The sequence below is a fragment of the Ranitomeya imitator genome, chromosome 4 (assembly GCF_032444005.1).
Source record: "Ranitomeya imitator isolate aRanImi1 chromosome 4, aRanImi1.pri, whole genome shotgun sequence".
Taxonomy (NCBI): domain Eukaryota; kingdom Metazoa; phylum Chordata; class Amphibia; order Anura; family Dendrobatidae; genus Ranitomeya; species Ranitomeya imitator.
Window position 1 is genome coordinate 8,562,815 of NC_091285.1, and position 60,948 is coordinate 8,623,762.

General features: G+C 48.1%; 3 protein-coding genes across 14 annotated transcripts in view; 1 reads left to right on the forward strand and 2 right to left on the reverse strand.

Annotated features, from left to right (window-relative positions):
* ATP6V1E1 (ATPase H+ transporting V1 subunit E1) overlaps positions 1-5,329 on the forward strand; it is a 6,739-nt gene extending 1,410 nt beyond the window's left edge. The window contains exons 2-9 of the mRNA XM_069762911.1: positions 2,059-2,124; positions 2,499-2,608; positions 2,711-2,777; positions 2,859-2,948; positions 3,025-3,093; positions 4,584-4,678; positions 4,747-4,834; positions 4,924-5,329. Coding sequence (XP_069619012.1) covers positions 2,059-2,124; positions 2,499-2,608; positions 2,711-2,777; positions 2,859-2,948; positions 3,025-3,093; positions 4,584-4,678; positions 4,747-4,834; positions 4,924-4,986 — 648 coding nt within the window. The 3' untranslated portion in view covers positions 4,987-5,329. The remainder of the gene's footprint in view (positions 1-2,058; positions 2,125-2,498; positions 2,609-2,710; positions 2,778-2,858; positions 2,949-3,024; positions 3,094-4,583; positions 4,679-4,746; positions 4,835-4,923) is intronic.
* A 1,262-nt stretch (positions 5,330-6,591) lies between these two features.
* Positions 6,592-20,997, reverse strand: SLC25A18 (solute carrier family 25 member 18). 12 transcript variants are annotated; one of them, XR_011320633.1, is made up of 13 exons: positions 20,828-20,997; positions 20,619-20,681; positions 15,711-15,777; positions 15,499-15,621; positions 14,613-14,668; positions 12,184-12,274; positions 11,721-11,839; positions 11,252-11,396; positions 10,986-11,140; positions 10,741-10,816; positions 7,535-10,656; positions 7,429-7,479; positions 6,592-7,318 (listed from the first exon to the last, which is right to left on the reverse strand). XR_011320633.1 is itself a non-coding variant. In XM_069762909.1 (11 exons), the coding sequence occupies exons 3-11, from the start codon at positions 15,725-15,727 to the stop codon at positions 10,515-10,517; spliced, it is 924 nt and encodes a 307-aa protein (XP_069619010.1). In that variant the 5' UTR covers positions 15,728-15,777; positions 20,619-20,681; positions 20,828-20,997; the 3' UTR covers positions 6,592-10,514. The 12 variants fall into 12 exon arrangements, 1 of the variants encoding a protein (XP_069619010.1); XR_011320624.1 differs by having other exon boundaries at positions 6,592-9,631; positions 9,848-10,656; XR_011320627.1 differs by having other exon boundaries at positions 6,592-9,313; positions 9,420-10,656.
* A 5,017-nt stretch (positions 20,998-26,014) lies between these two features.
* On the reverse strand, positions 26,015-60,281 carry CECR2 (CECR2 histone acetyl-lysine reader). The gene is made up of 19 exons (XM_069762912.1): positions 60,116-60,281; positions 46,831-46,925; positions 46,554-46,737; positions 46,336-46,469; positions 45,026-45,109; positions 44,880-44,932; positions 44,428-44,594; positions 44,165-44,248; positions 39,536-39,656; positions 39,311-39,440; positions 39,191-39,234; positions 38,886-38,977; positions 38,103-38,229; positions 37,658-38,019; positions 34,704-34,829; positions 34,025-34,622; positions 29,303-30,329; positions 28,933-29,029; positions 26,015-27,683 (listed from the first exon to the last, which is right to left on the reverse strand). Exons 1-19 carry the CDS (start codon positions 60,227-60,229, stop codon positions 27,678-27,680), a joined length of 3,645 nt encoding a protein of 1,214 aa, XP_069619013.1. The 5' UTR covers positions 60,230-60,281; the 3' UTR covers positions 26,015-27,677.
* Between the last annotated feature and the right edge of the window lie 667 nt (positions 60,282-60,948).

Below are 60,948 nucleotides of genomic sequence, written 5' to 3' on the forward strand. Positions count from 1 at the left end.
CATGATGATCGGCTGCAGATTCAGGAACTACAACCCCCATCACCCTGAGTCGCCGCTGTGTGGAAATCCTGAGTGTAGATCACATTGGGGACCCCCCTCCCATGTGATGCACCCGTCCGGGGGTCAATGATCTCATTATTGGGGAGCAGAGTGGCCCCTGATATTACACCACACACACACTGTGTAAGTCGCTGCTCCGGACCCTGGAAGGGGCCGAGGTCTGATCAGGACGAGTCAAGGACGGCGGCGGCTGTTTACTGTAAGCGGCGGCTCCCAGCGGTGGTCGGGGACGGTTCCTGCAGGATCTGACCGACCGTCTGTTTACATGAAAACGTGTTGTGTGCAGATCACCCACCTCCCCCTACCCCCCCCCCCCCTCCCCAGGACACGGCCATGCACCAGGCAGCGCTGGATGAGCAGACTGAGACTGATGGGGGGGGGGGGGGGGATGTGACATTTATAAGACATCTGTGATTGTCTGGTGTAGCATTACACTGGGGGGTCAGATAAGATTGGGGGGGGGAGATGAGATACAGGGGGGTGATACATTCCTCAGCTCGGTGGGGGGGGTCAGATGAGATACAGGGGGGTGATACATTCCTCAGCTCGGTGGGGGGGGTCAGATGAGATACAGGGGGGTGATACATTCCTCAGCTCGGTGGGGGGGGTCAGATGAGATACAGGGGGGTGATACATTCCTCAGCTCGGTGGGGGGGGGGATGAGATACAGGGGGGTGATACATTCCTCAGCTCGGTGGGGGGGAGGGATGAGATACAGGGGGGTGATACATTCCTCAGCTCGGTGGGGGGGGGGATGAGATACAGGGGGGTGATACATTCCTCAGCTCGGTGGGGGGGGTCAGAGGAGATACAGGGGGGGATACATTCCTCAGCTCGATGGGGGGGGGTCAGATGAGATACAGGGGGTGGGATACATTCCTCAGCTCGGTGGGGGGGGGGGGTCAGATGAGATACAGGGGGGGTCAGATGAGATACAGGGGGGGATACATTCCTCAGCTCGGGGGGGGTCAGATGAGATACAGGGGGGGGATACATTTCTCAGCTCGGTGGGGGGGGTCAGATGAGATACAGGGGGTGATGCATGCCTCAGCTCGGTGGTGGGGGGGTCAGATGAGATACAGGGGGGGTGATACATTCCTCAGCTCGGTGGGGGGGGGTCAGATGAGATACAGGGGGATACATTCCTCAGCTCGGTGGGGGGGGGTCAGATGAGATACAGGGGGGGATACATTCCTCGGCTCGGTGGGTTGTGGGGGGTCAGATGAGATACGGGGGGGTGATGCATTCCTCAGCTCGGTGGGGGGGGGTCAGATGAGATACAGGGGGATACATTCCTCAGCTCGGTGGGGGGGGGTCAGATGAGATACAGGGGGGGATACATTCCTCGGCTCGGTGGGTTGTGGGGGGTCAGATGAGATACGGGGGGGTGATGCATTCCTCAGCTCGGTGGGGGGGTCAGATGAGATACAGGGGGGGATACATTCCTCAGCTCGGTGGTGGGGGGGTCAGATGAGATACAGGGGGGGATACATTCCTCGGCTCGGTGTCACACCTCCATCAGCCTCTGGGAAACAGAAAACGGCTAACGAGACAATTCCCAGAGAAGCTGAAATGTTGCAGTTCTAGAGCACCGGCCCTTTAATAGAGTGATCTTTCTGGGGGATGGTCATAGGGATGGGGGAGCATTTTGGGCCAGAGACTCCCCCCCCCCCCCCCCCCCCCCCCTTCCCCCTTCCCCCTGGTGCCGGAGGAGACCCCACATTCTTCCTGATATCACGATCTTTCACAGCTGGGGGGTCGTTACAGATGTGAAGCTGAAGAAAATGTCGGCATTCTACCTGAATAGTTTTCACAGGATCAGTGCGTAGCCCCTGCAGGAAGACCCCCAGAAACTGCACAGGCCAGATGTTCTTGGAACAGTCAGACCCCACCAATCACATAGATGGGGGGGAGGACGGAAATGTTTTTTTTTGCTGCCGTCACATGGAGGACGAGTGTCGGCGCCGTCTGTTCTCACTGCCGTCTTCTGTCCTGTAGATCAAACACATGATGGCGTTCATCGAGCAAGAAGCCAACGAGAAAGCCGAGGAGATCGACGCCAAGGTAAAGGGAGCGAGAATGTGTAGGGTCGTGAGCCCACCCGCGTGACGGCTGCCGGGCCGCGCGTTCTCCCCCTGTTGACGGCTGCCGGGCCGCGCGTTCTCCCCCTGTTGACGGCTGCCGGGCCGCGCGTTCTCCCCCTGTTGACGGCTGCCGGGCCGCGCGTTCTCCCCCTGTTGACGGCTGCCGGGCTGCGCGTTCTCCCCCTGTTGACGGCTGCCGGATGCACTTAAAGGGGAACTCCACTCCATAGTCTAAAAACCGCACTCGTTATCTGATGAGTGTCGGCCTCACAAATGCATAAATTTGGAGCTCCCCTTCAAGAAAATCAGAAGGGGGGGGCTTTAAGACCCTCATATTTTCTGTTCTCCCGACAGGCGGAGGAGGAGTTTAACATTGAGAAGGGTCGTCTGGTGCAGACACAGAGGCTGAAGATCATGGAGTACTACGAGAAGAAGGAGAAGCAGATCGAGCAGCAGAAGAAGATGTAAGGGGCGGGGTGGGGGGCTTCACCGTGTGTTTGGGTGGGGGGGGTCTTCCCTGTGTGCCGCTGGGGCCATTGATCTCAACCTATTGTCGCCCCCTACAGTCAGATGTCCAACCTGATGAACCAGGCCCGACTAAAGGTCCTGAAGGCTCGGGACGACCTCATCTCTGTGAGTATCTGGCCGGGCGATGGGGACATAGGGGTCGCTCCGCAGGTTTGGGGGTCTCCGCTGATTTATTCTCTCATCTAGGATTTACTGAACGAGGCGAAGCAGAGGTTGGCGCGTGTGGTGAAGGACTCGGCGCGGTACCAGGCGCTGCTGGACGGACTCATCCTGCAGGTGAGGATTGTAGTCAGGATTCGCGGTAACTCCTCTGCCTGCCGCCTTCTGATCGCCATGTTCCCTCCACATCCAGGGCTTCTACCAACTGCTGGAAGCAAAAGTGCTGATCCGATGTCGTAAGCAAGATCTGCCCTTCATCAAGGTGAGAGCCACATCCTAAAGACCCCTCATCTGTGCTGCCTACCCCATAATATGTCTGTGGAAACGTACTGATCCAAAGCCTCTGTCTAGTCCTCAAGATAACAACATAACTACCGCAACATGCCACCAGGAGGTGCTCACTGCACAGATGTACTGATGTCAATGTGCACTCCCCCTAGTGGTGGCTGCAGACAGGATCTTATCATGTATCTCTGTATACAGGGAGCTCCCCCTAGTGGTGGCTGCAGACAGGATCTTATCATGTATCTCTGTATACAGGGAGCTCCCCCTAGTGGTGGCTGCAGACAGGATCTTATCATGTATCTCTGTATACAGGGAGCTCCCCCTAGTGGTGGCTGCAAAGGGGATCTTATCATGTATCTCTGTATACAGGGAGCTCCCCCTAGTGGTGGCTGCAGACGGGATCTTATCATGTATCTCTGTATACAGGGAGCTCCCCCTAGTGGTGACTGCAGACAGGATCTTATCATGTATCTCTGTATACAGGGAGCTCCCTCTAGTGGTGGCTGCAGACGGGATCGTATCATGTATCTCTGTATACAGGGAGCTTCCCCTAGTGGTGGCTGCAGACGGGATCTTATCATGTATCTCTGTATACAGGGAGCTCCCCCTAGTGGTGGCTGCAGACAGGATCTTATCATGTATCTCTGTATACAGGGAGCTCCCCCTAGTGGTGGCTGCAGACAGGATCTTATCATGTATCTCTGTATACAGGGAGCTCCCCCTAGTGGTGGCTGCAGACAGGATCTTCTCATGTATCTCTGTTTACAGGGAGCTTCCCCTAGTGGTGGCTGCAGACAGGATCTTCTCATGTATCTCTGTATACAGGGAGCTTCCCCCTAGTGGTGACTGCAGACAGGATCTTCTCATGTATCTCTGTATACAGGGAGCTTCCCCCTAGTGGTGACTGCAGACAGGATCTTATCATGTATCTCTGTATACAGGGAGCTCCCCCTAGTGGTGACTGCAGACAGGATCTTATCATGTATCTCTGTATACAGGGAGCTCCCCCTAGTGGTGGCTGCAGACAGGATCTTATCATGTATCTCTGTATACAGGGAGCTCCCCCTAGTGGTGACTGCAGACAGGATCTTATCATGTATCTCTGTATACAGGGAGCTCCCCCTAGTGGTGACTGCAGACAGGATCTTATCATGTATCTCTGTATACAGGGAGCTCCCCCTAGTGGTGGCTGCAGACAGGATCTTATCATGTATCTCTATATACAGGGAGCTCCCCCTAGTGGTGGCTGCAGACAGGATCTTATCATGTATCTCTATATACAGGGAGCTCCCTCTAGTGGTGGCTGCAGACAGGATCTCCCCTGCGCTGTAACACGACTCTTGCTCCTTTGATCGCTGTCCCGTGACGTTCTGGTGGACGCCCACTGGCGCGGAGTATAATGGCCGCCATTGTTATTACCGTACAGACCCATGATTATTTGTTAATTTCCGCTTGCCTTTTTTCCAGGCCGCTGTACAGAAGAGCATCCCCATCTACAAGGCTTCCACAAAGCGAGAGATCGAGGTGATCATTGACCAGGACACCCACCTCGCCCCGGAGATGTAAGTGAGCGCTTCTTCTGCCCGCTCCTTGCTGAATCCACAGAAATGACTGTTTCCTCCTCTCTCAGCTCCGGAGGCGTCGAGCTTTATAACGGGGATGGAAAGATCAAAGTGGCGAATACTCTGGAGAGCAGACTGGACCTGATCGCTCAGCAGGTGAGGACGGGGATAGCGGCCATTAGTCTCTGCTGCCCCCGGTGGTCGGTTCTGGGCCAGCACTCTATGATCGATCTTCTCTCCTACAGATGATGCCGGAGATTCGAGTCGCTTTATTTGGGGCCAATACAAACCGCAAGTTCCTGGACTGAGCTGCGCGCGGCGTCCGCTGTACAGAGAACATGTGCTGAGCATTTTCCGTTGTCGTTTTCCCATGTGTCGCCTTCTTTACGTGCTAGATGTGAGGCTGCTGGAGTCCGGGGTCGTGATGAGGACGGAGGAGCCGCCGCGGGGGGCCGTCGTCTTCAGCTTAGTGTTTGGGGTCTGGTTCGCTGTCGTGGAGGAATCAGGCGCCGCTGGGGGAGACCAATGTGTGGCTGGAAGTAGATATTCTGCCAGTATCAGTCCCACCACTACTGCCCCCATCATCCTGTATGCCGGCAGCCATTGTGATGACGTCTTATTTTATTTATTACAATTAAACCTGTGACTCTCGCCTCCGTTTCTTGATTATGAAGTGGGATCAGCGTAAGAATCTGTGGGGAAGGGAGCGGCGCTGGCACCATGGCCTGTGAGGAGGAGGAGAAGGGTCACAAGTAACGGGAAGAGTTGTAAGAAGTGATTTATTAACATTTAGGAGATTTACATTATTAGTGTACAGGGTTACGGCTTCACTCCAGGCTTCTATATCAACCGGGGGAGAACTACAAGTCCCAGCAGTCCCTACTGTGTGCAGATCGGATATCTCAGTCTGACCGACATTATGGCCCCATTTATCAGGGCCGTTCCTATAATATCCTGCAGTGAAATTTGCCTTTTGTTTTTGTAACTTTTATAAGTTGTGGTTTTTAAAATCTTTATTAACTTCTCTGAAGGTTTTAGGAAGATGACGGAAATGTAACTTTTACCAAATATTCAATATTTTTTTTCTGTGGAATAGCTCTTCTGCCTCCAGTAAGGAGTTGGGAGATTATAATCTTTTTAGCAACAATTGAAAATATTTTTTCCTTCTATTAAAAAGATTCAGCAGCGAAGACAAAGAAAGTGACTTCCGCTAAATGGCAACTGATGAATCAGATCCCATCAATCAAACGTGAACCTGAAGAGGTCAGTGCTGGCGGGCCGTGGTTAACCCCTTACTGACATTGGGGGTAATAGTGCGCCAACGCCAGACTCCTTACCGGATTACGGGTCACCAATGGGTTGGCATGACAACTAGGGGTCTTCAGGAGACCACTGTGGTTGTCATTGCCGCCCGGTGGTCACCACTCATAACTAGTGATCATTTCTGCTACACACAGGGGGGATCTGATCATTGCCTGGATGTAGCAGCGGCGAGCGAAGTTCCGCAGCTTCTGGGCTCTCGTGGAGACTATTGAAGCAAGTGAAAAGTAAAAAAAAAAAACGCTTTGAAAATATAAAAGTTCTAATCACCCCTGTTTTACCGCATTCCAAATCAAACCTACACGTACTTGGTATCACCGGATTCAGAATCGCCCGATCTATCAATATAAAAAAGGATTAACCTGATCGCTAATCGGTGTAGAGAGAAAATAAATAAAAAATGGCAGCATTATGTTTTTTTTGGTCACTGCTACATTTCAATAACAAGCAATCAAAAGATCGTATCTGCACCAAAATGGTATCAATAAAAACGTCAGCTCGGCGTGCAAAAAATAAGCCCTCACCCGACCCCAGATCACGAAAAATGGAGACGCTACAGGTCTCGGGAAAATGGAGCCTTTTTTATATATATATATATATATATATATTTTTACCAAGTTTTGGATTTTTCTTTCACCACTTAAATGAAAAAAACAACCTGGACATGTTTGATGTCTATGAACTCGAAATGACCTGCAGAATCATAATGGCAGCTCAGTTTTAGCATTTAGTGAACATGGTAAAAAAAAAAAAACGACTGTGGAAGTGCACTTTTCTTGCAATTTCACCGCACATGGAATTTGTTTTTCCAGAACACGATATGTTAAAACCAAAGGTGACGTTCAAAAGTACAACTTGTCCCGCATAAATCAAGCCCTCACATGGCCATATTGACCGAAAAATTTAAAAAACAGTTATGGACCTGGGAAGAAGGGGAGCAAAAAACAAAAATGCAGAATCTGAAAATACCTCTGGTCCTTAAGGGGTTAACCCTGTGATTAAAGATAATGTGACAACCCCCGCCATGTACTGCCGCTGGAAAGTGTATGAAGATGAAACATTAATTTGCCACCATACTCTCAATCTACCACTACATGGACAGGTCAGAAGCTGCAGTAACTTATCAGCCACCAGATGGTGCTACTGTGGTTTCTATTATACACCTGCAGTAACTTCTCTCTGCCACCAGATGGTGCTGCTGTAACCTTATACATCTGCAGTAACTTCTCTCTGCCACCAGATGGTGCTGCTGTAACCTTATACATCTGCAGTAACTTCTCTCTGCCACCAGATGGTGCTGCTGTAATGTCAATTATACACCTGCAGTAACTTCTCTCTGCCACCAGATGGTGCTGCTGTAATGTCAATTATACACCTGCAGTAACGTCTCTCTGCCACCAGATGGTGCTGCTGTAAAGTCAATTATACACCTGCAGTAATTTCTCTCTGCCACCAGATGGTGCTGCCGTAACCTCATACATCTGCAGTAACTTCTCTCTGCCACCAGATGGTGCTGCTGTAAAGTCAATTATACACCTGCAGTAATTTCTCTCTGCCACCAGATGGTGCTGCTGTAAAGTCAATTATACACCTGCAGTAACTTCTCTCTGCCACCAGATGGTGCTGCTGTAAAGTCAATTATACACCTGCAGTAATTTCTCTCTGCCACCAGATGGTGCTGCTGTAATGTCAATTATACACCTGCAGTAACTTCTCTCTGCCACCAGATGGTGCTGCTGTAATGTCAATTATACACCTGCAGTAACTTCTCTCTGCCACCAGATGGTGCTGCCGTAACCTCATACATCTGCAGTAACTTCTCTCTGCCACCAGATGGTGCTGCTGTAAAGTCAATTATACACCTCCAGTAACTTCTCTCTGCCACCAGATGGTGCTGCCGTAACCTCATACATCTGCAGTAACTTCTCTCTGCCACCAGATGGTGCTGCTGTAATGTCAATTATACACCTGCAGTAACTTCTCTCTGCCACCAGATGGTGCTGCCGTAACCTCATATATCTGCAGTAACTTCTCTCTGCCACCAGATGGTGCTGCTGTAAAGTCAATTATACACCTCCAGTAACTTCTCTCTGCCACCAGATGGTGCTGCTGTAAAGTCAATTATACACCTCCAGTAACTTCTCTCTGCCACCAGATGGTGCTGCCGTAACCTCATACATCTGCAGTAACTTCTCTCTGCCACCAGATGGTGCTGCTGTAATGTCAATTATACACCTGCAGTAACTTCTCTCTGCCACCAGATGGTGCTGCTGTAAAGTCAATTATACACCTCCAGTAACTTCTCTCTGCCACCAGATGGTGCTGCCGTAACCTCATACATCTGCAGTAACTTCTCTCTGCCACCAGATGGTGCTGCTGTAATGTCAATTATACACCTGCAGTAACTTCTCTCTGCCACCAGATGGTGCTGCCGTAACCTCATACATCTGCAGTAACTTCTTTCTGCCACCAGATGGTGCTGCTGTAATGTCAATTATACACCTGCAGTAACTTCTCTCTGGCACCAGATGGTGCTGCTGTAATGTCAATTATACACCTGCAGTAACTTCTCTCTGCCACCAGATGGTGCTGCTGTAATGTCAATTATACACCTGCAGTAACGTCTCTCTGCCACCAGATGGTGCTGCTGTAAAGTCAATTATACACCTGCAGTAATTTCTCTCTGCCACCAGATGGTGCTGCCGTAACCTCATACATCTGCAGTAACTTCTCTCTGCCACCAGATGGTGCTGCTGTAAAGTCAATTATACACCTGCAGTAATTTCTCTCTGCCACCAGATGGTGCTGCTGTAAAGTCAATTATACACCTGCAGTAACTTCTCTCTGCCACCAGATGGTGCTGCTGTAAAGTCAATTATACACCTGCAGTAATTTCTCTCTGCCACCAGATGGTGCTGCTGTAATGTCAATTATACACCTGCAGTAACTTCTCTCTGCCACCAGATGGTGCTGCTGTAATGTCAATTATACACCTGCAGTAACTTCTCTCTGCCACCAGATGGTGCTGCCGTAACCTCATACATCTGCAGTAACTTCTCTCTGCCACCAGATGGTGCTGCTGTAAAGTCAATTATACACCTCCAGTAACTTCTCTCTGCCACCAGATGGTGCTGCTGTAATGTCAATTATACACCTGCAGTAACTTCTCTCTGCCACCAGATGGTGCTGCCGTAACCTCATATATCTGCAGTAACTTCTCTCTGCCACCAGATGGTGCTGCTGTAAAGTCAATTATACACCTCCAGTAACTTCTCTCTGCCACCAGATGGTGCTGCTGTAAAGTCAATTATACACCTCCAGTAACTTCTCTCTGCCACCAGATGGTGCTGCCGTAACCTCATACATCTGCAGTAACTTCTCTCTGCCACCAGATGGTGCTGCTGTAATGTCAATTATACACCTGCAGTAACTTCTCTCTGCCACCAGATGGTGCTGCTGTAAAGTCAATTATACACCTCCAGTAACTTCTCTCTGCCACCAGATGGTGCTGCCGTAACCTCATACATCTGCAGTAACTTCTCTCTGCCACCAGATGGTGCTGCTGTAATGTCAATTATACACCTGCAGTAACTTCTCTCTGCCACCAGATGGTGCTGCCGTAACCTCATACATCTGCAGTAACTTCTTTCTGCCACCAGATGGTGCTGCTGTAATGTCAATTATACACCTGCAGTAACTTCTCTCTGGCACCAGATGGTGCTGCTGTAATGTCAATTATACACCTGCATTAACTTCTCTCTGCCACCAGATGGTGCTGCTGTAACCTCATACACCTGCAGTAACGTCTCTCTGCCACCAGATGGTGCTGCTGCAATGTCAATTACACACCTGCAGTAACTTCTCTCTGCCACCAGATGGTGCTGCCGTAATGTCAATTATACACCTGCAGTAACTTCTTTCTGCCACCAGATGGTGCTGCTGTAATGTCAATTATACACCTGCAGTAAGTTCTCTCTGCCACCAGATGGTGCCCGTGTCCTTCCCTTCGTCCATTGTACAGCCCAGGAAGGGGCAATTCTGCGCTGATTAGTATTAATTCCAATAATCTCCACATCGCGGAGGCAGAAAACTCTGGATGATGAGAATCTCATATTAATAATTAGTAATAATAATAATATTACAAGTGTCCGGTCACAGTCATTCCTCCAGTCTCTTTTCTCATTAAACAGAAGCTAAAAAACTAGAACTTTTTCCATTAGACTCCCCCACCACCGATATTGTATAAAAACACGATGGGAAATCAGTTTTTGTAAAAATATATAAAACCCCTTCTGTATTGGCTGACTCAGACTCTGTGCCCCATGAAGAGCGGCGCCCCCAGTATGGCCGCACGATCACTGGTCATCACTCATCTTCCCCATGTTATATCACTTCCATACCGATGACTTCACTTCCACAATTGTCCGTTTTGGGGGTTTCCGATTCCTCTGTGTTGGTCGGTTCCCGCGTCATCAGGTGTCGGGGGTCTTCGGACTATTTATCACGGCCCCCCCAATTACTGGAGATACCCGAGGACGTATTCTCCGATGCCGATGAAATACACAACTTGGGCAATTCCAAAGAGAGGAGCGATGACCAGCGCCCGGCACCAGGCCCCCTTCATGAACGCCGCCGGACCCTCATTCCGCCATATCTTCCTGTGTGAAGAAGGAAAAAGAAAAGCGAGCCGTCAGTGCAGGGTCCGGTCTCCGGTATTGGGGTCTCCGGTCAGGGCGGCTCACCTGGCGCAATCCACGATCCCGCTGTACGTGTCCTCCCCGTGCCCCTTCTTCAGGGTCTGGATCCGCGTCTTCAGCACTAAATGAGACGCAGGGTTAAGGGGGCGGTCCAGGACTGAGATACCGACAGGACAGCTCACCAGTCCGTCCTGGACAATCCCTTTAAGTATCTTTTACTAAAAGAATACCAGAACTGGGCCCTTTAAGACGAGGAATCCTCTTTACACCCCCCGTTAGAAAAGACTCACCGTCCAGAGGTGTCACCGCGACGGCCGCCACCGAGCCGGCGACACATCCGGCAATGAACGAATGGTAAAATGGCGCCTTCTCCCGCGGAGACTTCTGTCCGAGTTTGTTAATGTTGGCGAAGAGGGGAAAGTAGATGACGGAGAAAGGAACGTCCCTGAGGAGGAGAGAAAATCCCGCTGATAGAACGGCCCCTGCCGGATTACTGGACAACCCCCTCACTACATTCGGATTAGCTTCACCAATAATGGACGCTTTACCTTCTTACCTCAACAGCGTGGCCCCCAGACCCTTATAGACCCCCGATATTCCCTGGGTCCGGAGCAGATCTCTCGCTATCAGCAGGGCGGAGGGTCTCTGAGGAGCAGCGGTGGCAGCGGATGCTCCGACTCCGGCTGCGACCTTCTGTTTCGCTTAAAAGACGAAAAACCGAAATCATTTCATTATCCAAGTCATGTAAGCAGGTGCATAGTTCTGCAAGGGAGCTGTGTACACAAAACGGTTCAGGAGCAAGGCTAATTAATGTGTAACAAACGTCGCTGCATTTCTATAGTGTAGAAAAGATGGGCAAGAAGTAATGCTGGGGAAGGATTCTTTACAGTATGAGGAGTAAAGGTAAAAATCCATACAAAGAGAATATCACAACTGACCACCAGGGGGCGAGAGATAATAACCAGTGCTGCCACCTAGTGGGCCTGTGTGCAGGTGCAGTCGAAGGTGCTATAATTGCGGAGTACCCAGGCGTCCGGCATCCTGCAGCTGGATTTTCAGCATCTCCATGGGTGACGTGACCACCACCTGGCAGGTCCCTGCACCGCAGCCGGCCAACATCTCCCGCACCAACGTCAGCTCCTTCCTGCAACCAAAGCAGGAAATGTCACCGAGCGACCAGAGCCGTCTGCTCCACATCAAACTGTGAGACCCTTCGCTCCTCTCTTCCTGCCATTATCCATTTCCACAGACGAGATGTGAAGATAAACCAAACAGGTCGCCCACTCACCCGATTGTCGTCCCATTGATCGAAAAGCTCAGATACTACAGTAAACCCCCCTTCAAATCATCTGCTAATCCGAAAGGTTCACATACTTTTACCATTTACAGAGGTGAAATATTGGATCACTTTACTCTGATAACAAAATGCCACAGTCTACAGAGACGTCCACAATAATAATGGATGATTGTTCATAAAGAAAGACGCACCCCTCCTGGGACAGAACACTCCGGAAAAAGTCATTTGCTGCTAGTTTTATAGCCTTTTCTGGAGTCACCAAGGTGAGATTCACAGCAGCCCCTATACAGGAAGAGAAATAGACATGATTATACTGCCCCCATGTACAAGAATATAACTACTATAATACTGCCCCTATATACAAGAATATAACTACTATAATACTGCCCCTATGTACAAGAATATAACTACTATAATACTGCCCCTATGTACAAGAATATAACTACTATAATACTGCCCCTATATACACGAATATAACTACTATAATACTGCCCCTATATACAAGAATATAACTACTATAATACTGCCCCCATGTACAAGAATATAACTACTATAATACTGCCCCTATATACAAGAATATAACTACTATAATACTGCCCCTATATACAAGAATATAACTACTATAATACTGCCCCTATATACAAGAATATAACTACTATAATACTGCCCCTATGTACAAGAATATAACTACTATAATACTGCCCCCTACGTACAAGAATATAACTACTATAATACTGCCCCCTATGTACAAGACTCTACTATAATACTGCCCCCTATGTACAAGACTCTACTATAATACTGCCCCCTATGTACAAGACTATAACTACTATAATACTGCCCCTACGTACAAGAATATAACTACTATAATACTGCCCCCTACGTACAAGAATATAACTACTATAATACTGCCCCTATGTACAAGAATATAACTACTATAATACTGCTCCTATATACAAGAATATAACTACTATAATACTGCCCCTATATACAAGAATATAACTACTATAATACTGCCCCCTATATACAAGAATATAACTACTATAATATTGCTCCTATGTACAAGAATATAACTACTATAATACTGCTCCTATGTACAAGAATATAACTACTATAATACTGCCCCTATGTACAAGAATATAACTACTATAATACTGCTCCTATGTACAAGAATATAACTACTATAATACTGCCCCTATGTACAAGAATATAACTACTATAATACTGCCCCCTATATACAAGAATATAACTACTATAATATTGCTCCTATGTACAAGAATATAACTACTATAATACTGCTCCTATATACAAGAATATAACTACTATAATACTGCTCCTATGTACAAGAATATAACTACTATAATACTGCCCCTATGTACAAGAATATAACTACTATAATACTGCCCCCTATATACAAGAATATAACTACTATAATACTGCCCCTATGTGCAAGAATATAACTACTATAATACTGCTCATATGTACAAGAATATAACGACTATAATACTGCTCCTATGTACATTAATATAACTACTATAATACTGCCCCCTATATACAAGAATATAACTACTATAATACTGCTCCTATGTACAAGAATATAACTACTATAATACTGCTCCTATGTACAAGAATATAACTACTATAATACTGCCCCTATGTACAAGAATATAACTACTATAATACTGCCCCCTATATACAAGAATATAACTACTATAATACTGCCCCTATGTGCAAGAATATAACTACTATAATACTGCTCATATGTACAAGAATATAACGACTATAATACTGCTCCTATGTACATTAATATAACTACTATAATACTGCCCCCTATATACAAGAATATAACTACTATAATACTGCTCCTATGTACAAGAATATAACTACTATAATACTGCTCCTATGTACAAGATAACTACTATAATACTGCTCCTATGTACAAGAATATAACTACTATAATACTGCTCCTATGTACAAGAATATAACTACTATAATACTGCTCCTGTGTACAAGATTATAACTACTATAATACTGCTCCTATGTACAAGAATATAACTACTATAATACTGCTCCTATGTACAAGAATATAACTACTATAATACTGCCCCTATGTACAAGAATATAACTACTATAATACTGCTCATATGTACAAGAATATAACTACTATAATACTGCCCCTATGTACAAGAATATAACTACTATAATACTGCTCCTATGTACAAGAATATAACTACTATAATACTGCCCCCTATATACAAGAATATAACTACTATAATACTGCCCCTATGTGCAAGAATATAACTACTATAATACTGCTCATATGTACAAGAATATAACGACTATAATACTGCTCCTATGTACAAGAATATAACTACTATAATACTGCCCCCTATGTACAAGAATATAACTACTATAATACTGCCCCTATGTACAAGAATATAACTACTATAATACTGCCCCTATGTACAAGAATATAACTACTATAATACTGCCCCTATATACAAGAATATAACTACTATAATACTGCCCCTATATACAAGAATATAACTACTATAATACTGCCCCTATATACAAGAATATAACTACTATAATACGGCCCCTGGGGATGTTCATTAGTTCTCACCTCTGTACATTCCAAAAAATCCTTCTGATCGCACCGTCTTTATCAGGCAGTCAAACCTGCGGGCGAGTATATAGCGGTGTGAGATTAGTGCACAATCCTGCGTGTTGCTTGAGGCGCTAAGTATTGAGGTCACATTTCACCTACTGGATCGGTTCATCCTGATCTTGCAGGTTCACCTAGAGCGACCTGTGCACAGTCTGGCGGAATATAATAATGCAGGGTGATGGTGGTCGCGGACACTGTAATGGCGGTATTTATAATGACGGCTCCCGTGATAGCTCATTCTTCTCATTCTTCTCATATCTCACACTTTGCCTCGTGGACATGGATTAACCCTGCGATGTTACCTCTTCTAGCATCGTGGCTGTAGGTGACAGGCGCACTGTATATACCCTTACAGGGGACGTCTCGGAATCTGGCGTCTGCCCCTCCGGTTATCCCGGCTGCAGCCCTATCATTACTCATGTAAACCTCCATTGCTGCGCTGACTTCTCCTGCGCTGCACCTTTCCTCTGGATTGCTCTTCCCCTGGATTTCAGGGATATGATGCATCAGCAGGGACACTGAGCGCCTGTTCGCGGAGCGCGCTCCCGGGGTGCGGTTAATAATAACAGATTTTATAATATTTTGGATGTGGCAGAGCGTGAGTCATCTTCGGGGAGGACTGGCAGACACCATTAAAGGAAATGTTGTTTGTGTGCCAGGCTGAAGCCAACGCCGACAATGTGAAGATCAACTTTTACGGCACAAGGTTTTTGATCCCAGGACCACGCGGTCAGATCCTGCCGCTTAAAGGGGCAGTTATAAAACCTGGAGATTTAGGGCTCACTTAAAGGGAATGTATTGTCACCATGCGTGCGGCCGTCCCCAGGGTGGCGTCACTTACATGCCCCTGTAGATGCCCTGGCCCTGCTGGTTCTGTAGTCGTGTCTTGGCGAGGTCGATGGGAAAGACACAGGTGACGCCCACCAGTCCGGCGATTCCGCCATTGATCAGTTTTGCGGGTAAGCTGTAATATAGAGGTTCCGATGTCACCAGATAGAAGACCACCCTCCCCCGTAGAGGGCTCAGTATCCGACATGTCGCCTGCACCCTCACCTGATCTTCTCAGCCATATTAACCTTCTGTGGTTGTCACGTTGTCAGCAGCAGTCCCAGTCCTTGGCCTGTAGGGGGAGACAGTGAGCTCGGGTGCAGTACTCCACCACTGCTGCAGGTGGCGATATTTACAATGGGTTATTACAACACTGACACCTCCTGGTACTTCAGGGTATTACACCATCTAGCTGTTGTGTAACTACAATTCCCAGCATGTGACAACTGGAACTTTCCCAATGTTTACCCCGGCGTCCCCACATGTGACCTCCGCACACAGCGCTGTGCACACACTGCGGCCCCTTCATTCCTGCACACGGGGCGGCAACGACAGAGGGGCGGCGGCAGCGGCGTACCTGCCAAATATCCGCTGCCCCCACAGGTGCCTCTGACCATGTACATGACAGGTCAGGTGACCACCCTACATGTGAAGGTGCATCTACACACAGTGTATCACACAGCGGAGGATTGGATACACAGCTCAGCAGTCAGAATCACACAGGAGAGGATTAGATACACGGCTCAGCAGTCAGTATCACACTGGAGAGGATTAGATACACGGCTCAGCAGACAGTATCACACAAAAGAGGATTAGATACACGGCTCAGCAGTCAGTATCACACAGGAGAGGATTAGATACACAGCTCAGCAGACAGTATCACACAGGATAGTATTAGATACACGGCTCAGCAGTCAGAATCACACAGGAGAGGATTAGATACACGGCTCAGCAGTCAGTATCACACAGGACAGGATTAGATACACGGCTCAGCAGTCAGAATCACACAGGAGAGGATTAGATACACAGCTCAGCAGTCAGTATCACACAGGACAGGATTAGATACACGGCTCAGCAGTCAGAATCACACAGGAGAGGATTAGATACACAGCTCAGCAGACAGTATCACACAGGAGAGGATTAGATACACGGCTCAGCAGTCAGAATCACACAGGAGAGGATTAGATACACGGCTCAGCAGACAGTATCACACAGGAGAGGATTAGATACACGGCTCAGCAGTCAATATCACACAGGATAGGATTAGATACACGGCTCGGCAGACAGTATCACACAGGAGAGGATTAGATACACGGCTCAGCAGTCAGTATCACACAGGAGAGGATTAGATACACGGCTCAGCAGTCAGTATCACACAGGAGAGGATTAGATACACGGCTCAGCAGACAGTATCACACAGGATAGGATTAGATACACGGCTCAGCAGTCAGTATCACACAGGATAGGATTAGATACACGGCTCAGCAGTCAGTATCACACAGGAGAGGATTAGATACACGGCTCAGCAGACAGTATCACACAGGAGAGAATTAGATACACGGCTCAGCAGTCAGTATCACACAGGAGAGGATTAGATACACGGCTCAGCAGTCAGTATCACACAGGATAGGATTAGATACACGGCACAGCAGTCAGTATCACACAGGAGAGGATTAGATACACGGCTCAGCAGTCAGTATCACACAGGATAGGATTAGATACACGGCTCAGCAGTCAGTATCACACAGGAGAGGATTAGATACACGGCTCAGCAGTCAGTATCACACAGGAGGGGATTAGATACACGGCTCAGCAGTCAGTATCACACAGGAGGGGATTAGATACACGGCTCAGAAGATGGTATCACACGTGAGAGGATTAGATACACGGCTCAGCAGTCAGTATCACACAGGATAGGATTAGATACACGGCTCAGCAGTCAGTATCACACAGGAGGGGATTAGATACACGGCTCAGCAGTCAGTATCACACAGGAGAGGATTAGATACACGGCTCAGCAGTCAGTATCACACAGGAGAGGATTAGATACACTGCTCAGCAGACAGTATCACACAGGAGAGGATTAGATACACGGCTCAGCAGTCAGTATCACACAGGAGAGGATTAGATACACGGTTCAGCAGTCAGTATCACACAGGAGAGGATTAGATACACGGCTCAGCAGACAGTATCACACAGGATAGGATTAGATACACGGCTCAGCAGTCAGTATCACACAGGAGAGGATTAGATACACGGTTCAGCAGTCAGTATCACACAGGATAGGATTAGATACACGGCTCAGCAGACAGTATCACACAGGATAGGATTAGATACACGGTTCAGCAGTCAGTATCACACAGGATAGGATTAGATACACGGCTCAGCAGACAGTATCACACAGGATAGGATTAGATACACGGCTCAGCAGTCAGTATCACACAGGAGAGGATTAGATACACGGTTCAGCAGACAGTATCACACAGGATAGGATTAGATACACGGTTCAGCAGACAGTATCACACAGGATAGGATTAGATACACGGTTCAGCAGTCAGTATCACACAGGATAGGATTAGATACACGGCTCAGCAGACAGTATCACACAGGATGGGATTAGATACACGGCTCACCAGTCAGTATCACACAGGAGGGGATTAGATACACGGCTCAGCAGACAGTATCACACAGGATAGGATTAGATACACGGCTCAGCAGACAGTATCACACAGGATAGGATTAGATACACGGCTCAGCAGACAGTATCACACAGGAGAGGATTAGATACACGGCTCAGCAGACAGTATCACACAGGAGAGGATTAGATACACGGCTCAGCAGACAGTATCACACAGGATAGGATTAGATACACGGCTCAACAGTCAGCATCACACAGGAGAGGATTAGATTCACGGCTCGGCAGACAGTATCACACAGGAGAGGATTAGATACACGGCTCAGCAGTCAGTATCACACAGGAGAGGATTAGATACACGGCTCAGCAGTCAGTATCACACAGGAGAGGATTAGATACACGGCTCAGCAGTCAGTATCACACAGGAGAGGATTAGATACACGGCTCAGCAGTCAGTATCACACAGGATAGGGTTAGATACACGGCTCAGCAGTCAGTATCACACAGGAGAGGATTAGATACACGGCTCAGCAGACAGTATCACACAGGAGAGGATTAGATACACGGCTCAGCAGTCAGTATCACACAGGAGAGGATTAGATACACGGCTCAGCAGACAGTATCACACAGGAGAGGATTAGATACACGGCTCAGCAGAGAGTATCACACAGGAGAGGATTAGATGCACGGCTCAGCAGTCAGTATCACACAGGATAGGATTAGATACACGGCTCAGCAGACAGTATCACACAGGGGAGGATTAGATACACGGCTCAGCAGACAGTATCACACAGGAGAGGATTAGATACACGGCTCAGCAGACAGTATCACACAGGGGAGGATTAGATACACGGCTCAGCAGTCAGTATCACACAGGAGAGGATTAGATACACGGCTCAGCAGTCAGTATCACACAGGGGAGGATTAGATACACGGCTTAGCAGTCAGTATCATACAGGAGAGGATTAGATACACAGCTCAGCAGACAGTATCACACGGGGAGGATTAGATACACGGCTCAGCAGACAGTATCACACAGGAGAGGATTAGATACACGGCTTAGTAGACAGTATCACACAGGATAGGATTAGATACACGGCTCAGCAGACAGTATCACACAGGGGAGGATTAGATACACGGCTCAGCAGATGATATAACAGATTCTAGGTGGAAGAAGAAAAAAAGAAAGAAAAAAAAAAGGAGAAATAAAGTTTATTAGAGACTCCTAGAACTTTCCCTTCTATAATTTATCTTTGTGCCGCGGTTCCTACATGAAGGGGTTAATCTGCCGTGCCCCCCACTACTGCAGCCCCCATTAGATGCCCCCCGATGCTGAACAATTCCCGCTACCATGGTGACCTTTGATGCGCTGCCCATCGCCATGGAGACAATTTGGCGACAGCGTGAAGCTAAATCTAGGCCAGGCCTGAGGCCTTTGTGACTAATGAGTCAATAGCAGCTGAGATGTGCAAAGCTTAACCCCTTCATGTCCACGTGACAGACCTCCAGTAGGTGACAGCCCCCCCCCCCCGGGCAGATGATGGCGGTGATCTGCTGGTCGTCGCCTCATTGCTCAATGTCGTGGTTCAGGTCATTGTCGTCTCCGCTGGCAACGATCCCCTCATATTAATGATTACACGGCTGCTTCTTCCTGACCGAGACCACGAGTGAGCGCCACGTAATTCTGCTATAATACGTCCACCTGGACAGTGAGGGCCAGCGGCACCGCTATATTGCGAGTTGTTGTGTCAGTAGTGGAGAAATGGTGCAGGCCCAAAGCCAGAGGCTGCACTACTGAGACCGATGGCTCGCTCCGCCCTTGTCTGTCATGGCCCCAGTTGGCGCCCACCTCAGCGCTGACCTCGATTATTGATGCAGAAGCCGATTCGATCTAGGTCTCGTCTCAGTAGTGCAGCCTCAGGGTTAGGCCCGGCCGACATCACTGTACCCTAAAGAAGGAAATTTGGAGATTCTTCATTGTGGCCGACCATTACGGGTCCTTTTCAGTATTGGCCTCATCATATGGGTCTTCTGGGCCCCTCCAAGGTACCAGGGTCCAGGGGCAACTCCTGCGCCCACTATAGAGAAGCCCATCTGGAAACGTTATCTGAGAGGTGGGCGAACAGAACGGCCGTGTTCCCCCCAGTCCATCCCATGACGGGCTCCATTCCATCGTGGAGGTCCACATGGCGCAGTGCGAAGACCAGGTACCCCCCCTACCCGCCAAAGATCACAGACCCCAAAATGTTAGAGATCAGGAGCCATTTTTTAGCTCTCTGTTTAAGGGTGCCCCCCCCCTCCCTAAAAAAAAGAGCAAAACGGAGCTGACAATCGACTGCACAGCGGTGAACATCGTCCGTCCCTGCGTCAAGATTCATCATAATTGAAAACAAATGTCAAAGGAAAATTCCAAAAATTCCACACAAAAAAAAAAGCAACCGATCGTCTCCGCCAGATGCGGAGTTGGGGACGTTTTTACAAAGTTCTGCCTTTCTTACCCTCGTCAGTGTCGCGGTGGTCTCCACGCATCAACGACGAAACCACGGCTTCCTCAATATTTTCTAAAAAAAAAAAAAAAAAAGGAAAAAAAAAGTTACAAAGGAAATGAAAACTTTGTGTAGGGGAAGAACGCCCGGCGAGTGTGCTGCTGCCTGGGGGTGGTAGGAGATGTAGCAGAGCTGGATGCAGAGAGTATCAGGACACTCACCAGGTACTACACCTCACACCGCTCACCCCGCTATCTGCTCCTCTGCTGGGACTCCGAGTGCAAGATCCAGGGCTTGGTCTCTGGGAGGGACAGGAAGAACAAGAGGAGGAGAGAGAGCAACCAGGGCTCCAAAGTGCAAGTCAGAACTTACAAGCCAGCAATGGGAGAACGTCCCAAATACTACACAGAACAGTCAAATAACACCGAATACACAGAGCAAAGGCAGGTCCAGAGGAAATACTGCAGCAAAGAAGACAAGCAGTCCATATAGTAATCGAACCGGGCCCAAAGAGACAGTGCAAGGGTGTAAAACATAATACTGCCCCCTATGTACAAGAATATAACTACTATAATACTGCTCCTATGTACAGAATATAACTACTATAATACTGCCTCTAGGTACAAGAATATAACTACTATAATACTGCTCCTATGTGCAAGAATATAACTACTATAATACTGCCCCTATGTACAAGAATATAACTACTATAATACTGCTCCCTATGTACAAGAATATAACTACTATAATACTGCCTCTAGGTACAAGAATATAACTACTATAATACTGCTCCTATGTACAAGAATATAACTACCATAACACTGCTCCTATGTACAAGAATATAACTACTATAATACTGCCTCTAGGTACAAGAATATAACTACTATAATACTGCTCCTATATACAAGAATATAACTACTATAATACTGAGCCCATGTACAAGAATATAACTACTATAATACTGCCCTTATGTACAAGAATATAACTACTATAACACTGCTCCTATGTAGAATAAAACTACTATAATACTGCCCCTATGTACAAGAATATAACTACTATAATACTGCTCCTATATACAAGAATATAACTACTATAATACTGCTCCTATGTACAAGAATATAACTACTATAATATTGCTCCCTATGTACAAGAATATAACTACTATAATACTGCTCCTATGTACAAGAATATAACTACTATAATACTGCTCCTATGTACAGGAATATAACTACTATAATACTGCCTCTAGGTACAAGAATATAACTACTATAATACTTCTCCTATATACAAGAATATAACTACTATAATACTGCTCCTATGTACAAGAATATAACTACTATAATACTGCCCCCTATGTACAAGAATATAACTACTATAATACTGCCTCTAGGTACAAGAATATAACTACTATAACACTGCTCCTATGTACAAGAATATAACTACTATAATACTGCCTCTAGGTACAAGAATATAACTACTATAATACGGCTCCTATATACAAGAATATAACTACTATAATACTGCTCCTATGTACAAGAATATAACTACTATAATACTGCTCCTGTGTACAAGAATATAACTACTATAATACTGCTCATGTGTACAAGAATATAACTACTATAATACTGCCCCTATGTACAAGAATATAACTACTATAATACTGCTCCTATATACAAGAATATAACTACTATAATACTGCTCCTATGTACAAGAATATAACTACTATAATATTGCTCCCTATGTACAAGAATATAACTACTATAATACTGCTCCTATGTACAAGAATATAACTACTATAATACTGCTCCTATGTACAGGAATATAACTACTATAATACTGCCCCTATGTACAAGAATATAACTACTATAACACTGCTCCTATGTAGAATAAAACTACTATAACACTGCTCCTATGTACAAGAATATAACTACTATAATACTGCCCCTATATACAAGAATATAACTATAATACTGCTCCTATATACAAGAATATAACTACTATAATACTGCTCCTATGTACAAGAATATAACTACTATAATACTGCTCCTATATACAAGAATATAACTACTATAATACTGCTCCTATGTACAAGAATATAACTACTATAATACTGCTCCTATGTACAAGAATATAACTACTATAATACTGCCCCTATGTATAGGAATATAACTACTATACTACTGCTCCTATGTACAAGAATATAACTACTATAATACTGCTCCTGTGTACAAGAATATAACTACTATAATACTGCCCCTATGTATAGGAATATAACTACTATACTACTGCTCCTATGTACAAGAATATAATTACTATAATACTGCTCCTATGTACAAGAATATAACTACTATAATACTGCTCCTATGTACAAGAATATAACTACTATAATACTGCTCCTGTGTACAAGAATATAACTACTATAATACTGCTCCTGTGTACAAGAATATAACTACTATAATACTGCTCCTGTGTACAAGAATATAACTACTATAATACTGCTCCTGTGTACAAGAATATAACTACTATAATACTGCCCCTGTGTACAAGAATATAACTACTATAATACTGCCCCTGTGTACAAGAATATATCTAGTATAATACTGCTCCTATGTACAAGAGTATAACTACTATAATGCTGCTCCCAATGTACAAGAATATAACTACTATAATACTGCTCCTATGTACAAGAATATAACTATTATAATACTGCCTTCTCTAAGATCAGGATCCTTACCACCTGCAAAAAAACAAGCTTATGTCTCCCTTAGCAACATGGTACAAGGGGTTAATATTTCCAGATGAGTTGCACTCCATGTAATTGAGCAGCCGCCAAGCATAAGGTAAACATCACTGAGCGTCTGGGGAGGCGTTACTTATTTCCAAAATGACGGTATATGAGGTGGGGGGCGTCATCACATCCACATCAGAAACCTCACACTCCAGTAATATAATTCTCAGAGTTCCATGTATAAGGGGCAAGAAATGAAATTGAATATGTGCATTAAATAAAGTATGTGAACCCCAAGTATTCTTTACACTCCATAAACCCCTGAAAAGGTACATACAGCAATGGCCGAAAGTTTTGGCACCATTGAAATTGTTCCAGAAAATGAAGTATTTCTCCCAGAAAATTATTGCAATTACATGTTTTGTTATACACGTGTTTACTTCCTGTGTGTGTATTGGAAAAACACACAAAAAAAACCCAGAAAAAAAGTAAAATTGGGTGCAATTTCAAAGAAAACTCCAAAAATGAAGCAGACAAAATTGTAGGTAAACAACTTTGTTTCCAGCATGTGATGCCCGCTCACACTCACCTGTGGCAAGTAACAGGTGGGGACAATATGAAAATCACATCTGACACCAGATAAAAAGGGGAGAAGTTAACTCGATCTTTGCATTGTGTGTCTGTGTGTGCCACACTAAGCATGGAGAACAGAGAGAGGAGAAGAGAACTGTCTGAGGACTTGAGAACCAAAAATTGTGTAACATTATAATCAGTCTCAAGGTAACAAGTCCATCTCCTGATATCCTGATGTTCCTTTGTCCACGGGGTGTAACATAATCCAGAAGTTTACAACCACTGGCACTGCAGCTAATCCCCCTGGACGCGGACGGCAAAGAATAATTGATGAAAGGTTGTAACGCAGGATAGTCCAGATGTTGGATAATCAGCCCCAATCAAGGTCCAAAGAAATTCCATCTGTAATACAGGCTCAGAGTACATCAGTGTCACGGCGAACCATGCGTCCACATGTAAATGAAATTAAACGCTATGGCAGGAGACCCCAGAGGACCCCACTGCTGACACAGGGACATAAAAAAGGCTGCAGTTTGCCAAAATGTACGGAGTAATCCAAAATCTTTCTGGGAAAGCGTCTTGTGGACAGATGAGACCAAGTTAGAGCTTTTTAGCAAAGCACATCATTCTACTGTTTTAATGAAAATGGAAGGCCTACAAAGAAAATAACACAATACCTACAGTCAGATATGGTGGAGGATCACAGATGTTTTAGGGATGTTTTGCTGCATCTGGCACTCGGTGCTTTGACTGTGTGTAAGACATCGTGAAATCTGAAGATTACCAAAGTATTTTGGGCGGAAACGTAGTGCCCAGTGTCAGAAAGCTACGTCATGGGTCTCCAACAGCAGGACAATGACCCCAAACATACGAGGGGCGTTCATTAAAGAGTTCCCATGATCCTCTTCCTGTGGACTGAGAGAAACGAACCTGGGCTCAGTAATTAGTCCTTCTCTATATAGGTGGCACCTAGGGACACACACTTCTCCCATCTCTTTAATGAACTGTAAGCACCTCGCTTGTAGAATTCGACAGGTTACTCCAAAAGCCGTGTTGGGACTTCAGAAGTCAGATCATCTGGAAAATGCTTTCCCTTCAAAAATAACTTAAATGTAGGAAAGAGGTGGACGTCCGATGTTGCGAGGTTGGGTGAATGAGGGGGATGCGGTAGAATTTCACAGGCACAGGAGCAAACTGCCCTTTGGGCAACATGTGAGTTGTGAACTGGTGCATTGTCTTGCAGAAGGCGGACACCTTTGGTGAGTGTGTCGCGTCTCTTGGCTTTGATGGCCTCCCGCAATGTCCATAGCTGTGAAGCATAGTATGCCCCAGCGATGATGGTGCCCTTTACTAGGATATCCATCAATAAGCCTCCGTGCTGGTCCCAACATACTGTGTGCATGGCCTTGCCTGCCGAGGGTTGGGCAAGTACCTTCTTTGGAGGCCACGGTGAGGCATGATGGCTTCCATTGCATCTACTGGACTTTAGTCTCAGGATCAGTGATGGACCCGGCCTTCATCCTGTGTGATCCATCTGTTGTCTCCTCCTGGTCTCCTTGGCACATCGCCAATAGACCCCGAGAGCGTTAGACTCGTTCCTGCTTCTGGAAAGGTGTGATCAGCCGGGGAACCAGCGAGTGCAGACCTTACACATGCGAAGATGGTCTTGGATGATTTTTTTTTCCACGGACCCCACACTAATCTGGACATTTTGGGCGAATGGTTACGTGGTAATTTTCCAAAATGGCGACCTCCACTTGCTGAATGGTGCGTTCATCAGTAGCCGTTTTGTGTGAAATTTTGCCCAATTTGCTTTTTTTTTTTTGTTTGTTTGTTTTGTTCCAATAAACACAAAGGAAATAAACATCATGTTTAACGAAACGCGGGGAATGTAATGTTCTGGGACAATATCAGGGTGCCGACACTTTTGGCCGTGGCTGTATAACGTCGGTTTTAGCATTGTGTTCCCCATGATAATCAGTGGCGACTTTGCGCCGTTCCTCCATTATTCTTCCCGGACACGACCCAGTGAGTGAATGCGGCGGCCATTGTGGGGACGGCCGTCACTGACCGGACGGGTAAAGAAGAGACCAGAGCAGAGACTGAAGCCACCTAACGTGTTTATTCTAATACCGGGCTTGTACAGTGCAGCGGCGCGGACCCCCGAACTCCGGCACTCGTCCTTCCCTTTTCATAGAATAAAATAATAAAACAAAAAAAACACATGTTAAACCAGGACCGCTGGACTCGACCGATGCGACTTCTCCCGCTCGGGGCGGCCGATGAGGTAATTGGAGGTTGTGTGAAACAAAGCACCAAAAAAATTCATACAAATATATACAGACAATAAAATAGTACAAAAAATAAATACAATTCACATTCTGTGGGAGAATACTGGTAGACAAGGGGGCGGGGCAAAAAAAACAAACAACTGCAGCGGGCTGCCATGATGGTCCGAAACGCGTGAAGGTCGAGAACGCAAGGCAAATACGTTTAGTGACAGCACGGCCATAGCAGGGACCTGCGGGGGAGAAGCACGTGGGCAACAGCAACGCTGCTGGGCTACAACCTGCGGCCCCCCGGCTGGTAAGAGACTACAACACCCAGCATGCTAGGAGTTATGTAACAGCTGAGACAAGAGCATGCTGGGACATGTAGCTTTGGAAACACCTGAAATAGCAGGTCATGCTGGTACTTGTAGTTTTGCAACTGCTAATGAAAAACTACAACTCCCAGCAAGGCCTGACACCACAGCTACTGCAAGACTACAAGTACCAGCATGCCCGATACGTCAAGTGTTGTAAATCCTACAATCTTACAGCACGCTCCGGCCTCAGCTGTTGCAAAACTGCAACTCCCAGCATGCCCTGACGGTACAGCTGAAGCCTGAGTATGCTGGAAGATGTAGGTTTCATAATACTTGAAAAATCAGGACATGCTGGTACTTGTAATTTTGCAATAGCCAACGCAAGACTACAATTACCAGCATGTCCTTATCGTACAGCTTATCCAAAACTACAACTCCCAGCATGCCCTGACGGTACAGCTGAAGTCACAGCAGGCTGGAAAACTTAAGGTTTGCAACACTTGAACTATCAGGGCATGCTGGTACTTGTAGTCTTGCATTAGCTGTATCATCGGGGCATTCTAGGAGATGTAGTTTTGCAGAAGCCAGGAATCAAGAGGTAAATATAATTGATCTGCACGATTTTAGGAAAAAGGTTTTTTTTTTGCTAAATTTGCAACAAAGGATAATTTAAAGGGACGGTGAGTCCGTGGAGTCGGGACTGTGCCACTCCCAGAGCATTTACTCCAGTTCATGTATAAATCCATCAATCTGTGGAAGGGCTCCGCCTGGTGGACAGCAGCAGCTACTGCAGAGATCGTGTCCCTTTTACCAGACACGTTCGTGTTGCACACAACTTCCAGAGATAACGCACTGTGCTCCCCTCGCTTTCTACGATGCGTTTCACTGTTCATTGTTTTCGTCTGCCGTCAGCCCCCCCGATGTGACACTCAAAAAAAATAAAAAGTTCAGTCCCCAGAAATAAAGTATTGAAGGCAGCAATGGGTGGAGTGTAAACAGGGCGCCGGGCAGCGAGTACGGGGATTCCTGAGAACGTCGAGTCCATGAACCTCGCCAGGAGGGGACACCGTCTAATCAGACCAGTCTCTGCTGGACACTCGGCATAGGGGGGCCCGGAGAGGAGCCCCCAGAAGGCACGGATCACGGTGCGGAGATGGAGGAGTCGTCCTGAACGTCACCGGTGTTATGTCTGTGGGAAGAAAGAAGGAGATTAGACATGGAGGAGACAAAGCTTCAGCTTTAACCCCTTTCCGACATCTGGCGTAATAGTTTGCTGATGTCGGACTCCCTCCGTTTGACATGGGCCTCTAACAGCCGCGGGTGGAATGGCAATCCACCCGCGGCCGTTAACCTGCTAAATGCCGCTGTCAATCTCTTGACAGCGGCATTTAACTCGCGCAAGAGCGCCGGAAACCCACCCATCAGTGATTGTCACGTGATCGCGAGTCACTGATGGGTTGGCATGACAACCAGAGGTCTCCAGCAGACCTCTATGGTTGTCATACCCGCATTCCTACGAGCGCCCACCCAGTGGTCAGCGCTCACAGCAAGTGAGCATTTCTGCTACATACAGGCGATCTGATCATCACCTGTATGTAGCAGAGCCGACTGGACAAGTGCAGCTTCTAGTCTCCCATGGAGACTATTGAAACATGCAAAAAGAAAAAATGTTGTTCAAGATATATATTATAAAAAAAAAAAAAAAAAAAAAACTCGAAAAAGTTAAAACCCCCATTAAAAAAAAAAAAAAAAAAAACACAAAACAAAACATACACATATTTGGTATTGCCGCATTCAGAAACGCCCGATCAATATGAAAAGAAAAAAAAAAGAAAAAATTCACCTGATCGCTTTAGCATAAAAAAAAAAAAAAAAAAAAAAAAAAACACACAAAAAAACTGTGGAATTGCACTTTTTTTTTTTTTTTTGCAGTTTCACCACACTTGGAATTTTTTTCCCACTTTCCAGTAAACCATTTAATAAACCCAATTGTGTCACGCAAAAGTACAACTCGTCCCACAAAAAACAAGCCCTCACACGGCCATATTGACGGGAAAATAAAAAAATAAAAAGTGATGCCTCTGGGAAAAGGGGGAGCGAAAAACTAAAACGGAAAATGGCCCGGGGGGTTAATTGTGTATTTTTCCAGTTTTATCCCTGGGGGGGTCTTGGATCTGCGATCGTCTATATCACGCAAATTATCATGAATTTACAGACCCCCAATATAACCTGGACATGGGGCGTCACGATATTACCAATATGGCAGTGATCTGAAGCCAGGACGCAGACGAAAAGTAAAGCCCCCGATCGTCACAGCCCCCGCACTCCCGTCACGTTGACAAGACAGGGGTGGTCTCGCCTCAGTTGGAGGGTGACGAAAAAAAAACATTCGATGTGGTGGTCAATAAGGGGTTAAACAACAATGGGCCCTGACTTACCTGATCCAGCGGTAACATGGGGGGTCTCTCCATCATCTCCCCCTGCAGTGGACCTCTGCCTTTGGGAAGAGATGGCAGCTGCATTTGTGGGGGAAACCTAAAATGTGGAAAATAAAAATAAAAAAGGGAATCAGCAAAAAAGGAAGGTGACCAAGGGGGTCTCAAAGAAATATGTGGCTAGGACCCCCGACTGATCACCAGAAAACACCCGCAGAAGTCTGAATGGAGCAGCGACACCCCCAGAATAAAGGATTGGGGTCCCTGCTCCAGCGATCAGTGGGCGTCCAAGCGATTTTGACTGGGAGAGCTGCCATCTAGTGGTGCCTCCTGGTAATTGCATCATGAAGTCTAGCGACGGCCCTGAACGCACCTTTGTGGCCGGTACAGGTCAGTAAACGGCTGCTCCATCAGGGCAGCATGGAAGTGCCCCCTACTGTCCATAGAGGGGTAACCGGAGCTCATCTGGGGGTGTCCGTTGGTCTGTCCAGGCACAGGGTGGTGTTGCGGGTACCCTCGGGGTTGGTACTGCTGATGGGCAGGGTAGTGTGACTGAGGCATCATATGGGATGGGGGTCGGTAGTTGGGACTGGCCCAGCCAGGTGCCCGGCCATAGCCGTAGGTGCCGCTCTGCCTCTTGTGACTGTCCAGATCCAGGAACTGTTTGGGGCTCTCCGGGCGGCCGGAGGGGTCGCCGTCCTTCTCGGTTTTCTCCTCCGGGCCCTCCGTGCTGTCGCCTGGCACGGCTCGGGGCTGCCCCTCCAGCAGAGGGGACATGAGGAGGCGCCGCAGCTCCTCCATGTTTTGTGCACTCCTGTCAGGTCGGATGAAGCCCCCTGAGTGCTGGGGGGTCAGTGGTCCATTGTGCTGCCAGCGCTGGTACTCCTCAGGGTAAAAGGGAGGCCGCTGGTAAGGCTGGAATAGAGGCTGTGCGTGTGGGGGCCGCTGATAAGAGAAGACCTCACCCTGAGGATGGTACCGGGGGAACGGGCCAACATGAGGCAGTTGGGACATGCTTCCCAATGGTTGGAGGGGCTGAGGTGGTCCCGGGGGCTGACACGTGACGGCGCGGATGCCAGGAGCTGGAATCAAGGGGGTAAAGTCATGTCTTTGTTCTCGTCCTGTCACATCTACAGGGGACAGCGGGCGACGAACGTCCTGCTGAATTACGGCAGCAGGTTCTGACGGCTCAGAGACCCCAAGGGCTGCGTCCAACCCATTCTGAGGGCTCACAAGAGACCCCGAGGCCTGAAGAGTCTCATCATCCGGGACATTGCTGGGAACCAGATTCCTCCGACCGTCCGAGCTCAGCACAGCAGGAGGAGCGGAAATAGGGTCTGTGATGGAGGGCAAGTCATGAGGAGGGGGAAGCAGCGATGGCGCCAGAGGGGCCGAAACTCCTAAAATAACAAAATATCACAAGAATAAGACAAGAAGAAAACCCGATATAATCTGCATTACATATCGTGTGTACATACATTACTGATCCCGAGTTACATCCTGTATTATACCCCAGAGCTGCACTCACTATTCTGCTGGTGCAGTCACTGTGTACATACATTACTGATCCCGAGTTACAACCTGTATTATACTCCAGAGCTGCACTCACTATTCTGCTGGTGCAATCACTGTGTACATACATTACATTACTGATCCTGAGTTACATCCTGTATTATACTCCAGAGCTGCACTCACTATTCTGCTGGTGCAGTCACTGTGTACATACATTACATTACTGATCCCGAGTTACATCCTGTATTATACTCCAGAGCTGCACTCACTATTCTGCTGGTGCAGTCACTGTGTACATACATTACATTACTGATCCTGAGTTACATCCTGTATTATACTCCAGAGCTGCACTCACTGTTCTGCTGGTGCAGTCACTGTGTACATACATTACATTACTGATCCTGAGTTACATCCTGTATTATACTCCAGAGCTGCACTCACTATTCTGCTGGTGCAGTCACTGTGCACATACATTACATTACTGATCCTGAGTTACCTCCTGTATTATACCCCAGAGCTGCACTCACTATTCTGCTGGTGCAGTCACTGTGTACATACATTACTGATCCCGAGTTACATCCTGTATTATACTCCAGAGCTGCACTCACTATTCTGCTGGTGCAGTCACTGTGTACATACATTACATTACTGATCCCGAGTTACATCCTGTATTATACCCCAGAGCTGCACTCACTATTCTGCTGGTGCAGTCACTATGTACATACATTACTGATCCCGAGTTACATCCTGTATTATACTCCAGAGCTGCACTCACTATTCTGCTGGTGCAGTCACTGTGTACATACATACATTACTGATCCCGAGTTACATCCTGTATTATACCCCAGAGCTGCACTCACTATTCTGCTGGTGCAGTCACTGTGTACATACATTACATTACTGATCCTGAGTTAAATCCTGTACTATATCCCAGAGCTGCACTCACTATTCTGCTGGTGCAGTCACTGTGTACATACATTACTGATCCTGAGTTACATCCTGTACTATATCCCAGAGCTGCACTCACTATTCTGCTGATGCAGTCACTGTGTACATACATTACATTACTGATCCTGAGTTACATCCTGTATTATACCCCAGAGCTGCACTCACTATTCTGCTGGTGCAGTCACTGTGTACATACATTACATTACTGATCCTGAGTTACATCCTGTATTATACCCCAGAGCTGCACTCACTATTCTGCTGGTGCAGTCACTGTGTACATACATTACATTACTGATCCTGAGATACATCCTGTATTATATCCCAGAGCTGCACTCACTATTCTGCTGGTGCAGTCACTGTGTACATACATTACATTACTGATCCTGAGTTACATCCTGTATTATACTCCAGAGCTGCACTCACTATTCTGCAGGTGCAGTCACTGTATACATAAATTATATTACTGATCCTGAGTTACATCCTGTATTATACTCCAGAGCTGCACTCACTATTCTGCTGGTGCAGTCACTGTGTACATACATTACATTACTGATCCTGAGTTACATCCTCTATTATACCCCAGAGCTGCACTCACTATTCTGCTGGTGCAGTCACTGTGTACATACATTACATTACTGATCCTGAGTTACATCCTGTATTATACCCCAGAGCTGCACTCACTATTCTGCTGGTGCAGTCACTGTGACCATACATTACCGATCCTGAGTTACATCCTGTATTATACTCCAGAGCTGCACTCACTATTCTGCTGGTGCAGTCACTGTGTACATACATTACATTACTGATCCCGAGTAACATCCTGTATTATACTCCAGAGCTGCACTCACTATTCTGCTAGTGCAGTCACTGTGTACATACATTACTGATCCTGAGTTACATCCTGTATTATACTCCAGAGCTGCACTCACTATTCTGCTAGTGCAGTCACTGTGTACATACATTACATTACTAATCCGGAGTTACATCATGTATTATACTCCAGAGCTGCACTCACTATTCTGCTGGTGCAGTCACTGTGTACATACATACATTACTGATCCTGAGTTACATCCTGTATTATACCCCAGAGCTGCACTCACTATTCTGCTGGTGCAGTCACTGTGTACATACATTACTGATCCTGAGTTACATCCTGTATTATACTCCAGAGCTGCACTCACTATTCTGCTAGTGCAGTCACTGTGTACATACATTACATTACTAATCCGGAGTTACATCATGTATTATACTCCAGAGCTGCACTCACTATTCTGCTGGTGCAGTCACTGTGTACATACATACATTACTGATCCTGAGTTACATCCTGTATTATACCCCAGAGCTGCACTCACTATTCTGCTGGTGCAGTCACTGTGTACATACATTACTGATCCTGAGTTACATCCTGTATTATACTCCAGAGCTGCACTCACTATTCTGCTGGTGCAGTCACTGTGTACATACATTACTGATCCTGAGTTACATCCTGTATTATACTCCAGAGCTGCACTCACTATTCTGCTGGTGCAGTCACTGTGTACATACATTACTGATCCTGAGTTACATCCTGTATTATACTCCAGAGCTGCACTCACTATTCTGCTGGTGCAGTCACTGTGTACACACATTACATTACTGATCCTGAGTTACATCCTGTATTATACCCCAGAGCTGCACTCACTATTCTGCTGGTGCAGTCACTGTGTACATACATTACTGATCCTGAGTTACATCCTGTATTATACTCCAGAGCTGCACTCACTATTCTGCTGGTGCAGTCACTGTGTACATACATACATTACTGATCCTGAGTTACATCATGTATTATACTCCAGAGCTGCACTCACTATTCTGCTGGTGCAGTCACTGTGTACATACATTACTGATCCTGAGTTACATCCTGTATTATACTCCAGAGCTGCACTCACTATTCTGCTGGTGCAGTCACTGTATACACACATTACATTACTTATCCTGAGTTACATCCTGTATTATACCCCAGAGCTGCACTCACTATTCTGCTGGTGCAGTCACTGTGTACATACATTACTGATCCTGAGTTACATCCTGTATTATACTCCAGAGCTGCACTCACTATTCTGCTGGTGCAGTCACTGTGTACATACATTACTGATCCTGAGTTACATCCTGTATTATACTCCAGAGCTGCACTCATTATTCTGCTGGTGCAGTCACTGTGTACATACATTACTGATCCTGAGTTACATCCTGTATTATACTCCAGAGCTGCACTCACTATTCTGCTGGTGCAGTCACTGTGTACACACATTACATTACTGATCCTGAGTTACATCCTGTATTATACTCCAGAGCTGCACTCACTATTCTGCTGGTGCAGTCACTGTGTACATACATTACATTACTGATCCTGAGTTACATCCTGTATTATACCCCAGAGCTGCACTCACTATTCTGCTGGTGCAGTCACTGTGTACATACATTACTGATCCTGAGTTACATCCTGTATTATACCCCAGAGCTGCACTCACTATTCTGCTGGTGCAGTCACTGTGTACATACATTACATTACTGATCCTGAGTTACATCCTGTATTATACTCCAGAGCTGCGCTCACTATTCTGCTGGTGCAGTCAAAGTGTACATACATTATTACCTTTTACGTCAGTGGCTCCGTCTGTTGGTCGGTCGGGGGTGGGTGAAGGGTCTGACCCATCGTTCCCAGTGTGGACTGGAGTGGGTGATGGCCGACATTGGTCAGGGGTGAAGGACGCCTGGGATGGGTAAGAGGTGGTCGGTGGGGGCGGCTGAGATGTGTAGGGGGTTGAGGACGCCAGAGTTGCGGAGCGCTCGGTTGCTGCACGGACAAAGGACGTCAATCTCTGCATCGCGATCATCTCAGGACTGTCCATCATGGGATTTCCAGAAGAACCAAACGCATGTCTGACCCCGGGGATGGGTCCTGTAAATGGAGGGTCTAATGGATGGGGGTGGGGTGGAGGGTCTGCTCTCGGACCTGGGTTCTGGGAGTCATTTCCATTCCACATGGCTGGCTGAAGTCTATATCTGTAGGTGGGATTAGTGGCACTAGAGGGGGGCGCCTTTCCATCAGGTGCAGGGAGTCTCGCTGGTGCTATAAACCCAGCAGGACACTTAGGTTGTGGATGTCGGCCCCATTCTTGGACAGATGTCCTCCCAGGACCAGATCCCTCGGACGTTCGTGGAGCTCGGAAATCCAGACATGTATCATCAGCCTGCAAGAAAGACACGGGGGGTTACATGGTGAACACGGGACAACGTGGGGTATAACATCCAAAGTACACAACACCACACACCTGAGTGCCGAAACTCTGACCACCATGAATGGGATCACCGGGGAGCGGCTCTGGAAATCTCAGGGGCCCAAAGCCAAGACTGGTGTCCGAACCCTGAAGAGGCGCGACCATCAACGGTGCGGCCGGCTGAAGAAAGGGAAAACAAGCAAAATAGACAGTACATAGGGGGCAGCATTATTATTATTTATTATTATAGCACCATTTATTCCATGGCGCGTTACATGTGAGGAGGGGGTATACATAATAATAACAGGTACAATAATCTTGAACAATATAGGTCACGACTGGTACAGGAGGAGAGAGGACCCTGCCCGCGAAGGCTCACAATCTACAAGGGATGGGTGAGGATACAGGAGGAGAGAGGACCCTGCCCGCGAAGGCTCACAATCTACAAGGGATGGGTGAGGATACAGTAGGTGAGGGTAGAGCTGGTCATGCAGCGGTTTGGTCGGTCGGTGGTTACTGCAGGTTGTAGGCTTGTCGGAAGAGGTGGGTCTTCAGGTTCTTTTTGAAGGTTTCGATGGTAGGCGAGAGTCTGATATGTGGGGGTAGAGAGTTCCAGAGTAGGGGGGATGCGCGAGAGAAATCTTGTATACGATTGTGGGTAGAGGAGATAAGAGGGGAGTAGAGTAGGAGATCTTGTGAGGATCGGAGGTTGCGTGCAGGTAAGTACCGGGAGACGAGGTCACAGATGTATGGAGGAGACAGGTTGTGGATGGCTTTGTACGCCATGGTTAGGGTTTTGTACTGGAGTCTCTGGGTAATGGGGAGCCAGTGAAGGGATTGACAGAGGGGAGAGGCCGGGGAATAGCGGGGGGGACAGGTGGATTAGTCAGGCAGCAGAGTTTAGAATAGATTGGAGGGGTGCGAGAGTGTTAGCGGGGAGGCCACAGAGCAGGAGGTTGCAGTAGTCAAGGCGAGAGATGATGAGGGCATGGACTAGGGTTTTTGCAGATTCTTGGTTTTGGCATGTACGGATCCTTGAAATATTTTTGAGTTGAAGTCGGCAGGAAGTGGAAAGGGCTTGGATATGTGGTTTGAAGGAGATATCAGTGTCAAGGATTACCCCGAGGCAGCGAGCTTGTGGGACTGGGAGAGTGGGCAGCCGTTTACTGTAATGGATAGGTTCATTGGGGAGGTCACGTGAGATGGGGGAAAGATGATGAATTCTGTTTTGTCCATGTTAAGTTTCAGAAATCTAGCGGAGAAGAAGGATGAAATAGTGGACAGACATTGAGGGATTCTGGTTAGTAGGGAGGTGATATCTGGTACATAGATCTGTGTGTCGTCAGCATAGAGATGATACTGAAAGCCGTGAGATTCTATGAGCTGTCCCAGGACAAAGGTGTAAATGGAGAAGAGCAGGGGTCCTAGGACTGAACCCTGAGGGACTCCGACAGATAGGGGGCGAGGTGAGGAGGTGATGTGTGAGTGGGAGACACTGAATGTCCGGTCTTTTAGGTCCAGGAGGAGGAGGACAGAGTAGTGTCGCTTGCTCTTGCCCGTTAATAGGTCATTGGTGACCTTAGTTAGGGCAGTTTCAGTGGAGTGATGGGGTCAGAAGTCTGATTGTAAGCGGTCGAAGACGGAGGAGGAAGATAGATAGGAGGACAGTTCAAGATGGACGTGTTGTTCCAGTAGTTTTGAGGCAAAGGGGAGAAGTGATATAGGGCGATAGCTAGATACAGAGGATTTTGTTTAACTCTGAAAATGTGTTTCGGCCACACACCCCCACATCCACTCACAGCTGAGTCCTCTTAGTAGCAGATATATGCAGACCCAGGAGTCTGATCCATGTATCTATCAAATTCCATCTTTCAAATTACAGATTTCTAATTACACTACTTTGAATTAGACTGAATTCTAGAATGCATTTGGCCACTCATCATTCCTACAGTTTTATCATCATCATCGACACCATCTGTACCATCTAATCAAGCTGTTTTCCTCTTCCCACATGTATGCACTGAATGTTTTAGTATTAAGTATTATAGTAGTTATATTCTTGTACATAGGGGCAGTATTATAGTAGTTATATTCTTGTACATAGGGGCAGTATTATAGTAGTTATATTCTTGTACATAGGAGCAGTATTATAGTAGTTATATTCTTGTACATAGGAGCAGTATTATAGTAGTTATATTCTTGTACATAGGGGCAGTATCATAGTAGTTATATTCTTGTACATAGGAGCAGTATCATAGTAGTTATATTCTTGTACATAGGAGCAGTATTATAGTAGTTATATTCTTGTACATAGGAGCAGTATTATAGTAGTTATATTCTTGTACATAGGAGCAGTATTATAGTAGTTATATTCTTGTACATAGGAGCAGTATTATAGTAGTTATATTCTTGTACATAGGGGCAGTATTATAGTAGTTATATTCTTGTACATAGGAGCAGTATTATAGTAGTTATATTCTTGTACATAGGAGCAGTATTATAGTAGTTATATTCTTGTACATACGAGCAGTATTATAGTAGTTATAGTCTTGTACATAGGGGGCAGTATCATAGTAGTTATATTCTTGTACATAGGAGCAGTATTATAGTAGTTATATTCTTGTACATAGGAGCAGTATCATAGTAGTTATATTCTTGTACATAGGAGCAGTATTATAGTAGTTATATTCTTGTACATAGGGGCAGTATTATAGTAGTTATATTCTGTACATAGGGGCAGTATTATAGTAGTTATATTCTTGTACATAGGGGCAGTATTATAGTAGTTATATTCTTGTACATAGGAGCAGTATTATAGTAGTTATATTCTTGTACATAGGGGCAGTATTAGGCTGGGTTCCCATTGCGTTATGGGACCGCGTTAAACGGACAGCGTTGCACGGCGAAATTAACGCTGTGCAATGCGGCTATTAACGCGCCCATTCACGCTAATGGGAACGCGCTACACTACACGCGCCGGAGATTCCTGTGGACAGCTTATTATTTACCATGTCCCTGGGGTGGAAGGAGCTCCTGTTTGTGCCTCCACACTGCAGGGGGTGCTGGTACGCTGGTCCTTTGGGAGTTCTGCTCACCGCCGGCTGCAGTCGCTCGTCTCCATCTTCGCTGGGAGATGACTGGTGGATCATGCTGCTCTCTGAACTCTGCCGCTTTCTGCCCCCTTCCTCTTTACTCTTCCTCCATCCTCCAGCCCTGGAGCGTCTCCCTTGGCTCCGCCTCTTCGAGGGTTTCTCCTTTTCGTCATAGCGGATCCAGGTGTCTCCATCAGACTCTGCATCATCATCCGGGAGGTGCTTGAGCAAAGCCTTCTTGAAGCAGCGCTCCAGACTGTCGGCCATCTCTGTGTATTCTGTAAGGAGCCGGGTCGGTGATGATAATGAGGAGACGTCAGTGATAATAGTACAATAATATAATGCTGCCAGGTGAACTCACCGCTATCAGGTCCATTGTACTTGGCACAGTTTTTAAAAATGGTTCTCACGTCCTTGACAAACTGATCCTTAGTAAGGTAATACCCGGAGCCGAGCCGCTGCTCCACCTTGGAGATGTCCATAGGGCACTGAGGAGTAAAGCAGCGATCATTTGCTTTATATGAGGCGAGGGAAGGCAAGGAGCCGCCGGAGGCGAGGGAAGGCAAGGAGCCGCCTGAGGCGAGGGAAGGCAAGGAGCCGCCTGAGGCGAGGGAAGGCAAGGAGCCGCCTGAGGCGAGGGAAGGCAAGGAGCCGCCTGAGGCGAGGGAAGGCAAGGAGCCGCCTGAGGCGAGGGAAGGCAAGGAGCCGCCTGAGGCGAGGGAAGGCAAGGAGCCGCCTGAGGCGAGGGAAGGCAAGGAGCCGCCTGAGGCGAGGGAAGGCAAGGAGCCGCCTGAGGCGAGGGAAGGCAAGGAGCCGCCTGAGGCGAGGGAAGGCAAGGAACCGCCTGAGGCGAGGGAAGGCAAGGAACCGCCTGAGGCGAGGGAAGGCAAGGAGCCGCCGGAGGCGAGGGAAGGCAAGGAGCCACCGGAGGCGAGGGAAGGTAAGGAGCCGCCGGAGGCGAGGGAAGGCAATGAGCCGCCTGAGGCGAGGGAAGGCAAGGAGCCGCCAGAGGCGAGGGAAGGCAAAGAGCCGCCAGAGGCGAGGGAAGGCAAGGAGCCGCCGGAGGCGAGGGAAGGCAAGGAGCCGCCGGAGGCGAGAACGGTCGCTCGTCTCCCAGGAGAACATAAGAGGATCGGTGACCTACCGTGATGATATCGTAATAACTGGGGGCGTAAGACTCATCTACCGGCTCCAGAAATGGCCACGAGTCCTTGTGAGCCTTCACCGCATCGAGAACTGGAAGAGAAGTTACAGAAATTACATGTGCCCCAATGTCGGCCCTGAACGGTGACGAGAACCACTGTTAAAAGGGAAAATCCGATTATTAATGGGATATCACAAGCCTTTAAGGCAAATCCATAGGAGCCAAGACTAAGGAGGTGGCCACTTGTCCACCGCAGGCTCCATCCACTTCCACGGGAGTCTCAGAGATCGTTGGGACACACTCACCTTTATACATGGCCGTGTACTGATCGTCCAGGTCAATCCCCAGCCTGTAAGATAAAAGTCACGTTACGAGCGTGCCGTATACTGCTATATACCATACACCCTGCATGCAGGAACACTCACAGATCCGACACTCGGTAGTCGCCCTGGATGGGAGAGGTGGGTTCTAGGTGGCATAATTCCGGGGGTAACTGTTTGCCCTGTGACAGCAGCCAGGAGCGCTCCTCCCTCAGCTTCCTCCTCCGAGCCCGATCTGTCATTGATGGAGCACAGGGGACGTGACATGAAGAATGTCGGGCGTATCGCACCGTGACGCCGACTGCACAATCCTGCCGATCTCTACGTTACCTTCCACTGATCGGACTTTCTCGGCCATCACTCGCTTCCTCTCCTCCTTCTGCAGGAGCTCATGTTCCTTCCTCTGCATCATCAGCAGTAGCTGCCGCTCCTCCTCTTCAGCTCCGGGGTCCTGCAGAACACAGGGTCGGCATATCAACCATGCCGATACTTAAAGGGGGTGTCTAATGGAGTGACGGCACCGGAGTGCGATACCAGCAGGTACGTGCAGACAACACACTTTAGAAGTTGGTGTCCCCATTAATAGACTGGATAAAGTCACTGCTAATTTGCCATGTAATGTAGTTTTCTACATCTACCAGCAGAGGGCGCCCGAAAACCATCAAAAACTGAATCCGTTACCTCCAAGAACAAAGAAGGAGGCGATAACACGGGAGGTGAGAGTCTGGAGAGACGGGAACGTTACACTGAGAGATGCAAGTTAGCATGGTTTTTTTATTTTTTTACACAACATATACAGTACAGACCAAAAGTTTGGACACACCTTCTCATTTAAAGATTTTTCTGTATTTTCACGACTATGAAAATTGTAAATTCACACTGAAGGCATCAAAACTATGAATTAACACATGTGGAATTATATACTTAAAATATGTCTTATATTCTAGGTTCTTTAAAGTAGCCACAAGGGCTGAGCGAAACGGATCGGACAAATTTAAAAAGCGACAACTTTCGGCAAAGTCGGGTTTCGTGATCCTAGTGTGGGATGGCGATCTGCGCGCCAAAGTCGTGTTTCGTATGACGCTTTCAGCGCCATTTCTCAGCCAATGAAGGAGTAAGCAGAGTGTGGGCAGCGTGATGACATAGGTCCTGGTCCCCACCATCTTAGAGAAGGGCATGGCAGTGATTGGCTTGCTTTCTGCGGCGTCACAGGGGCTATAAAGGGACGTGCACGCTGACCGCCATCTTACTGCTGCTGATCTGAACATAGGGAGAGGTTGCTGCCGCTTCATCAGAAGAAGGGATATAGTTAGGGAGGGAAGATTAACCCCGAAACTGCTTGTGCTGTAGCGATATCCACTGTCCAACACCACCTTTTCTTTGCAGGGACAGTGGAGTTTATATTTTTCTTCCTCAGCTCTGTAGCTTATTAGGCTGCCCTAGAGGCTCCCTGATAGCTGCATTGCTGTTTGTACGCCGCTGCGCAAACCAACTGCTTTTTTAAAAGCACAAATCCTGTTGCTCCTTTTTGCACAGTTCTCTTTCTTTGTCCACACTTTTGTGTGCAGCAGTCCTTTTTATTGCTGCCACACTTGTTCTGAGATCATTGTAGGGAGATTGAAATTGTACTACAGTCCTTGTATTTTTCCATATATCTTCCAGCCACTTAAATTGCTTTGTTATATACACAGGGCCTGAGTTTTGGTTCAGTCTCCCCAAAAAAAGAAGGGAGATTTAAATTCTCCACAAGTTTATATACACCTTCTACCTTGTTTTACAGTACCATATAACGGTTGTTATTTTGGTTAGATTTTTCCAAAAATGAGATAGTCTGGCAGAAGAGGCCGTGGGCGGTGATTGCCAGCTGGTACTGATGGTGGTCGTGGTGGTGCATCTGGTGGTCGTGGGAAAAGCACAATAGCACCTAAGGCTGGAGGTGTAGAGCCGGCGTCATCGTCTGGCTACACAAGGCCTCGAAGGCTCCCTTATCTGGGAGTAGGAAAACAGCTTTTAAAGCCGGATCATCTAACCTTCATTAAAATGAACCAATCATGGATTTCAAATTATTTTGCCCCACCTTCCCCTGCTGACACGTAGCTTGCCTGAAAAATGTCTTGCTTTTGGCCTCCTCTTACTGACTGCTCCGATTCCTCCATTTGCAGCTGCTGAATGTCCACCATAGGCCATTTTTATACCTCCGTAAATGGGCCAACTCCCCCCACAGGGCCGTGGTCACCACCTGGCGCCAGCACCCGTGCGAGTGCCGTTTGCCTGGACAGGAGGGTGGGCCCACTCTTGGGTGACGGCGCTGGCACAGGGTCCCTCATAGTACAATGAAGTGTCTCTGTTGGTGGTGGTGCACAACCAATGTCAGACACACCGTCATAATATGAGGGGCCCTGTGCCAGTACCGCCACCCACGAGAGAGAGTGCCCCCCACCCCCCAGCTCAAACTGTGCTCCACCACTTGCAAAACTTACCTCTCCCTGACTTTTGACAAAGTCGGGTTTCGCGAAACCCGACTCGATCCGAAAAAAGTAAAAGTCGCTCAACTCTAGTAGCCACCTTTTGCTTTGATGACTGCTTTGCACACACTTGGCATTCTCTTGATGAGCTTCAAGAGGTAGTCACCGGGAATGGTTTTCACTTCACAGGTGTGCCCTGTCAGGTTTAATAAGTGGGATTTCTTGCCTTATAAATGGGGTTGGGACCATCAGTTGTGTTGAGCAGAAGTCTGGTGGATACACAGCTGATAGTCCTACTGAATAGACTGTTAGAATTTGTATTATGGCAAGAAAAAAGCAGCTAAGAGAAACGAGTGGCCATCATTACTTTAAGAAATAAAGGTCAGTCAGTCCGAAATATTGGGAAAACTTTGAAAGTGTCCCCAAGTGCAGTTGCAAAAACCATTAAGCGCTACAAAGAAACTGGCTCATATGAGGACCGCCCCAGGAAAGGAAGACCAAGAGTCACCTCTGCTTCTGAGGATAAGTTTATCCGAGTCACCAGCCTCAGAAATCGCAGGTTAACAGCAGCTCAGATTAGAGACCTGGTCAATGCCACACAGAGTTCTAGCAGCAGACACATCTCTACAACAACTGTTAAGAGGAGACTTTGTGCAGCAGGCCTTCATGGTAAAATAGCTGCTAGGAAACCACTGCTAAGGACGGGCAACAAGCAGAAGAGACTTGTTTGGGCTAAAGAACACAAGGAATGGACATTAGACCAGTGGAAATCTGTGCTTTGGTCTGATGAGTCCAAATTTGATATCTTTGGTTCCAACCACCGTGTCTTTGTGCGACGCAGAAAAGGTGAACGGATGGACTCTACATGCCTGGTTCCCACCGTGAAGCATGGAGGAGGAGGTGTGATGGTGTGGGGGGGGGGGCAGGGGGCTTTGCTGGTGACACTATTGGGGTTTATTCAAAATTGAAGGTATACTGAACCAGCATGGCTACCACAGCATCTTGCAGCGGCATGCTATTCCATCCGGTTTACGTTTAGTTGGACCATCATTTATTTTTCAACAGGACAATGACCCCAAACACCTCCAGGCTGTGTAAGGGCTATTTGACCAAGAAGGAGAGTGATGGGTGCTACGCCAGATGACCTGGCCTCCACAGTCACCAGACCTGAACCCAATCGAGATGGTTTGGGGTGAGCTGGACCGCAGAGTGAAGGCAAAAGGGCCAACAAGTGCTAAGCATCATGGGAACTCCTTCAAGATTGTTGGAAGACCATTCCCGGTGACTACCTCTTGAAGCTCATCAAGAGAATGCCAAGAGTGTGCAAAGCAGTCATCAAAGCAAAAGGTGGCTACTTTGAAGAACCTAGAATATAAGACATACCGTATATACTCGAGTATAAGCCGAAGTATAAGCCGACCCCCCTAATTTTGCCACAAAAAACGGAAAACTTAATGACTCGAGTATAAGCCTAGGATGGGAAATGCAGCAGCTACCGGTAAATGTCAAAAGTAAAAAAATAGATACCAATAAAAGTAAAATTAATTGAGACATCAGTAGGTTAAGTGTTTTTGAATATCTATATTGAATCAGGAGCTCCATATAATGCTCCATACAGTTTATGATGGCCCCATAACATGCTCCATATTAAAATATGCCCCATATAATCCTGCATAAAGGTTAATTATGGCCCCATAAGATGCTCCATAAAGATATTTGCCCCATATAGTGCTGCACAAACGTTATGGCCCCATAAGATGCTCCATACAGACACTTGCTGTTGCTGCGAGGAAAAAAAAAAAAAAAAAATCACATACTCACCTCTCCGTCGCTCAGGCCCCCGGCACTTTCAATATTCACCTGACTTCGTTCCGGCGCCGCTCCGTCCTCAGCATCTTCTGCACTGACGTTCAGGCAGAGGGCGCGCACTAATCACGTCATCGCGCCCTCTGACCTGAGCGTCACTGCAGAAGACGCTGAAGACGGAGCGGCGCCCGGCGGTGGAACGAGGAGAAGTGAATATCGCGCAGTGCTGCTCACCCTCCCCATTATACTCACCTGCTCCTGGCGCGGTGCAGTCCCTGCTTCCTATGGGAGGTGGAGACGCATATTAATTACTGTAATGAGCGGTACCATGAGACCGCTAAGTACAGGAAGAAGCAGGGACTGCACCGCGCCAGGAGCAGGTGAGTATTATTAGACAGTCCCCGCTCCCGCTCCCCTGCAGACCCCTGGGTATGACTCGAGTACAAGCCGAGAGGGGGACTTTCAGCCCCCCAAAAAATTGGGCTGAAAATCTCGTCTTATACTCGAGTATATACGGTACTTTCAGTTGTTTCACTCTTTTTTGTGATAATTCATAGTTTTGATGCCTTCAGTGTGAATGTACAATTTTCATAGTCATAAAAATACAGAAAAATCTTTAAATGAGAAGGTGTGTCCAAACTTTTGGTCTGTACTGTATGTTTTTTTTTTAGAAAGGTAATGTGCTCACCTCCTGCCGGAAAGATCTGAACCCGGAGTGGTTGGACAGTCTCTTGGAGGTGAACCGCGTCTGATCGTTCTGAATTTTGGTTTCCTGAGGATAAACATAAAACAAGAAGCATGGCAGCTCATCCCCGGTGAGAATAAAGGATCGGACATGCCGAAAACCCGACATGCCCGATCCGTCACTAACATCTGCCATAGGAGCAGATCGCCGGCTCTGGATGACATTTATCTCCTGGGTACGGACCCCCGTCTGCGCCCACCACACACCTTCTGCGAGATCATATTGCAGATCTCTGGGAGGAATTCGTCGCTGAGGATTTTATAAAGATGGCGGTCCTTGTGAGACGTCTTGTCCCGGAAGATCTCCGTCACCTCTCGCCATTCCTGCTCCGTTTGGCACAGGAGACACCAAGATCCCTCCCCATGAGAACTAGCTGAGAAAATAAAGGCTTCCCGTCGTGACTCCAGCACCACATTCACTGTCCTAATAAATGAGCACTGGCCCTTTAATAGTTAAAGGGGAGCTCCACCAAAAAATGTAAAGTGTAAAATCTCCAGTGTCCCATCACGCCTGCCCAGCTAAGGGTCCGATACATTGCAGTAATGTCAGGACAAGGGAAAGACATGAAGCAAACCCTCAGCTGTGACAAGCATCAGACCTGAGACACGTGCAGAAAATCGGACGATTCACAACATAACGGCGGCATTATATCTCGTACCGTTCTTGTTCTTCAGTTCCTCGATCATTGAAGGAGTCAGCTCCAATATCTCACTGTTGAAAAAAAAAAAATAAAACACAAGGGATTAAAAAAAAGGAGTCTGCGGTGATTAATGCGGCTGCACCAGTGATGGGGATATCCCGCACCTGACGACCGGCTCCTCTGGTAATTTCTTCTTGGGAGGCCGTCCTCTCTTCCTTACGGGCTTCTCCAGTGCGGCGGCTGCGGCGCTGAGATCACAAGGAAAAGAGGAAAAAGAAGGAGAAAACATGAAAACGAAATCAGAGATCCGATGCACCAGAGCTGCATTCTCAATTCTGCTGCTTAAAACGGTCGGCAGCAGAATAGTGAGCGCAGCTCTGGGGTATAATAGAGGATGTAACTCAGGATCAGTAATGTAATGTATGTACACAGTGACTGCACCAGCAGAATAGTGAGTGCAGCTCTGGAGTATAATACAGGATGTAACTCAGGATCAGTAATGTAATGTATGTACACAGTGACTGCACCAGCAGAATAGTGAGTGCAGCTCTGGAGTATAATACAGGATGTAACTCAGGATCAGTAATGTAATGTATGTACACAGTGACTGCACCAGCAGAATAGTGAGTGCAGCTCTGGAGTGTAATACAGGATGTAACTCAGGATCAGTAATGTATGTACACAGTGACTGCACCAGCAGAATAGTGAGTGCAGCTCTGGGGTATAATACAGGATGTAACTCAGGATCAGTAATGTAATGTATGTACACAGTGACTGCACCAGCAGAATAGTGAGTGCAGCTCTGGGGTATAATACAGGATGTAACTCAGGATCAGTAATGTAATGTATGTACACTGTGACTGCACCAGCAGAATAGTGAGTGCAGCTCTGAGGTATAATACAGGATGTAACTCAGGATCAGTAATGTATGTACACAGTGACTGCACCAGCAGAATAGTGAGTGCAGCTCTGGGATATAATACAGGATGTAACTCAGGATCAGTAATGTAATGTATGTACACAGTGACTGCACCAGCATAATAGTGAGTGCAGCTCTGGAGTATAATACAGGATGTAACTCAGGATCAATAATGTAATGTATGTACACAGTGACTGCACCAGCAGAATAGTGAGTGCAGCTCTGGGGTATAATACAGGATGTAACTCAGGATCAGTAATGTAATGTATGTACACAGTGACTGCACCAGCATAATAGTGAGTGCAGCTCTGGAGTATAATACAGGATGTTACTCAGGATCAGTAATGTAATGTATGTACACAGTGACTGCACCAGCAGAATAGTGAGTGCAGCTCTGGAGGATAATACAGGATGTAACTCAGGATCAGTAATGTAATGTATGTACACAGTGACTGCACCAGCAGAATAGTGAGTGCAGCTCTGGAGTATAGTACAGGATAAGTATGGCCACAGTATAATTATACAGGGGGTCTCGGCAGTGGATATAACCCCTACTCTTCCAGTGCCCGCTGTCTCTTCTCCCAGGACGGTTCTTCCTTGTAGAGTCTGGTCCCATAGAAATACCAGTACAAGTTGCCCCCGGAGTCCTCTCCCAGCGGCTCCACGCGCAGACTGTCCCCGTCCAGACCCTGATGATACAACACATTAATAATTCGGCTTTTCTGCACTTTATCTCAGCAGTTTTACAGCCGGACAAGAGGAGGGGGACGAACCTTAAGAAGTTCGAAGACGTCGTCGGCGTCCAGCCGGTAGTCGCACAGCCGATGCAGGATCTCCAGGCGGCTGCGCAGCGGCAGCTGGTGGTACGTCGCCCCCTTCAGCGGGTTGGGTTTCCCTTCTTCCAGTTCCCAGCGGTAACTAATGATGTCCTCCAGGTAGATGTGGAAGGTCTGAGGCCTGAGAGCGACAGAGACCATGGGGCGTTATATGGACGGAGCGGAACCATCTTCTCGAGAGGGAACCTCCGCCTTAAAGGGGTCCTGCACTTACGTGATGTCGTGCCGCTGATAGCAGCCCTGCAGCAGACAGGCCAGGAGCTCGCCCAGGAACTCCACATCGTCGCGGTACAAGGCATCCTCCAACTCCTGGTGCAAAAGCAAGAAAAGGAACGTTAGCGGACCGGGGTTGAAATATCAGCTTGTGACATTATATTGTCCTCAGCTATCAGCCACAAATGCAACCTTACTTTCTGGCCTATTGCTCTGCAGCAGAGAGAGACGCAGATTGGAAATTTCACCAAAAATAATGTCCCATAAAAGGCTGGAGATGAGCTCAGGACCGGGCAGCATCTAAGGGGTTAAAGTCCCAGCTGTCACTGCAGGCACAGATTTTGCTTACTTCTGCTGTCCTGACTTTAGACAGACAGGGTGGCAGCAGGGGAGGGGCGGCCATAGGTGGGGGACGTTTGAGGACCCCCCTACCCATTATGCAGGCACATGCAGAAGCCCCTCACGCAGCAGAATTAAACAAACAGGGAATGAAAGGAAAGAGTTGATAAAAGAAAAGGCCTTTAAGAGCGGCCCAGGGCCCTGCAGAGCGCCGGAGCCGTACAGAGTCTTCCTGGGGTGAGGAAGACAATGGGCGAGAGACAGGAGAAGAAGGGGGGGGGGGGGGGATCTCGCCCCAGCACCAACGTCTGACGCGGACACAACAGGTCATTAGTGACATCGCTCAAGACTGGCAGCCCCCTAAATCCGCACGATCTGCAGCATCCAGGAACAAGGGTCTGCCCATCTGTCACCAAATCCTGGCGGGCGTGGGGGTGCTACCACGGCGGCTAAAGCCGCCCGCAATCCAACATCTGAGACTGCATAGTCAGACAGATATGGAGAAAGCATTAATCCGTGCAGTTTTATAAAACCGCATCCATAAAAGTATTAACAGCGACTTCTAAGAGGATTTCATGAGGCAGCGATGATGCACGGCTCCATACATTGCCGAGTCCTACTCCACAACTGTCCAAAGCCAAAATACACACAAAACACTCAACTAAGGAAAGAGAAACCAGAATCCATCATTACTGTAAGACATGACGATGGGAAAGTTACTAGAACCTTGAAGGTATCGAGTGCAATCATGAAACCGACTCTCTATAGGAAAGGAATACCAAAAACGACCTCTGCTGCAGAGGATAAGTTCATCAGACAAGAAAATCGATAGCACCTCAGATAACATTGTAAACGATGGACCGACATCAAGGAGCAGAAACAGCCTTTGGGTATGTGCACACGTTGCAGATTTGGCTGTGGATCCGCAGCGGATTTGACGCTGCGGATTCGCAGCAGTTTTCCATGTGTTGTACAGTACCATGTAAACCTATGGAAAACCAAATCCGCAGTGCACATGCTGCAGAGAATACCGCTTGGAAATGCCGTGGTTTATTTTCTGCAGCATGTCAATTCTTTGTGCTGATTCTGCAGCGTTTTACACATGTTCCATAATTGGAATCCACAGGTGTAACAACGAATGTGAAAACCGCTGTAAATCCGCAGGTAATATGCGGTGTCGTCTTCTGCTTGAAAAGCTCGGCGGGCTCGCCTGAATATAAAAGGCGTGCACAAGGCCTTACCCAGCGTGGTCACCACAGCTTTCTACAGCAGCCGCCACCGGCCCATCTGGTCTCCACTTAGTGGGACCATCACTCGTGTGGATGATTATGCCAAACCCCTTTAGGCAGTGTGACCGAGAAGGAGATCGAGCTTCCAGTTATGTTCCTTCCTTCCCGGTTTTGCCACCTTCAGTCTGAATCTGCACATGCACAATGCAGTAAGAACAGGCGAGTTCGGACTTCTCACCGGTACTGTGGCAGTACAACACCCAGATACCCCCCACCCCACCCACAAAGAGCGCAAGGTCTGTGTGACCGAGAAGGAGCTCGAGCTTCCAGTTATGTTCCTTCCTTCCTGGCTTTGCCACCTTCAGTCTGAATCTGCACATGCACAATGCAGTAAGGACAAGTTCGGACTTCTCACCGCTACTGTGGCAGTACAACACCCAGCCACCCCCAACCCCGAAGAGCGCAAGGCCTGTGTGACCGAGAAGGAGCTCGAGCTTCCAGTTATGTTCCTTCCTTCCTGGCTTTGCCACCTTCAGTCTGAATCTGCACATGCACAATGCAGTAAGAACAGGCAAGTTTGGACTTCTCATCGGTACTGTAGCAGTACAACACCCAGCCACCCCCAACCCCACCCCCGAAGAGCGCAAGGCCTGTGTTGAGATAAGAAGTGGTGGGCCTTTTAACTACCCTTCCTCACCCAGGTCATCAGAACAGAGTACAGTCGGGTTCAGACGCCCACATTTTCATACCGTCTGAGCCGGGCGAGTCTCCTTGCCCTTTCCTGCAGCTCAGAAAGCTCATGATTGCAGCAGCCACTGATTAGCAGCAGCGCTCACCTGACATCTCCGCTGATAGAGTAAGCCAAGGAGACCATCTGGGAACCCCAGTGGAAGTATGGAGGCGCTGCGGGCTCCGGTACACAGGGGATGTTAGGAAATTATGCATTTTTGGGGGGCTAAATGAATGGATATTGCAAAAAATTGCTGAAAAAAAAATGCAAAATGTGAGTTAAGTGCGTGGGTCAGACGACAATGGCGGCAGCTCTGGTGACTTGTGCTGGTGTTTGACCATTGTTTCTGTCCTCCATAGGAATGGGGTGGGGGAGGTTTAGCCCATGGACCCTCCTGTATGGGAATCTACATCACATCCCCCCCTCCCTGGGCTCAGGCTAATGCTGAACTTTTAACCTGGCCAAAACCAGGTTCCCACAATCCTTTGCCCTTGGGGGCAATACAACTTCAGGATTCAGATATTTTGGGGCTCTTAAAGGGACATACACAGCACAATATCAATAGGAAATTTTTTAAACTTTTTTTTGCTCTTTTAAAAAGTTTTGCAGTCGGTGGGACAATTTTTTTTTTGCTTGGTCCGTTCTGACTGTGGAAGCAAAGCGATCACTAGGATGGAGGAAATAGCGCTAGCGCCCAATCGCCCCAAAGATGGCTCCCGGTCAGCCGCTATCTGGACTCCGGAACGCTCCGTATACCCCATGATTATTATGATCCCGCAGTTTTGGTCACAGGAGGAATTAACAGGTTAAACCAGACACTGGCTCCAACCTATTTGACATATCAAAAGCAGCAAATGGCCTGGGGGGGCTGGGGTGTTTACAACCCTGCACGCCCACCCCCTGCCGGGCATCCTCCCCCACAACAAGGCCTGGGACAGGGAGATCTGATGCCCTGCAGCTGAGCAGCCAATAAACTGCTTAGAATCACATGGAGCTGGTAAGTATGTGAACCCCTAGGACAGGCCCAATCTGTGGTCCACCAGGCACATGAGCCCATAGTATCAATTCCAGATGAATGACCCATCGGTGGGGTCTGACAGAGCAGATCAGGAAGGGGCATATGGATTTCAACATGCCCAATCCTTTAGCAACGCTCATCTAATCTCCCACACCAAAGATTCTGATTGGTCGTGGCCGGCGTATTACATCCAACCTCGTAAAGTTTTATCAGTTATCTTGATAAACGTGCTTATCCGGGCATGCTGGGAGTTATGGTGTGGAAGAGACCCCGGTAATAACACCGGCTGACTGTGAGGAGTTAGCGCAGGGGTGACAGCGCCGTTGTTTTCTCGCTCGCCTCCTCCAGGACCCGTGTGACAGGACTGCTGATGAGAGAATTCAGAGGGTCTGGGGCCGCTTTACAGGTCCCATCTCGCCCCTATAATCAGCACTGCAGCTGCCACACTGCACCTGGGATCTCCCAGTTGGCCGCCTGGTAACGAGCACAGAGAAGGGAGATTACACGGGCGGGCGGCAGGGAGGGCGGCACGCCAGATGATGGAATACGCCAGCAATACCCCAGGTGGGCACAGACTAGCACAACACGTGCCATCCGTCACGGCTCATAACTGCGCCACAGCATAGGGTGGTGCTATACAAAGAATAATGACTCCGGCAGCAACAGAACAGCTCCCCTAGTGGCCAGTGAAAAAAAAAACAATAGCAAACTGTCCCTTTAAGAATAATTTAAAGGGGCCCCAACAATAAGCTGATCTTTATAAATAAGTGCTCAATGCCTCCACAGTGCCACCGCAGGTGAAAGATGGTATTACACTGCTCACATTGGTAAATGAGGGTCCTAACTAGACGATTACCCCCAATAACACCTTCCAAACAAGGGATTAATATGGCATTTTCTAACTTTTGCCACCCACTAGTAAAAATAAGTACACCTCAGCTGACAGCTCGACCTCCCTATATACCTGCATCCTCACCCCGGCCAAGAGGTCACGTACTCCTGATGGGGAGAGAGGAATAAGCGGCTGCAGGAATCCTCAGGCTTATGTGCCTAGATAAGGAAGGATCGGGCATGTTGGCAGCCGAGAGGCCCGGTCTTTCTTCCATACACATTGTATTGGGGAGGGGGGGGGGGGGCGGCTCGTTCAATGTCACAGTCAGTGGGGGGGGGGGGGGGGAGGGCTGAAGGTGGTCCATAGTAAAATCCTGCAAACAGCCCCCCATATCTGGAAGCCACCCTGCCTCCAATTATGGCCATACACACACCAGAGCATGGGGGGACTTGACTGCAAGCTCTTGAGACTACTTAAAGGGACGGTAACCATAAGGTCTGCAGCGATATAAGGTCCAACCGTTATAAAATCCCGTAAGCCCTGAAGTCCTGCAACAGTTGCATCCGTGGATGTCAAGTCTGCGGCGCCAGCTGACTGCAACTTTGGCGCAACAATGGCTCTGGACCAGCTGCACTGCAACAAAGGCGACCATGGCCTCCAGCGGTCATGTGACTTGCCTCATTCACTTCTAGGAGGGGGGACAAAAAAAAAGTGAATTATGTAAAATGCATAGGGTCACATGATTGAGGCTGTGCAAAAAGTTCCAGCAAGTGATGGGTTAATTCTCCACCACCCACCCCCATAGGTGAGTCACTTATCAGACCCCAAACTTCATTTACACTACAAACAGCCTCACATTGTCCTGCAAAGTGACAGGAGGGGGGCAAAGACAAAAGAAGGGAGGAGGCCGGACCCCTCACAGGCTGCAGGGTCAAATAACCCCTTAAGGAACAAAAGAGGCAGCAACACAGGGTGGAGTGGGGACAAGTCCTAGATCTCTCCCTGGGAAAGCTGGGTGATGCCCCAATGGGGACAGACCGAGAGCCGGAGCGATGAAGACCTGAAGGGGTTAACAGACAGATGCGCCAGAGCAGCCCCTGCGCCCCTCCCTCAGGGTATTGTCCCCTTTAGAAGCCATGCTGCCCCTGGAAGACCAGAACAAAACAGAGGGGTTTCCCCGAAGCGAGACCCCCCCCCCCCCCCCCCCAACATCCAGAACAAAACCCCTCCATTATATATGGCAGACTGAATCCCAAAAGGCAGGGGAGAGAGAAGCAGCCGCCTTCCCAGCCACAACTGAAGCCCCCAGATACAACTGCAAGGGATAAGTCAACACTTGAGTGTCAGCTCCTGGGACCAAAGAAGAGGGAGCCAGGGGGGACCCTCTAATCAGCCTGGCGGGTAATGGGTTAATCGCAGGAGCCAATGAGCAGACACAAGTAAGAAAAGTTTACACCCACAACAGCAGCACATGCTGGGGAGGGGCGTCTCCTCGGGTGACCCCAAAAGACAGAGGGGGTCACACTGATCCCCTCACAGTCCACATTCTCCCCCAAAAAATATTGCCCTCCCTGTGACCCCAATATTTATGCTGCCATCACAGGGCGCCCCTCCCACTGTCACTGTTCTGAGCTTTGATCACCCAAACACTGACAGCACCGCAGCCCCCCACACACTCCCCAGGACCCCCAGAACGAAAAACTGTCTGAACTGGTCACCCCGGGAGGAGTTGGCTGCAAACTGTAAATACTACACTCCGGACCCCATAATATCAATATTCCCCTCCCTAATACCAATACTATGGACCCCATAATACCAATTACCCCCCCCCCAATACTCTGGACCCCATAATACCAATACCCCCCCAATACTCTGGACCCCATAATACCAATACCCCCAATACAAATACTCTGGACCCCATAATACCAATACCCCCCCAATACAAATACTCTGGACCCCATAATACCAATACCCCCCCATACCAATACTCTGGACCCCATAATACCCCATTCCCCCAATACTCTGGACCCCATACTACCAATACCCCCCTCAATACTCTGGACCCTATAATACCAATACCCCCCAATACAAATACTCTGGACCCCATAATACCAATACCCCCCATACCAATACTCTGGACCCCATAATACCCCATTCCCCCAATACTCTGGACCCCATACTACCAATACCCCCCTCAATACTCTGGACCCTATAATACCAATACCCCCCTAATACTCTGGACCCCACAATACCAATTGAGATGTCACTACCCAAAGATGCAGTACCCCTTCTCCTAGGTGCTACTGGGGGCCAAGTATTGTGGGGGGAGCTGTGAATAATAGGGGCTTAGTCTGGGGTCGCATGATTGCATTAAAAAATATATCAAGAACAAAAAACAAAATAATCCGTCCCAGCAGGACGGCGGACGAGAATTTCTCACTTGTCCTTCGTGTACAATCCGTTTCCTCCTCAGTTAGGATTGTGACGTATCAGTGATGGTGGATCTTACACCGAGGCCCCGTGTGATGTATCAGTGATGATGGATCTTACACCGAGGCCCCGTGTGATGTATCAGTGATGATGGATCTTACACCGAGGCTCCGTGTGATGTATCAGTGATGATGGATCTTACACCGAGGCCCCGTGTGACGTATCAGTGATGATCTTACACCGAGGCCCCGTGTGATGTATCAGTGATGGTGGATCTTACACCGAGGCCCCGTGTGATGTATCAGTGATGATGGATCTTACACCGAGGCCCCGTGTGACGTATCAGTGATGGTGGATCTTACACCGAGGCCCCGTGTGATGTATCAGTGATGATGGATCTTACACCGAGGCTCCGTGTGATGTATCAGTGATGGTGGATCTTACACCGAGGCCCCGTGTGATGTATCAGTGATGGTGGATCTTACACCGAGGCCCCGTGTGATGTATCAGTGATGGTGGATCTTACACCGAGGCCCCGTGTGATGTATCAGTGATGATGGATCTTACACCGAGGCCCCGTGTGACGTATCAGTGATGGTGGATCTTACACCGAGGCCCCGTGTGATGTATCAGTGATGATGGATCTTACACCGAGGCCCCGTGTGATGTATCAGTGATGGTGGATCTTACACCGAGGCTCCGTGTGATGTATCAGTGATGGTAGATCTTACACCGAGGCTCCGTGTGATGTATCAGTGATGATGGATCTTACACCGAGGCCCCGTGTGATGTATCAGTGATGGTGGATCTTACACCGAGGCCCCGTGTGATGTATCAGTGATGGTGGATCTTACACCGAGGCTCCGTGTGATGTATCAGTGATGGTGGATCTTACACCGAGGCTCCGTGTGATGTATCAGTGATGACGGATCTTACACCGAGGCCCCGTGTGATGTATCAGTGATGATGGATCTTACACCGAGGCCCCGTGTGATGTATCAGTGAAGACGGATCTTACACCGAGGCTCCGTGTGATGTATCAGTGATGGTGGATCTTACACCGAGGCTCCGTGTGATGTATCAGTGATGGTGGATCTTACACCGAGGCTCCGTGTGATGTATCAGTGATGGTCGGATCTTAAAGGTACCGTCACACTCAGCAACTTTGCAAAGAGAACGACAACAATCCGTGACGTTGCAACGTCCTGGATAGTGATCTCGTTGTGTTTGACACGCAGCAGCGATCTGGATCCCGCTGTGCCATCGCTGGTCGGAGCTAGAAGTCCAGAACTTTATTTCATCGCCAGGTCGGTGTGTATCGTCATGTTTGACATCAAAAGCAACGACGCCAGCAACGTTTTACATGGAGCTAACAACCAGCGAGAACGATAAGTTAGTCGCCGTTACGTCAGTGGATCGCTCCTGCATCGTTCTGGAGTTGCTGTGTTTGACGTCTCTACAGCTACCTAAACATCGACGCTCCAGCGATCTAGTTTAGGTCGGCTCGTCTATATCACTGCAGCGTCGCTGAGTGTGACGGTACCTTTACACCGAGGCCCTGTGTGATGTATCAGTGATGGTGGATCTTACACCAAGGCCCCGTGTGATGTATCAGTGATGGTGGATCTTACACCGAGGTCCCGTGTGATGTATCAGTGATGATGGATCTTACACCGAGGCCCCGTGTGATGTATCAGTAATGGTGGATCTTACACCGAGGCCCCGTGTGATGTATCAGTGATGGTGGATCTTACACCGAGGTCCCGTGTGATGTATCAGTGATGATGGATCTTACACCGAGGCTCCGTGTGATGTATCAGTGATGATGGATCTTACACCAAGGCCCCGTGTGATGTATCAGTGATGGTGGATCTTACACCGAGGCTCCGTGTGATGTATCAGTGATGATGGATCTTACACCGAGGTCCCGTGTGATGTATCAGTGATGATGGATCTTACACCAAGGCCCCGTGTGATGTATCAGTGATGATGGATCTTACACCGATTTAATTAAAAAACATGTGCACTGCCTTTGAACTCGTGGTGCTCAGGTAGGTTCCAACACCATGACAATATGTAATAAAACCTGGCACTCAACTTTTTTATCTGAAGATGTATTTTATTATCAGCAACAAAACGTTTCGGTGGCAAACTGGACCTTCATCAGTTACGTGCTATGCAGAGTGTTTAGAAGAGATGTGCCCGTGTGGGCAAATGGTAGTTAGCTTCCATAAAGATGCAGAGTAATGATCTGTGTAAGGCTGTATGAGTAACACCCGTGTGAGGATGGCGTGGCTGACACGGTGTCCACCGCTAGTTGAGTGCCGGATATTACACCGAGGCCCCGTGTGACGTATCAGTGATGATGGATCTTACACCGAGGCCCCGTGTGACGTATCAGTGATGATGGATCTTACACCGAGGCCCCGTGTGATGTATCAGTGATGATGGATCTTACACCGAGGCCCCGTGTGATGTATCAGTGATGATGGATCTTACACCGAGGCTCCGTGTGATGTATCAGTGATGATGGATCTTACACCGAGGCCCCGTGTGATGTATCAGTGATGGTGGATCTTACACCGAGGCCCCGTGTGATGTATCAGTGATGGTGGATCTTACACCGAGGCCCCGTGTGATGGATCAGTGATGATGGATCTTACACCGAGGCCCCGTGTGATTTATCAGTGATGATGGATCTTACACCGAGGCCCCGTGTGATGTATCAGTGATGATGGATCTTACATCGAGGCCCCGTGTGATGTATCAGTGATGGTGGATCTTACACCGAGGCCCCGTGTGATGTATCAGTGATGGTGGATCTTACACCGAGGCCCCGTGTGATGGATCAGTGATGATGGATCTTACACCGAGGCCCCGTGTGATTTATCAGTGATGATGGATCTTACACCGAGGCCCCGTGTGATGTATCAGTGATGATGGATCTTACACCGAGGCTCCGTGTGATGTATCAGTGATGATGGATCTTACACCGAGGCCCCGTGTGATGTATCAGTGATGGTGGATCTTACACCGAGGCCCCGTGTGATGTATCAGTGATGATGGATCTTACACCGAGGCCCCGTGTGATGTATCAGTGATGATGGATCTTACACCGAGGCTCCGTGTGATGTATCAGTGATGATGGATCTTACACCGAGGCCCCGTGTGATGTATCAGTGATGGTGGATCTTACACCGAGGCTCCGTGTGATGTATCAGTGATGATGGATCTTACACCGAGGCCCCGTGTGACGTATCAGTGATGGTGGATCTTACACCGAGGCTCCGGGCCTCATAGGACTCATGGAATAATCAGACTGAGCATTTTCAGATTTAAAGCCACCCGTGAGCGAGGCCTTAAGCTCATTATTATGGGGACAGAGTATAACGGGGTCTCAGCATCACAGGGGGCTAATGCTACTCAGTATTATGGAAGCAGATTCCCAGTACAGGGGGGCTAATACTGCTTAGTACAGGGGTTGGGGAAGGGTTTTCAGTACAGGGGTAGGGGGCTCAGTATTAGGGGGGCTGATGCTGCTCAGTATGGGGGGGGGGGGATCAGTATTAGGGGGCTGATACTGCTCATTATGGGGGTTCAGTATTTGGGGGGTGATACTGCTCAGTACAGGGGTGGAGGGCTCAGTATTAGGGGCCGATACTGCTCATTATGGGGGGCTCAGTATTAGGGGGCTGATACTGCTCATTACAGGGGTGGGAGGCTCAGTATTAGAGGAGGGGTGATACTGCTCAGTAGAGGGGTGGGGGGGCTCAGTATTAGGGAGGTTATACTGCTCAGTATGGGGGGCTCAGTATTAGAGGGGGGCTGATACTGCTCAGTATGGGGGGGCTCAGTATTAGGGGGGTGATACTGCTCAGTACAGGGGTGGGGGGCTGAGTATTAGGGGGCTGGTACTGCTCAGTATTATGGGGGTGATACTGCTCAGTACAGGGGTGGGGGGCTCAGTATTAGGTGGTTGATACTGCTCAGTACAGGGGTGGGGAGCTCAGTATAAGGGGGGGCTGATACAGCTCAGTATTTGGGCAGGGGCTAAGTATTAGAGAGGGTGATAGTGCTCAGTACAGGGGTAGGGGCTGAGTATTAGGGGGCTGATACTTCTCAGTACAGGGGGGGTGCTTGGTATTCGAGGTGGGTGATACAGCTCAGTATTTGGGGGGCTCGGTATTCGAGGTGGGTGATACAGCTCAGTATTTGGGGGGCTCAGTATCTGGGGGCTGAAACTGCTCAGTACAGGGTTGGGGGCTCAATATTAGGGGGTGATACAGCTCAGTATTTGGGGGGGGCTCAGTATTAGGGGGGTGATACAGCTCAGTACTTGGGGGGCTCAGTATTAGGGGGGTGATACAGCTCAGTACTTGGGGGGCTCAGTATTAGTGGGTGATACAGCTCAGTATTTGGGGGGCTCAGTATTAGGGGGGTGATACAGCTCAGTATTTGGGGAGGCTCAGTATTAGGGGGGGTGATACAGCTCAGTATTTGGGGGGGCTCAGTATTAGGGGGTGATACAGCTCAGTATTTGGGGGGGCTCAGTATTAGGGGGTGATACAACTCAGTATTTGGGGGGGCTCAGTATTAGGGGGGTGATACAGGTCAGTATTTGGGGGGGCTCAGTGTTAGGGGGGTGATACAGCTCAGTATTTGGGGGGGGCTCAGTATTAGGGGGGTGATACAGCTCAGTATTTGGGGGGCTCAGTATTAGGGGGGGTGATACAACTCAGTATTTGGGGGTGATCAGTATTAGGGGGGTGATACAGCTCAGTATTTGGGAAGGGGCTCAGTATTAGGGGGTTGATACAGCTCAGTACTTGGGGGGCTCAGTATTAGGGGGGTGATACAGCTCAGTATTTGGGGGGCTCAGTATTAGGGGGGTGATACAGCTCAGTATTTGGGGAGGCTCAGTATTAGGGGGGTGATACAGCTCAGTATTAGGGGGTTGATACAGCTCAGTATTTGGGGGCTCAGTATTAGGGGGGTGATACAGCTCAGTATTTGGGGGCTCAGTATTAGGGGGGGATGATACAGCTCAGTATTTGGGGGGCTCAGTATTAGGGGGGTGATACAGCTCAGTATTTGGGGGGTGATACAGCTCAGTATTTGGGGGGCTCAGTATTAGGGGGGGTGATAGAGCTCAGTATTTGGGGGGCTCAGTATTAGGGGGGGTGATAAAGCTCAGTATTTGGGGGGCTCAGTATTAGGGGGGTGATAAAGCTCAGTATTTGGGGGGCTCAGTATTAGGGGGTGATACAGCTCAGTATTTGGGGGGCTCAGTATTAGGGGGGTGATACAGCTCAGTATTTGGGGGCTCAGTATTAGGGAGGTGATACAGCTCAGTATTTGGGGGGCTCAGTATTAGGGGGGGTGATAAAGCTCAGTATTTGGGGGGCTCAGTATTAGGGGGGTGATACAGGTCAGTATTTGGGGGGGCTCAGTGTTAGGGGGGTGATACAGCTCAGTATTTGGGGGGGCTCAGTATTAGGGGGGTGATACAGCTCAGTATTTGGGGGGCTCAGTATTAGGGGGGGTGATACAACTCAGTATTTGGGGGTGATCAGTATTAGGGGGGTGATACAGCTCAGTATTTGGGAAGGGGCTCAGTATTAGGGGGTTGATACAGCTCAGTACTTGGGGGGCTCAGTATTAGGGGGGTGATACAGCTCAGTATTTGGGGGGCTCAGTATTAGGGGGGTGATACAGCTCAGTATTTGGGGAGGCTCAGTATTAGGGGGGTGATACAGCTCAGTATTAGGGGGTTGATACAGCTCAGTATTTGGGGGCTCAGTATTAGGGGGGTGATACAGCTCAGTATTTGGGGGCTCAGTATTAGGGGGGGATGATACAGCTCAGTATTTGGGGGGCTCAGTATTAGGGGGGTGATACAGCTCAGTATTTGGGGGGTGATACAGCTCAGTATTTGGGGGGCTCAGTATTAGGGGGGGTGATAGAGCTCAGTATTTGGGGGGCTCAGTATTAGGGGGGGTGATAAAGCTCAGTATTTGGGGGGCTCAGTATTAGGGGGGTGATAAAGCTCAGTATTTGGGGGGCTCAGTATTAGGGGGTGATACAGCTCAGTATTTGGGGGGCTCAGTATTAGGGGGGTGATACAGCTCAGTATTTGGGGGCTCAGTATTAGGGAGGTGATACAGCTCAGTATTTGGGGGGCTCAGTATTAGGGGGGGTGATAAAGCTCAGTATTTGGGGGGCTCAGTATTAGGGGGGTGATACAGCTCAGTATTTGGGGGGCTCAGTATTAAGGGGGTGATACAGCTCAGTATTTGGGGGGCTCAGTATTAGGGGGGTGATACAGCTCAGTATTTGGGGGGCTCAGTATTAGAGGGGTGATACAGCTCAGTATTTGGGGGGCTCAGTATTAGGGGGGTGATACAGCTCAGTATTTGGGGGGCTCAGTATTGGGGTGTGATACAGCTCAGTATTTGGGGGGCTCAGTATTAGGGGGGTGATACAGCTCAGTATTTGGGGGGCTCAGTATTAGGGGGGTGATACAGCTCAGTATTTGGGGGGCTCAGCGGCCTCGGAGGACCGTCACTCCCATCATCCCCCTGCAGATAAGTGACTCCCACCATTCTCGGAGCACTCGCTCGCTCCAGAGAACTTTCCCCCACTGGCCGCTTGTCTGCCGGACGCCTCCATCCCGGGACCCCGCGCTCCGGCTGCTGCCCCCGGACTCACCTCAATCTCGAAGTCGGGCAGCTGGAAGGCGGTGCGGAAGAGGGAGCAGAAGTGCGCGATGGCCGGGACCCGCCAGCAGGAGCGGAGCTCGGCCAGGGCAGCGTCCGGGGGCATCCCGAGGGCAGCACCCCGAGCCCGGACACAGCGTGCGGGAGAGCGGCCACAATGTGAGCCCCGGCCGGGGAGGAACAGATGGGCTGGAGGCGGGGCCGGGGCGTGACACCGCCCACTGCACGAGGGACACCACGCCCCCCAACAAACACAGAGGGAACAGAGTAACAAGAGTAATAGTGACGTCATCACTGACAGTAACAAGAGTAGTAGTGACGTCATCACTGATAGTAACAAGAGTAATAGTGACGTCATCACTGATAGTAACAAGAGTAATAGTGACGGCATCACTGATAGTAACAGGAGTAATAGTGACGTCATCACTGATAGTAACAAGAGTAATAGTGACGTCATCACTGACAGTAACAAGAGTAGTAGTGACGTCATCACTGATAGTAACAAGAGTAATAGTGACGTCATCACTGATAGTAACAGGAGTAATAGTGACATAATCACTGATAGTAACAAGAGTAATAGTGACGTCATCACTGATAGTAACAAGAGTAATAGTGACATCATCACCGATAGTAACAGGAGTAATAGTGACATCATCACTGATAGTAACAAGAGTAATAGTGACGTCATCACTGATAGTAACAGGAGTAATAGTGACATCATCACTGATAGTAACAAGAGTAATAGTGACGTCATCACTGATAGTAACAAGAGTAATAGTGACGTCATCACCGATAGTAACAAGAGTAATAGTGACGTCATCACTG

Bases quoted from the DNA above. Each gene is read 5' to 3' on its own strand.
- CECR2 (XM_069762912.1), bottom strand. From the start codon at position 60,229: ATGCCCCCGGACGCTGCCCTGGCCGAGCTCCGCTCCTGCTGGCGGGTC. The intron at 46,470-46,553 runs GTTCGTCCCCCT...TTGTATCATCAG, and splicing joins ACGTCTTCGAACTTCTTAAG to GGTCTGGACGGGGACAGTCT. The intron at 39,441-39,535 runs GTAACGTAGAGA...CATCAATGACAG, and splicing joins GAAAGTCCGATCAGTGGAAG to ATCGGGCTCGGAGGAGGAAG.
- SLC25A18 (XM_069762909.1), bottom strand. The intron at 11,840-12,183 runs GTGCGTCTTTCT...CTTTGGTTGCAG, and splicing joins AGTGTTCTGTCCCAGGAGGG to GAAGGAGCTGACGTTGGTGC. The intron at 11,397-11,720 runs GTACTCCGCAAT...TCGTCTTTTAAG, and splicing joins GCAGGATGCCGGACGCCTGG to CGAAACAGAAGGTCGCAGCC.